Here is a 70303-nt window from a genome sequence, read left to right as displayed (position 1 = left end):
TCAGTTGCTGAAGATGTCTTGCGCAAAGTCTTTGGACCATCTTGGTAAACCACCTTGGATGCCCCCTTCAAGTTATTTACAGAGTTGCGCTGAACAGTTTTCAATCTGTAGGCAATGTAACCCTGGCCACTGCGTGGATCATAGTAATGTTCCTGTAAAACAAATGTTAAGCATCAATAAGTCAATCAGTATCAGGCAGTATAGCATGCACAGAACTTATATAAACAATATATTCTCCAAAATTCTATGCATGACCCACTTTACACAATGGACTACCCAAACTATAAAATATTTATACTTAATGATACTTACAGCTACCGATAATTACAGATAATTTGATTGACTCATGCATTTGATATGTGCTGAAATAAAGGGTACAGTTTCAATGTACTGTATACTTACATAACCAGTCGGTGAGCACTTATCCTTCAAATTGGGGAACAAGGTTATGATCCCAAGAGCGTAGCTTAAACGGATACTGACTGGTGGAATCCTCCTAGAACACAACATTTTTTTTTTTTTTTTACACATTACATGTAAAATGTAACTGTGGTCAAATACCAATGCAATATATAAACTAAAGATTTTTTTTTTTGGTCACTTACCCATACTTCTCTACCATATCAGCCACAAGGATGTTTACCAGCTTCTTTCGTGTCTTGTCAGACAGGCTACTTGTTTGTTCATACTCCTTCAATATATCAGAGCCTCCTGGTTTTGAGTGTAGCGCTGCATGAACTAGCTGTATAAATATAAAAACAAAAACAAAGTATGAACGCAAATAAACCGGTCTTTGATATACTAATGTTGATAAGATTATTGATAAGGTATTGAAACTTATATCATTGATGGACAAAACATAAGAGGGAAAATAACTGACATCTTTTGACGCATTGCAGTCAGAAGGTTCTTCTAAGAATCGCTTTTTGGATGCCTTTGAAGATTGTGGAATCACTGTGGACTCCGAACTTTCTGATTCTATTGATGAAAACGATGACCCAGGGCATGAGGGCTCAGAGAGATCGATCTCAGCTTGTGGAACATTATCTTAGAATCACATACAGGACACAAGACAATATGAACACCAGACAGATGCGGCTCATCATGTATTGTGAAAAAATATGTTTGGGAATACAAACTAGATGATTCATTTATGAACATGGCAGCAGGTCATGAGTTTCTTACCCGATTTATTGTTATCACCATCCAAAATTTTGAAGGACACCTTAGATGTTCTCACAAGCTCATCAAAAATATCAGCATCAACATCAACTCCTGCAGAGTCTTTAAGAACCACATTGGCTCCATGCGGCAAGTTGAACTTTGCTGAAGCTTAGAAGTTGAAACAAATACAACTCAATTTTATGTTTTAACATACTGAAATAATAACATTTCAAATCACTTGGCATTATTTTCAAATGCAAGTAATACATCTAAAAAAAATCTCTCTCTTTCTCTCTCTCTCTCTCTCTCTCTCTAATATATATATATATATATAATTCAATAAAATAAGTATTCAGATAGTATATAAAGTCACATGTATTGAAAGATTTTTTAACATTGTAATCAGAATATTATTTGGGATTAAACACATTTATAATACACATTGGGCCTCATTTACAAAATGAACGTACCACAGAAAATAGGTCATATGGTCGTTTCAGTGCAAAACTTTTAATTTATTTATGTATGTGAGCTGTGGCTACTATCAAATCTCACGTCTGATCTCAGCTCATATACACAAGTGTTCGAGTTGCTTGAACTTGGGCACAGCACAGTAAATATGGTGGAGAATTGTAGAATGATAGCATTTTGTTCCCTTTTATTTTCCAAACTGCTAGGGGTGGGATCGATACAGCATAGTATTGCAATATTTTCTGCGACAGTACCGCATCGATGCACGGATGAAAGGTATCGAGATTTAATTATATTTGGTAGAATAAAAATTAAAATCGCAAAGCCGAAAATAGGCTACATAATAATATTATATACGTGCATGCCCCGCCTGCCAGGGTTCAGCGGGCATGTGTCACTCTCCTCGTCACTGCGCGGTTTATGCTGTGCTCAGTATTCCACTCTATTTATGTGCTTGTGTACTGCTCATGCTCACCAGGAAATCAAATTCTGCCCAAACAACGCTGACAGGATATTTGTATGCATTATACTTGCTCTTGTTTGCAGTAGCACTACTGTGATATAGCATGGTGTACAGCTGTACTGGGCAACGCTGATAAAATGATACCTTCAGTGACACTCTGCTCATATGCTCTGAAAATAATAGCTTTGTAGGACTATAAATTATTTGAAAAATTAGTTCAATAAATAACTTGTATCTGATTATGTTACATAGAAGTGAATATTTAATTTTATATTTAAAAGTTTTGATATTTAATATTAAGGTAACACTTTTCAATAAGGTTCCATTAGTTCATGTAAGTTAATGTATTAACATAAACAAACAATGAAGAATACATTACAGTATTCTTAATGTTAATAAATGAAGAAAAGAAAACAGTTGTAGAATACATTTGTTCGTTGTTAATTCATGTTAATTTAGAGTGCATTACCCTTAACAAGCACAACTCTTGATTTTAATAATGCTTTAGTAAATTTCAAATGAACATGAACTAAGATTAATAAATGCTTTAGAACTTTTGTTCAAACTCAGGGACGAGGTTTCTAAACTGGGGTGTTTTATGAGCGTTATATTCAAGTGATGATTACTTCGTGCTGCCACATTTATGGACTTTAGATCTTTGGTAAATACTTTGAGATTGGCTGCATACAAAGGTTTCGTGAATTACACGTGAACTCTGTCGTAAGCTGATTTGATCACAGGGATATGCGTTCATTTCTACATTAAATTGATAAATGAGGTCCATTATCTAATGCAAAAAACAACAACAAAATATATATTTATTAAGACTAATACTTATGAATAACACTGTCATAATTAGCTTAAAATTATTCGAAATGTGAAAAACGTACCTTTAATGAATCCACAGAAGTCAAAACAGTCATTTTTCTCTGGTATTCGGATCCATTTCGGGTTCCCTTTACACTCGACTTGGACCAGCATTTCTTCAGAACGACACTCTCACTATTAAGATAAGCTAGCACATTTATTATGTCTTTTAACCACTCATCTAGATAACGCCAATATGAAAACCTAACACACACACTTAACGTTACACACAAACACAGTTACATCTAACTTGTAAAATAAAGTTTTAAAACCAACTATGCAAGTTTCGCTTATAAATTATTAAATTGAGTGACGTTTTGGTGATATTGCACATGTTTAACTTACGTCCACACAAAAGCAAATCCTGCAGCACCCATCGAAAGCTTCGTTAATCTAACGTTTTAATTATAAAGCGTGTGTGTTATACGTTCTTCCACAGACACTATTAAATAAAACAGCAGCTTACATGGTCAAATAAACACCTTAAACATTTTTCGGCGAGGTTTTGAGACAGGAACTCTCCTACCTGACACATCCTGAAGCTGGTCAAGCTTCATCTTTATAACAAGTGTGACATGGCGCGCGCCCGCCCGCCAATTTAGAGTGCGTCGCGGCTTTATCCGCCTATTAGGCCTCAAATCTTTCAATAGCTTTTAGCACCTGTAAATTCTTCCCCTGTCCTTGATATTTTATCTTTTTGTATAACTCTGCGTTTTTACAGTTACAAACATTAAATTTGTTCTTCTCATGATCAACTGTGTGGTTTTAATCTGTAAAAGGCGTAATGTAGAGAAGGGAAGCCTAGATGTCGTGACGACAATTTAGAAATTTGTTTAATAAATTTACGATTTATTAATACGTATATTCGTTTTAGGTTAATCAAGGACAGATAACTTAGTCCACTATTTTAAATCGCGTCCATGATCTGAATTACTAAGGTATCAAATTAGTACAACGTGGCCCCGATTTCTCTCAACGAGTAAACGATTTGATCAAAGTTGTCCATGACATCTAACCTTACCCATGTGCATGGCCCCGTGAATATAAAAAAATATTTAGCTATTTACTAATAAATGTATTTATTAATTTAGCTATATCGTGTGAGAATCTGATCTACCTGCCTTTCCTTCGCCTTCGGCTTCAACTGAAAGAAAATGGCGGAAACAGACTGGTGGCCTAGCCTTAAGTGGAGGCGTGGCCTGTTACTAGACTTTGGGTGAAATTTGAAAATACACTTAAATTTCACACTGACACTGTCTTACAAATAACAACAGCAGTGTTATTTTATCACTATGTAGTGTTAAAACAATGTCAACACTGTTAATTTTACACCGTCCCTGAAAATTTTACACCAGAGATTTTGCTGTGTAGCTTTATCATTTTTTTCTGTTAGTATTTTTAACATGTCACAGACACTTATCCTTTCTAATTTAATTCAATTCTTATTTAAAATAATCTTGTAGCAAAGGAAAACTGTTCAGCTTCTGGAAAATTCTCGTCTGTTTTCATCTGGACCTATTTTAGGAAATGCTGCAGCATCAATAGCACCCACCTTATTCCGGCCCTGAGTGTGGGTGCGTTAAAATAAAATGCACTGCAGATGGAGTATGTGTGAATCAGGAAGGCAAACACTTCACAGTGTGGATGTGTTTGTGTGTGACCTATATAATCCATTTGATAGGTTACAGCTGTGTTTGTAATCGGTGAAATTGATTATGGGAGATGTAGTCCAGGGTGAAATGTGCAGTGGAACATTCATTTTGGTGCTGGCAACTTCTGCTGGTGAGGAGGAAGAGTAAAGACGGGCGTACACAGTGCAATTTTTGCTGTCGTACGAGTTTGCATGCAATTTTTTTTCAATCGTGTGGAAATCATGTATGCCCGTATGGGCGCGGCTCGTATCATGTGTGAGGAATTACGAGCCGAACAGAGTGCCACAAGCACTTCCCGACCTCCCGATCATTTTTAAACATGTCTAAAATCCTCTGGCATGAAACAAGGGACACCAATAAATGTATTTCTATTTTATAGAAAAAAATGTATACTATGCCAATGAGACTGTATTTAGAACAACATGTAAATGTGATTTTTAATATAATTTTGCCTAAATTTGGCAAACTAAGAGTTCTCCTGAAAAAGAAAAATCACAGTAAGGGACAGGCCAAAAACCTTACCCTTATCAGCATCAATTATATTTAAATTATTAAAATAATATTTACATTGTAAATGTAATACTGATGACAGAATACATATTATATATAGAAATAAATATGTTTTTAAATCACACATTTATATGTTTTATTAGTTTTATGTTTAATTATTTATTAGGGAAGTAAAAGGCACCAATTTCATGGTATGACCCTTACATGTAAATCACTTTGAATTACAATTATTATTATTATTATTATTATTATTATTATTATTATTATTATTATATAAATTAACTTGCCTGGACTTGCCTTGTCTTGTGTAGCTCCTCCCACATGAGTTTGGTCACTAATAGATGATGTTGGGGGTGCAGGGGAAGTCAGGGGTTTGTTTCTTTGAGCTCTGCTGTAAATACAAAAACAAACAAACAAACTAACTAACAAGAAAGGTGATTACAACAAAACAAAAAACAAAAAATACACAATGTGAACATGTTTCAAGCTTTTCATGTTGTTGCAAATTGTGTTTCACCATACTTAGGTTAGGTTTAACTTACAAAAACTGCTTAACTTTCTCCTTCACCCATGGTTGTCTTGGGTCACTGCAGAAATCTCCCCGCTCTGTCTCAAAGCTGTCAAAGAGAATGAAAACATTGAAAACACAGAAATATAACATCAGATGCTGTTGATTTCTAATCATGACATGTTTTCTTGAGAAATTAACTGATACTTACATGACGGCCTTCACACATGGAAGACTTTCACGTTGCAGCCTGAAATTGAGGATGGGATCGGTCAGCTTGGCTCTGGAGACGTCAGTACAGCATGATGTATCCGGTTTTTGATCTTCAGCTACAGTAAGACAAAAGAACTGGGTAAACCTCAATATTCTGCATTGTTCCATCAGATAGAATAATGAATGAACAGTTAAAGCTCTTCACCTGTTGTAGTCCAGATCACAGATGCAATGACCACCGCAACAGCCAAACTCCTCATGAGGGTCCTGCGTGTCTCCATTGTCAGAGTCGATCTTCAGTGCTCACTTCTGGAGTCAGAGAGAATATATTCAAGACTCTTACTAGCTCGCTTTTAATAGTCATTAAAGCAGAACTTAAAGTGCATGTGCTGCATCCTGTCCATTGCCTGTAGACCTCATGTGACAGAAGTTAAATTCATGATCACAGCAGTATTATATCCTGAAGATTTAGGGCTCTTCCTAAGGTTTCTCATTATCAGGAGCACATGAAGAGACAGTGACACTGACTATGGCATTGAAATATTGCGCGCTGCATGTTTAGTTACTTACAGTTGGCTTGTGCACCAGTGAAACATCCCATGAGGGCGATCAGAACAGCAATGGTGATTAATCTAAAATAAAGTCCAGAAACTAATAACCCCACCCCCAAAAAATAATGCAAACCAGACAAAAATACATGAAATGAGTTTAGGGGTTAAATGAGTTTAAATGAAAACTTAAGTTGAGTTTGAGATTCTGATTTTTTCCTGAAAAAACCTTTCAAACTCTTCTTATTTTCAAATGTAGCATTATGTATTGTGCTTTATATCATTCTTTTATCATCATAATTGACAAATTATGATAGTAAAATGAAATTTTAATCTGTTTTGAAATAAATTAGCCAACTGCTTTGTCTGTTTAAGTTTAGTTAAAGTCCAGGATATTACAGTAAAATATATACTCCAAGAAAAAAAATAATGTTCTGTTAATTTGAATGTTTATGGACATTTTCTTTAACCTTAGCACAACACACTGTAATGCATAATTCAAAATGTGGGGAAAACAGCTGTGAAGAATCAATACAGAATATTTCCTCATATTACACTGTACATTGAACCTTATTTCATAATGTACACATAATAAACATTTGAAAAATAATAATTAATAAATGAGCACATAATTAAAGAAGGACAGTTTTAATATCACCTTCATATACTGTGATGGAAATTATAATAAAAAAGGTAATTCATTGAATAAATATCAACCCCTGGGACATAAAAGTGCATGGAGTTGAAGGAACATTTAACAATTGTGTTTTTAATATCTAATGTGGTTTATGATTTTTTTTTTTTTTGTATTGACATGAATAGAAAAAAATATATAATAATTCCAAAAGCACTCATGTTTATATTGTATCAACATACTCATTCTACAGTACGTAAAATTTGTTTATGGAGGAATTGTACAAAATCAACAGCACAAACAGTGCATAGCCAGCAACCAGCCACAAAGAAAATAATAAAAATGCTAAAGCGAAAAGATGTCTTCATGTTTAAGGAAGGACCTCTTGAACACATTTGAAAACATCAACCACAAGTAAAACCAGTAGATGCTGATCAGAGTTTATTTGTAGTTTCAGATTACAGTTGTTCATCTGCATCATCAAATAAAGAAAATAATAATACAAAATCCAGGTTTGTTCTCATACAAGTCAGTCTCAAATTAATGAACTTGAAAATACATTGAGTGAAATATATTTAAATGTGAAACATAAAATATAAAATTTAAAACACAATCGTTACAAAAATATTTTACTGTAATTCACTTTCTGAAAAGATTAAGACCTGTCATTCTCAAATTGTCCTACATTTATTTGTCAACATTTTAAATACTCAATTTAAATGTGCACAATTAACAAAAAAGTTTCAAAATGCTACAGATAAATCTCTTAAAACCTTTATAGCTTGTTTTAAAAGGCCTAACTAATTTACATTATTTGGTTCTTTTTGGACATTTGTGGCAAGCTGTCACTTGTGTAGCTCCTCCCACATGAGTTTGGTCACTAATAGGTGATGTTGGGGGTGGTGCGGGAGTCAGACGTTTGTTTCTTTGAGCTCTGCTGTGAAAAAAGTGTGAATACAAGAATACTTTATTAAATGCATCACAATACACTTCAAAAGCCTTTTATGTCGTTAATAATTCTGTTATGTTTCACCATACTTGTTAAGTTTAACTTAGAAAAACTGCTTAACTTTCTCCAGCACCCATCATTGTCTAGGAGGATCACAGCAGAAATAGTATGCATGTATTAAATTAAATATAAAAAGAAAATTTGTATAAACCTATATTAATTACAACAAAGGGCATTAAAAATACAGTTTTTTTTAAATAATAAAAAAATACCAAAACTTGCAGCTGTCTTGCTGCACAGTAACACACTCAAGAACTATCATCATCAGAGCTAATTTCCAGCAGAGCTGCATGATGTTGGTTCAAAATAAAATATTAGTGAATACATCTCTGATAATCCCGGGTTGCTATGGTCATGCTGGTTTGTTCACGCATTAAACTCGTGGCCATGAGAAAAACATGTCGTTCCCTCAACATAAGAAGTCATAAGGATGTCGTTACCTCGAAAAAATGATCTCGTGGCCACGACATAATACGACGTTCCCACAAATCAATATGATGTTCCCACAAATTAATATCTTGTGGCCACAACATATTATCAAGTTCCCGCAAGTTATTATGTCATGGCCACGACAAAATTAAGTGAACCGACCATGTCCACACCTTAAAAAACATAACCTTGTGTTTTTGTGTTTTTTTCCAGGATACTAGATTTTGAGTACTGAATGTTCCCAAACTCTCAAGCCAAATTTGGGAGTTGTGGCAATAATGTGTGCATATGGGCAGAACAGCTAGACATCTGAATAATATTCATAGAAACACATGACTTTAAGTAATCAAACGACTAATTAAAATGAAAGCATTTTAAAAGGCATTGTTTGAATTCTGTGTGGTTACTGCTGTGCAGCACTTATAGTGGAACACTAGAGATTTTAGTCTGAGTGATGGTGTCAAACAGCTGTTTCTTCCCCTTTGAGGAACAAGGTAACTGTAGTTCCCAGTTCCCTGTAGTTGTAGTGAAGGTGGCCATCTTGGTTTGTAGTCCCAATTGCTGTAGCCATATAGATGGCACATACCTTCTCTCTATGACACAGCACAAAATAAATTAGAGTGGTGAAAATGGATATTATTAATATTTTTAATGAATTTTCATATGTGAATATCTAAAGAGCCAAGGCTAGGTATTGATGTAAAATATACAAAAGAAAAAAAAAAACTATAGAGAAAATTCCTTCATATTAACACAGTATACTGGACACTATTTTTACAGACTTAACCTTTATATGACATAGAAAAAAATTAATTTGTTGAACAAAAAGTAACCTCTGGTATCGGGGGAGGCTGCATGGGGGGGGGATGTGATTGTGCTGCTTAAATATGTGTCTGTTTATTAGCTGCAGGTGTGTGTGTGATTGTGATGCAGTGACTCATGGGGAATGTAGTTCGGGTGTGGTGTAACAGAATGAAAAGTGTTACTGTCCAAGTGATTACATGGTGACATCTGGTGGTTAATGGAAATATGAGATGCCAGAGTCCTGAGTGGAGTGCCCTATATAAGAGTTCATGGACACTCCAGTTGATGATCGTAAAAAACAAAACAAAAAAAATATATATATTTATGTTTTTCTTTTTTTTTTCTTGAACATTAACATGCATAAGTGTGAATCTTTCTTCTGGTCTGACAGTACAACAGTATTGAAATACATAGCTAACACACCAAAAAGTTAAAAAAAATTGCTCAGCAAACAGAATCTCCATTATTCACACACATTCAAGAGCCTCTTAATGGAAGATCAGTTATAGGTGTACAGATGCTGCCTCAAGAGGCACAAAAACTGAAATATTCCTCTGACCTTCAGCTCAGATCAGTGGAACTAACTTTCTTTTAAAGCCACCATCTCAATGGCCTGAAGCAAAGGAAAAAGTGAGGTTAATGACCCATATGTGAGTGAAACGATCTGATATGATGGTGTTACAGTGATTGATGAAAAGCAATCTCCAAGAAGTCAACTCTTAACTCTCTGACTGGACACATCTAAAAATAGTAGCGGCATGGATTCACAAATTTAGGGAAGTTCTGAAATGGGAAGTGAAAGAAGAGAAAATGCAGAAAAAACCCAATGAACAGCTTTTGTAAGCAGGGAACGAAACCACAGAAACCTAAGAATCAACACTTGAGTTCAACACTTTGTTTTGAGGATTTCTGTACAGTGGAAAAGGCCATCATATCTTCTGTACAAAGAGAAAATTACAGCAAAGAAATATGACAAAACTTTAGCTTCAGAGTTCAGAGTGGTCAGGAGACTAAGCAAGTCAGCATTAAAAGAAGTGTTGAAATTGTAATTTTACCAAAATCATGTCATTTTTCAAAACTGATTCTCCAAAATGTACATGAAAAGATAAGGCATAGAGAAATAAATCACATGCTTATAGCTCTTTGTCGGCACTATTGGGATCCTCAAGCTAACTCCACTTCTAGGAGAGTAATCAAAGAATCAATGATGACTTTCTGTAGAACATTCTCCATTTACATAATTATGTTTGCCCAATTAAGGCCCAATTAAGGAAACAATACTGTTAAAAGGTATGGCGTAAATGTATAGGTTGGTGTTATTTTTATACTGAATTACTGTCCGAATCACTCCATCTTCTGGTGATCCAAAAGGCCTAAAGTTTTGACATTAACACTCACATCATACAGCCCAAAGTCTAGTCATCTGGTCTGTTTAAGAGAGAAGACTTGTCTTGTCTATTTAATACTTAATATAATAATATAATAAACCATGACAAAACTTTAGCATCATAGTTCTAATACTTGTAGTTGATGAATCAGCACCTAGAAATTCTTGGCCCATGGAACACATAACAGAAACGCTGGCTGATTATAAAGGATTTGTTCACCTGTCCCTGAATCCACGGTTTAACATGAAACACTGACATACCACATTTGTTTCATTGTAATTCAGTTTCTGAATATATTAAGAATTGCCCATATTTCACAATATCTAATATTTTAAATATTTAAATGAAATATGCATACTTATGAAAATTTCTCTAACTTAAAAAAAGTTTTAATATACTTAACTTATATGCAGTCTCATTGTAAGTTTATTTTTGGATGTTCATGTTATCTGAGCTGTGGCATGCTGAATTATTTTAATTCCTTTTTTATGTAAATCATTTTGAATTATTATTATTATTATTAATATTATTATTACAAAAATGAACTTGACTGGTTTTGTCTTGCCTTGGTAGATGATGTTGATGGTGGTGTGGAAGTTAGAGTTCACACAGCATTGCATTTCAACCATCATTTTCAAAATATTACTTCTATTGTATCAGGAAATGTAGGTTAAAGAGTATTTCAGGAGAGAACGTAAATGTTTAAAACTCAAATTTTGCTGTTCATTTATAAAGACAGCTCCTATTTTAAATCTGCTTCCCCGTTTTCAGAGATGTGAGCTCCAGGTGATCACAGGGCGCTCAGAGCTCATGTATCCCACTGAGAGCGCCTCACCTCGACTAGTTTCCGACATTCGCTGATGGTTCTGATGTCTCTGTAGTGGTTAAACTTAAGATATAATTTGTTTGGGGTAAATCTAACAGGTAATCTTTGGTCTCATGAATCTATTTGTTATGTTTTGTAACTTTTCGTTTTCGTTTTCATGCAGTACAGATTGGGAGTGAATGACCTCATTAGTTATAGTAGGTTTAAATGGTATGTGCTAAATTGTCAAATGAAGCAAAATACAGTAGGAAGAAAGAGACATCCTACTGTTACTTCACCTACTGTGAGAGGTTTGTTAGGGAGGCATCGTTTGGAGCAATATTCTCATACAGTGACAGGATCCCCAGATGAAGTGTATATTTACCTATGATATCAGCTAAAATAACCTGTAGGGCAGTTTAACACTTGGCACGTGCAACATCTTGTGTCTCTGCAGGTAAATACATTTTCTGAACACAAAGAGTTTTAAAACACTATATTATGGTGCTGCAGGCTAGGCTACCTTTTAAAGGTTATTTTGAGAAACTGTGCCATTTTAGTAAGTTTGTTTTTAGAGATATTTGTTTTTGAATGTCTTGATTTTGGGGTTGTGTTAGTTTGTTCATGTTTATTTTCTGCTTAAAGTGTTGCTATTTATGAACCCTCTAACGTATCAATTGTTTAGCTACTAGCCAAATAAACAAGGGATGACACTTTATTTGGCTGATAAATTGAATTACCTGCTTTTTGTACATTATCTGTTTTCCACTAGATGACACCCATTACTGTAAAACATATAAGCAAAGTAATATTTGGCCCAAAATGTATTATTTCCATTCATTAAAATATGGATAAAACATTTTAGGTCTCAAAAAGCACCATTATAGAATCCAACAGAAACAATAGATTTAGAATGATGTGCAAATAATGACAGTTTCCCTTTTAGTGCAAACTATTTCTTTAATAGTTTATTTTAAATATGATTAAATACAGTCCAAACTGTTACAGAGAAAAGGTTGGATGTTTATGTCAAAGCAGTTTGAAATTTTATTTTAAAGTAGATCAAATAAAGTAATTAAGTGAAACATATTTTAAAATTCACATAAGCTAATGGTAAATAAGCAAATGTAATATATATTCTTCTTTTTATAGATACTGTAGATGTATTGATAAATGGGTAGACCTGCAGCATCTTCATGGCCTCCATTGACTCAGTCCACTATCTTCTTCAGACCTGGGGAAAAGATGATCATGTTATGAGTTTTCTTTTTAACAGTACATAAGCATCTTATTAAGATGTCATATTAATATTAGGGGGTTGTACCATTCAGACGGTTTTTAATCCAGGGTGCTTTTGGATCTGAACATAACTTTTCCTTCTCTGTGTAGAATCTGCAGGAGATAAATAAACATGAAGTGAAATGAACACAATATCATATATATTAACTTCTGTGAAACAACACTGTGTAGAGAGAGCTTACATTACAGCATCCACACATGGACTCAGAGCATTCTGATGATTGTATCCCATCAGTTTAATTGAAGCAGGGATTCTTGCTTTTGACACTTCCTTACAGCAGCTCACTCCAACACGAGTGGGACGATGATCTGAAAGAGAGACAGAGATGAATCTCCGCCATACTCATACTGTGTTTAGAAATTGTGAGAAAACTAGATGGTTGTGATCTTGATAAGGGCTATAAATAAATAAATAAAATAAAATAAAAAATACAAGAATTCCAGTTAAATGCAATATATATGCATTATTTAAATTAAATATATATAGTTAGTTCAAAATTCTAAACTTTTTCTTTTGTCTCACACAGAAGAAATAAAGTCATACAATTAAGGAAGAACATGAGGATGAGTAAATGATGACAGAATTGGCTTATTTGGGTAGATTATGCTTTTCAACAATAGGCTACTGGATTATAAAAGTATGCATTAATAAAATGATTTATTAAAGCTGCGGTAAGTAACTTTTGACGCTCTAGCGGTTAATAAACAGAACTGCTTGCATCTTGCGGAAGAACATCGTAGCCGGAACTACTTCTCTCTGTTTATGTCTATGAAGAATCACAAAGGTACTGGGTTACTCCACCGCGGTACCCCTGAAGCAATCTAAAATAGTCCGAATATAAACACTTATTATAGGTGCACCCTAGTGATTCAGGACAAGCTAAAAACACGGTTTGGAAAATGGATTCATGGTGTACTCGCTTATTATATACATTTTTCTACATTTTGAACACAAACAAAGTTACGGACCACAGCTCTGATTGGTTGATTTCTTACCGGGAGCGGTCTGTAACTGCAAATGGCAATTTGACCACTGGGAGGAGCCAGAGGAGCTTGATTTTTTTCACAGATTATCTGTCTCATATTCTACTTTCAGGAGATAATGACAGGTTTAACAAATATGTAAAAATATATTTATACAAAAGTTACCTACTGCAGCTTTAATAGAAAATTGCTATTCATCTATAATAATTACAACAAAAGGCAATTGTAAAATTGAAATTCAGCAATAAAAAAAATACCAAAACTAACAGTTGTGTAGCTGTCCTTTAACACACACAAGAACCAGCATCATCAGAGCTAATTTCCAGAGATGCATGATGTTGGTGTAAAATATTCAGATAACCACAAGAGTAAGATGTCTGGAGACAAGACCCAGATCTTTAATATGCTGTTTTTCAAGACAGGATATTCACTTCCTTTATATCTCAAACCATCAAATTCAGTCAAAAAAAAGTTAAATTCAGGATCACAGCAGTATGAGATCATGAAGATTTAGGGCTCTTCCTAAGGTTTCTCATTGTCAGCAGCACATGAATAGACTTTATAGACTTTTTTTTATTTTTATTTTTTTAAAATAAATTTGCAATTAATTGTAACTAAGAATCCTTTTTCTTGCAGGCTTACCATTTATATGCTTTTGTGTAGTTTATTCAATAGAGATCATGTTGCTACTTCTCGAGTTTAAATCAACACTTTACTTTCTTTTTGCAGCAGCCAATCACAGCCACAGACATGAAGACTGCATGTCTTCCGCAAGAACATAATCTGTAACTACTTGCAATACAAAAACGACATCTATTGGTTAATCCAGGATACTACATTTTGAGTACTAAATGTTCCCAACACTCTAGCCAAATTCGGTTAGTGTGTGCGGCAATAATCCGTGCATATGGACAGAACAGCTAGACAAAATAATAATCATTGAAACACATGACTTGAGGTAATAAAAAAACAAACAAATGTAAATGAAAGCAGATTCTGTTCCCCTCGGAATGTCTGTTTCCCTTTAGGCAAATATACTACTATTCTTGCGTAGTTGCCGACTTAACATCAACATTCGTACGATCAGAACGAGCGTGTGCAAGAAGCACGACTGGATGTACGGCAAGTCAAATGGTTCAAAATACCGTCCTAAATCCTAAACTTGAAAATAGTTTTAATACGAGAGGTTTTACAATTAGATTTTTTTTTTTAAATCAGATTTATTACCGATCTATGTGGGATGCTTGAGACTTTAGCTATTCTGTTTTATACTGTCGTATAGCCTACTTATTCACTTATGCTCACTTATTTTTTACTTTTTTATTATATGCCTTGCTGTTGTTGTATTTATGTATCCACTGAAAGCTTAAAAAAAACTCTTCGTTTGTGGTACTGTATGTGCAAAACATAGGCTACATTAGAATAAGTATACAATGAACCATAAATGTTGTGTATAAATCAGAACCCTATACACACATAAACATGTTAATTCATAGGGATTTCCCCTTTATTCAATTAACTATAAGCCTGGTTAACAGACTCTGTGCCTTGGTTAGAAAGAATGATCTTTGGTGCCCCAAACCTGTGAAATAAATTAATGCAGTACAAAACTGCTTCATATTTAGTTAGAATAGCATAGGCTATTTTGTGTAATGGTCAACAGATGTATTCATTTACATTGTTGGTCCTGGTAACTTTCCCCACTAAATTCATCCTAGCTGTTAACATAATCAGTTTATGTCTTACAGGCACAGCAGTGTTGAAAAGGAAAATATTTAGTAGTCTTTTTAACCATTTATCAATGTCCACCGCCCATTCCAGGCCAGTAGAATGTAGCTGAAATGGAAACTTGCTTTTTTCTAATAAAAAAAAAAAAAAAATGCGCTGTCCTCTTTTTCTCCAGCAACCACTTTTCTTCTTAACTTACATTGTTTTTGAGGGGATGTGATAAAGTTAGCCATCTATTGAAATAGCTTTATAATTAAAATCTAAACAAATAACCTGCAATGAGGTTCTAAAGGCCCAATTGAAGGAATACACCCATTTAAACTGAAATTAGAAAACTGGTCATTGTCAATATCCTAGTTGCTTTAAGTCAGTTAAGTATACTGTCTTGACAAGCACTGACTTTTTGTTATTATCAAGTCTTGGATCACTACACCTCATTTTCTATGAGAAAACATGTCAGTGTAGAAAAGTTATCATTTAAAGTACTTTGCTTACCATCAACTTGGAAATTGGAGGAATATCTGCAAATGAAATATTTCTGCTCTTTTTTTTTTAAAGACAAATGGATAAACACCTTGAGTTTTGTCATTTAGAATTTCCTCATATAGGTTTGACATATATGAGGAACTATATTCCATTGTATCAGATTAATCAAATAGAATATTAGTTCAAATGTATTGTTGCTCTATATGGAAACAGTAATATAATACCCTGAGTTTGGGCGTCAGCATGGACAGATTACACTAATTTGCAATGGGAAAATTAAACTGCTAAAACTTAGACATAATCCAGAAACAAAGGAACAATTGCAAGATGAATAAAAAAAATAATGGAACATAAACTGGAGTGTGAGAATCATTTTACTATGCAGCAGTGTAAGATTTGTCCCTTTTAGCTTTCCTTACATCCAGTTGTGTTTCGTGTATTTGCATGCGGCAGTGTTGCCAAATCCGGAATTTAGGCTACTTTGGGGAAATTAACTATTTGATTGGGTTTATTACACAGACCTGGAAACCCGAGGGGAAACAGGAATTCCAGAGGGGAACAGAATCGACAGGGGAGGTCTTTTAAGATTTGTACAGTAGCAGCCTTAACCACCATCCTTTTGAACCATTGCAAATGATCATCAAAGCATTCACATCTATCACCCACAGTATAGTCAGTTTACCCATCAACTAATTTATGATAAACTAATTGTATATGCAAAAATTTATATTTTGAAGTTGAAATGTTCAATCTCTTATGTGTAACTACATAGTAGAAGTAGAAACTGTCTGTTTCTTCAACTACTCTACAGGACTTTTTTTCTGAAAAACATTTCAATCACATTATGTATTGTTTGTTATATCATTCTGTGGAAGTGTGGCATTGTGAGAGGTAGGGTACCACCAAAGTGCGGGTTTCTTCACAAATCATGTTTAGGCATGAGGTCAAGCTACAGGTAATTTTTTTTTCAATCAACTCCAAAAGCCAAAAGTTAGAAAACAGAGGAAAAACTTATCCAGCATCTCTTCACACACACCAGCAAAAGAAAATCAAAGTTCCTTTGTTCCCAGCTCATCATTAGTTTTTTTTCACTTCACTGTACAGCTATTTCTCCCCCGCTGAGGATCATGGTAACTGCAGTTCGACACCAGGTGGCCATCTTGGTTTGTAGTCCCCATAGATTCTAGATGGCACATACCTTCCCTTTATGAAACAAATTTTCATGATGCCGCAGAAGAAATTAAGGTGGTGAAAATTTAATAAATTGGAATAAAATAATACTATTAATGTTTTTTTAATGATTTTCATATTTTAATATTTAAATGTCCCGTTTTACGCGCTTTTTTAAAGCTTTAATTGTGTTTACATTGTGCAATATAACATGTGTTCATGTTTTGCGTGTAAAAAAAACAGTATTTTTCACACAATTCACCTATCTGTATACCGCTGTTTTCACTGTCATAAAAACAGGCTGATGTCTTCCTTGTTCTATGAAGTCCCTCCTTCAGAAATACGTAACGAGTTCTGATTGGGCCAGCGGTTCCTGTGTTGTGATTTGACAGCAGCTTACAGCACGCTGCCCTCCTGCAAACGCGATTGGACTAGTTTTGGAGTAGTTTAGAGAAGCAAGTGGGCAGGATCGTGTGCTGGAGATGTATTTATAGTCACAGGAGCGTTTTTACTGAAGAGATGCGCATGAAAATCGCATTCGTTTTTTTGCACAGCCCTAACATCTAGTTAACACAGCTAAACAGTGTTGCCCTTTGTGTAATAAGTTACAGAAACTGTTAAACGCACCAACTTAAATAATAAAATACACTTACCGGTTGTGGTCCATAAACAACACCTTCTCCAGACAAAGAGGGAACTGCTTTCTTTCAAGAATAATCTTTGTGCGAATCCGGCATTAAACTGATTGAGAAAGTTGTCCTCAGCAAGCTGTCCTCAGCAAAATTTGCTGCACATAGTTTTATATGTGGATTATAATTTTCCAGAACCGACTTAAACATAGATTGTAACCATTAATCTCTAAGTACAGCGACAGACACAAACACAGCTCTTCCTTCTTCTCCGTTGGAGCACAACAAGGCCACGCCCCCCTTTTGGTGAATTAATCTGGGCGGAGGTTAGTCAAAAAACTGTTTTAGTGACGTCATTACTGCAGGAACTAGAGGGATATAGTCCAAACGTGTCGTTTTTTGTAGGCGAATTCTGTTAAATCAAATATCTCGCTTGGCATTGAACTTTGAGCTTTAGAATTTTACAGATATTATTTATACTATAACAACAACATTACACACTAACTAAAGTTTAAAACATGGAATCACGAAGAAGGGGACCTTTAAAGAGTTCTACAGTAAAATATACACGGTAAGAGAAAACAAATCTATATAGAAAATGTTATGTCCCCAGGTACATAAAAATGCAAGTTCAAGGAATGTCCAAGTCCAACTATTATGTCTTTTAATATGAAGTGGCTTGATGCTATTTTGGTATTAGCATGAATTAAGTTGATAAGTCAAACATACATGAATAATTGGAAAAAAGACACAAGATAAAATACTTTCTCATTGTTAGCACTCATAATGTACCAATTTATTCATGCTCTGTAACATTTGATTATATATTATGAAATATACATAATCAGTAGTACAATGTACAATGCATAGCATAGCAAAAATAGCGTGAAGAAAATAATAAAGATGGTAAATAAAAAAATATGTCTTAAAGTCTGAAGTAGGACCCCTTGCACAAATTCAGAAACATGAACTTTTGTTGTTCCAGATGCAGCTATTCATTGGCTTCATCAAATGAAAAAAATTGCAGCTGTTCTCACACAAATCAGTCTAAAATTCCCTTAAATGACACCATGAAGTCCATTACTAGTACGTTGTGAGAAAAATATTTCAGTGTAAAATATAATATATACTAATATTTTATTTAAGCCACTTCTGTAACAGTCTCACTATAATTCAGTTTCTGAAAAAATAAAAAACTTTCACTCTCAAATTGGACAACATGTATTTGACAACATTAATAATATTTAATATATTCAATTGAAATATGTTTAAATTACAAATGTTCTTAATATAACAGAAAATTTGAATTTGTATCATATTTAAAATTTGTAAAATAACTTTGGAACTTGTAACTTCTTCAATGTGATGTGTTCTCATTACTTTGGTGTGGAAGTCACGGTTTTGTTTTTTGATCTCTCCTGTAAAAAAATATAATGTGTGAATACAAGAATACCACACTGAATGCATAACAATACATTTCATAAGCCATTTATTTTGTTACTAATTATTTCATGTTTCACCATACTTGTTAGGTTTAACTTACAAAAACTGCTTAACTTTCTCCTGCACCCATTTTTGTTTAGGATCACTGCAGGAATCGCCCCGCTCCGTCTTAAAGCTGTCAAAGAGAATGAAAACATTGAAAACACAGACATATAACATCAGATGCTGTTGATCTCTAATCATGACATGTTTTCTTTAGAAATGAACTGATACTTACATGACGGCCCTCACACATGGAAGACTTTTACGTTGAAGTGTGATATTGAGGATGGGATCGGTCACCTTGGCTGTGGAGACTTGAGTGCAGCATGATTCCTTCACTTTAATTTCTTGAGCTACAGTAAGACAAAAGAACTGGGTAAACCTCAATATTCTGCATTGTTCCATCAGACAGAATAATGAATGAACAGTTAAAGCTCTTCACCTGTTGTAGTCCAGATCACATATGCAATGACCACCGCAACAGCCAAACTCCTCATGAGGGTCCTGCGTGTCTCCATTGTCAGAGTCGATCTTCAGTGCTCACTTCTGGAGTCAGAGAGAATATATTCAAGTCTCTTACTAGCTCGCTTTAAATAGTCAATAAAGCAGAACTTAAACTGCATGAGCTGCGTCATGTCTGTTGCAGCCACATTTATTTTGGTAGATGATTTAATAATTTTTCTGGTTTATTACTAAATCAGCCTTTCGGTGTAATTTAGATTGGGAATGAGCTCATTTGTAATAGTAGGTGAAAATGTCAAGTGCTAAATTAATATTTGTAAATGTAGATGGGGGAATCTTGCATGATATTTAATTTATAACCTTGCTGTCAGTGATTTAATTTATGTAAATTTAGTGTATGCTGAAAAGGCATTTTATTTGTAATCTGCCGGTAGGACAATACAGCATATCAACAGAGAATTATTATTATTTTTCTTCAAATATGTCTTGTATGGCCGGTCAGTTGAAAAAACAAACAAACAAAAAAAATTAGGAAGGAAGAGCCGATTGAGGTTTGTTGGGGAGTTTTGCTAGCTGGTGCGATGACATGTAGGTCAAGTTTTTCCATTTCGTAGATAATCATACTGTCAGATTCTTCTGAAATGCTAGACACTATTTCAGTTTTCATCACGACGACATCCTTTTCTGACAGACTGGAACACAGTCATTGTAACACATCCACGACTTCAAGGCTGATTTTAAAAAGTCTGTGTATAAAGTAAAGGAATATATTCAAATATGGGCAACAGTTTACAATAAGGTATCATTTGTCAAAGGTACACTTCCAGAATGTGTTTTGTTCTACCCTGATTCACTACGGTAAGTGTTTATATTATAAACATATTATAAATAGAGAAAAGTTGGTCTGGCACCCAGGGTAGTGATAAGAGAGCACCCTAACTTTCAGGGTAGTGATAAGAGACATCAGACACATCTGCATGCAGTTTTGAATGATTATTGGGAATATAAAAAGAATGGAGGAAATAATTTTGGATGGAAATATGAACAGTGGGTCAAGGATTATTGTCTGGAGAATGAAGTAATCTGTCCTTACATGCCATTAAATGGTATGTCCGCAGGAAATGTCCTGAACCTATTGTTGAAATGATTCAGGATTAATTTTTGGAGGCCCAGGAAAAAGCTGAAGAAAGATATAGTAATAGTTATGAAATTTGTATTCTTTTATACAGATGTATCTGAAGATCAAGTAGGCATAGGAGTGTAAAGTACACGATTTAAGACAAAATAAGTTTAAGATTAAGTGACAAATTGTCTGTATACTCAACAGAATTAACTGCTTTAATAGTAGGACATTAATGGAATGCACAAATTAAGCCAGGATTGTATTGGATTGTAGTTAGCTCAGATTCCTCATTAGCTCTCAAAGTATAATGTCCACAAAAACGGATAAAGAAAACCTGCTAGTAGAAATTATATTTTGTACTACAGATTGAAAGCAGAGGGCATAATATTATACTTTTGTAGGGTACTGGAACATATCGGGGTAAAAGGGAATAAAACAGCTGATAAGTTTACAAAAGAAGCAAAACTTGAAGAATAGACCAGTGAGTTATCGTGAATCTTTTGGGAAGTCTAGTAGTGATTTTTATGAGCAATATGATTTTTTTCAGTTATGAGAAAGAACCACATTCATCCACACAGTCATGCAGAGCCGAAACACTAAAACAATGTTCTTCTGCAACATGCATGCAGTTTTGTTTCTTAACCAGAGGGCAAAAAGTTACGTGATGTGCACCTTTAGCGTACGTTAATCATGTCTCTTACGTTTCTTTTCAGGAACCCTGCCTTCTGATCAATGACAGAAATGAATCTTCCCATTATGAGGTAATATTTGACTCCTTAAACAGATTTTCAGGGGGTAATTTGAACCTTTTTTATTTTTAAATTTAAAAAAATCTGTTAAATTAGAATAATAGGACAATCAGGAAGAATAAATTGCCAATCAGATGAAATCAGTATTAATGAAAATCAAATCATTAAACTACAAAATTAAAGGCCCCTGTTCAAATGGCTGATTCATTCAGGAATGAAGCAAGTGACTGTCTTAAAGGAATAGTTCACTGTTAAATTATTCCCTGTCAGACCATTCAAGATATGTTTTTTTTTTTTTTTAGTAGAACAGTAAATTGTTTTCGCTGAAATCATATTCCTTAGAGATTCATAAAATGGAAGTTGGTAGCTGGCCATTTTTGAGAATAATAAAAAGCATATCAAAGAAAACTAAATTAATACCCATGGCTCTGGACGATATATGGAAGTCCTATGAAGCGAAATGATTGGTTTGTGTTAGAAATTGAACAGTATTTACACCTTTATTGCCTGTAATCTATAGCCATTGACCATGGTTTCTTCTTAAATCTAACTGTACTCTACTGAAGAAAAAACCTACATCTTGGATGACCTGAGAGTGAGTAAGTTTAATAACACATTTTTAGTCATTGAATCATTGACCCACTTGATTTATTTTGAAATGCAGATTCATTCATCAATATAAACAACTTTACTGTCTGTTTACTTGGAGGCTTAAAGCAACTTTGTTTGAACTATGTTTGTTGACGAAATAGAGAATCAGACGTGTTTAGTGTTCCTAAAAAGCACGTATCATATTTTTGTCCCATCTATTGCTCTGGTCATCATTATGTTCATCACTGCAATTTTGACACTGATCCCATATTTATATGTGGATGCCACTTCTGAAACTTTGCAGCATGTAAGTCACCACTAGTTCTCAAATTTTGAATAGCGCCAACACTGGGTGTGCGCAAATATTTTTTCACAGTTGTGTGCAGGAATTTGCAAATGCAGGGTCATTCAGGGAATCCACTAAGTAACATATTCTCAACACAACTAAAACTCCCTTAAAAAAAATAACATACAGCGCACAAAATTACGTTATTTTATTTATTTAGCATTTTTTAAGCTCATTTTGAGAAACTGTGTCATGTTAGTAAGTCTTTTAGAAATACTTTTAGTTGTTTTTAAACAACTTGTTTGGGGTTGTTCATGTTTATTTTTGTTTATGATTTCCATAAAATGTATCATTTGTTTAGTGATTCGTGGCACTTTATTTTGACTGACAAAGCATTATGACCTACTCTGTGCATTAGGTGCTGTTCTCCACTAGATGGAGAATATGCCATTACTGTAACACAAGATAGTTGTATGAACTATTTCTTTAATGATTCATCTTAAATATGATTAAATACAGTCCGAAAGTCTGGATGTTTGTGTCAAAAGAAGCACAATTTTAATGGTTATTTTCCAAATATTGCATTTTAATTTTAAAGCAGATTAAACAAAGCCATTAAACATCTGTTAACATTCACATAAGATAAAGATAAAGAGGATCTAATAGTATTTTTTTTTTTTTTTGCTTAAGTAAACATACAGAATATATATTCTCTTTTTAATAGATAGATTGATTACATATAAAGATAGATTTGCAGCATCATCTAGTCCTCCATTTTCTCAGTCAACTATCCTCTTCAGACCTGGAGGAAAGATTATCATGTTTTTTTTAAACAGCACATAAGCATCATATTAACATGTCATATAATTATTAGGGTTGTACCATTCAGACGGTTTTTAATCCAGGGTGCTTTTGGATCTGAACATAACTTTTCCTTCTCTGTGTAGAATCTGCAGGAGATAAATAAACATGAAGTGAAATGAACACAATATCATATACATATTAACTTCTGTGAAATAGAGAGAGCTTACATTACAGCATCCACACATGGACTCAGAGCATTCTGATGCTTGTATCCCATCAGTTTAATTGAAGCAGGGATTCTTCCTCTTGACACTTCCTTAAAGCAGCTCACGCCATCACGAGTGGGACGACAATCTGAAAGAGAGATTGAGATTGAAATATCCATTGAATTTATATTATGTGTATACTCTTTATGAGTTTATATATTTTCGTCCACACAAAATTGAAATTCTGTCATCATTTACTCAACCTCATTTCTTTCCAAACCTGTATGCATTTATTTATTATATAAGACATTGAACAATTTTGGAAGCTAAGCAGTTTTGGTTCCCCTTGACTTCATATTTTTGGTCCATACAGTGGAAGTTAATGGGAACCAAAACTGTTACCAAAATTCTTTAAAATATCTTATTTTGTCTTCCACAGAAGAAATGAAGTCATTCAGGTTATTGGGAATGACATGAGTCAATTGCAAATTGCAATTTGCACTGTTGGTTTGGCCTTCAAACATCAATACTAGTCTGAAAACATGTTGGTGTGAATTAAATTAATCCAAAATGCTAAATCTGAGTATAAATGTAAAAAAAAAAAAAATGTCATACAAATACAAATTCAGTATTAAAAAAATCCCAAAACTTACAGTTGTGTTGCTGTGCAGTAACACACACAAGAACCAGCATTATCAAATGCAAAGCATACCACATACATTAAATTAGTTCAGGGGTTAAATGGGTTTAGCTGAAAACGTAACGAGTTGAAGTGTTGAGTTTCTGTTTTGGTTCTTTGGATTGAAAAAAATATATTTTTTATTTTTCTGAAAAACATTTCTCATTATGTATTATGTTTAATGTCATTCTTTTACCATCATGTTTCTCAAATGTAATTTTTGTAATTATTTTCAGTTTTGAAATAAATTGGCCAACTGCTCTGTCTTTTTAAGTTTAGTTACAATCCAGAATATTACAGTAATATATATATACTCTAAGAACAAAAAATTATGTTCTTGTAATTTGAATTTTAATGGACATTTTCTTTAACCCTAAAACACAACACACTATAATGTGTAATTAAAAATGTGTGGGAAAAAAATCAACATGGAATATTTCCTCATTTTAACTTTATTTCATTTAATGTACACATAATAGACATTTGCAAAATGCTAATTAATAAATGAGCACATAATTAAACATTTACGGACAGTTTTAATATTACATTCATACACTGTAAGGGAAATAATAAAAAAAGTTAATTTGTTGAATAAAAATCAACCCCTGGGACATAAAAGTGCTTGCAGCTGAAGGAACATTTAACTATTGTGTTTTTAATATGTAATGTGGTTTATGATGTTTTTTTTTTTTTTTTGGTATTGACATTAATTAAATGAATCCAAAAGTACACAAGTATATATTGTACCAAGTTACTCATTCTACAGTATGTAATATCAATAGCGAAATAAGAAAAAAATTGTGCACTGCCAGTATCAAGTCACAAAGAAAAGTAAAGAAATGCTAAAGAGAAAAGATGTCTTGATGTTTAAGGAAGGGCCTCTTGAACACATTTGGAAACGTCAACCACAAGTAAAACCAGTAGATGCTGATCAGAGTTTATTTGTAATTTCAGATTACAGTAATTCATTTGCATCATCATCATCAAAAAAAAAAAAAACACATTTTTTTTTAATAATTCTTTGTTCTCATATAAATCAGTCTAAAATTCACTCAGACTTGCGTCAGCCTTTTTGACACAAGTTAATGACACAAGTCCATTGCTTGTATGTTGAGTGAAATATATTTCAATGTGAAACATAAAATATAATATTTAAACCACAATTGTTACAAAAAAGTTTCACTGTAATTCAGTTTCTGAATAGATTAAGAGCCGTCACTGTCAAATTGTCATAAATACTCAATTTAAATGTGCATAATTGACAAAAAAAGTTCCAAAATACTACAGCAAAATCTCTTCAACTTTATTGCTTGTTGTAAGGTCTAAATACTTTACTACATTATTATTTTAAATCTAAGACATTGGTGACTGATGAGCTGTCAATTTCTTGTGTAGCTCCTCCCACATGAGTTTGGTCACTAATAGATGATGTTGGGGCTGCTGTGGAAGTCAGGGGTTTGTTTGTTTGAGGTCTGCTGTAAAAAAACAAAACAAACAAACAAACAATAGATTACTATCATGATTGCATCACAATATATGTCATAAGTCTTTTATTTTGTTACTAATTCTGTTATGTTTCACTATAATTGTTAGGTTTAACTTACAAAAACTGCTTAACTTTCTCCTTCACCCATTCTTGTTTAGGATCACTGCAGAAATATCCCCGCTCCGTCTCAAAGCTGTCAAAGAGAATGAAAACATTGAAAACACAGAAATGTAACTGTAACAGATCCTGTTGATTTCTTATCATGACATGTTTTCTTTAGAAATGAACTGATACTTACATGACGGCCTTCACACATGGAAGACTTCTACGTTGCAGCCTGATATTGAGGATGGGATCGGTCAGCTTGGCTGTGGAGACTTTAGTGCAGCATGATTCTTTCACTTTTTGTTCTTCAGCTACAGTAAGGCAAAAGAACTGGGTAAACCTCAATATTCTGCATTGTTCCATCAGACAGAATAATTTATGAACAGTTAAAGCTCTTCACCTGTTGTAGTCCAGATCACAGATGCAATGACCAGCGCAACAGCCAAACTCCTCATGAGGGTCCTGCGTGTCTCCATTGTCAGAGTCGATCTTCAGTGCTCACTTCTGGAGTCAGAGAGAATATATTCAAGACTCTTACTAGCTCCTCTTAAATACTCAATAAAGCGGAACTGCAGGGGTTGCATCCTGTCCATTGCGGCCACATTTATTTTTGTAGATGATTTCATCACTGTTCTTTGCATCACGGTATCTGGATTTCCATGTAGTTTATTTTGGGATTGGACTCATTTGTCATAGTAGGTGTAAATGTCATGCTCAATCAAAATATGTAAATATAGATGAGTGAATCTCTGTTTGAAAAATGCGTATATGATATTTAATTTCAAACCTTGCTGTCATTTAATTGATTTGAATTCAGTGAATGCTGAAACAAGAACTTTATTTCAAATAAGCCAGTTGAACAAATGAGCTTACCAATAGTTTTTTTCTTCTTTTTCTAATTCAGTAATTTAAATATGTTTTATCTTGTAAAGTTGACATGTTTTCAAATGAAGCAAATTAGGAAGGAAGAGCTGACATGCCACAGTTACTTCACCAAAGAGGTTTGTTGGGGAGTTTTGTTAGCTGGTGGAAAGGCATGGGTCAAGTTTTTCCATTTCACAATATTGTCACACTGAGCTGCTCCATACTGTCAGATTCTTCTGAAATTCAAGACACTGTTTCAGTTTATCATGAAGGCATCCTTTACTGACAGATTGGAACACATTCATGACCGGAGGTCTATTATATTCAAATTAAATTATATTAAAATGATCACATGAATGGGATATAGGCAGAAAACCCCCCCCTAAAAATAGAAAATGGTATTTACCCAAAAATCCATTTTTAAAAAGTCCCAGCATTCCTCAAAATACATATTTTTATTTTTAATTCCACAGATTAGCAAACCAGGGGGACTACAAACATGAAATTGTCCAGCCATGTTTCTTCTTGTTTCACAGGAGTATAAATATGAGGTAATACAAAAACCATATTCCCTTAATCATCCATCACAATGAGTAAAACCAGAGAATATAGTTTAAGGGTAAAATAGTACCCTGTGCAGTTGTATACTGAATCTTTAATGTTGCACGTATTTTTTCTGCCGGAGGTCCTGGACATCTTCAGGTACCCAGTAACATGGATTCTGTCAACTGCCGACAGATAAAACAACAACAACAACAACATCAAAAAACACACTAAATCTGTGCAAAGAGTAAACTCTGCAAGAGTCTGAATATATGGAAACAAATCTAAAAGGTCAGTACTCAAGTTTATAATGTACCAACTTACTCATTCTACACATTTTTTTTAGGGGTGACCCCAAATAGTCGACGAATTGATGTTTTGATTCGAGGAGCCTGATTCGACTACCAATCTCACAGTCGAATATTCAATGGGTGTTATTGATTATGCCATTTTGACTATATGGGGGAGCTCAAATGTCTGATTTCACAGAGAACTACCGGTTTTATCCCAATAAGTTAATATGCAGCCTATTATGATAAAGCTGTAAGAATCTGAAAAGGAAGATTCTTCAAATTAATATTTAAAGTGAATTAATAAATCCAACCACTATAGATTTGTGTTTCACTTTCTGTGACTGACAGAGGAGCATCTTGGCGACAAACTGACACAGGCAGAGACTGGATCTTTTCGAACAGATAGGGTACAAGTGATTTCAAAACATTTCAGCTCGTGTATATATATAGTGGATATATTATTTTTCATATACAAGTTTTGAGTTTTGAGTCATTGTAGTGCAACGGTGATATCTCTTCAGCGCACAGCGTGAGCAGGTCAAACTACAATGGAGAATATTCATAACTATGACTGGGACTGTTATATACATACTATTATAATGAGAAGACCACTATACTAAAACGCTATGAATTTTTATAGTTTAGCTGCCGTGTTTCAGTATATTTTTTTGTGAAGAACGCATCCACAAAATGAGTTCGCATTCAGAGCCCTGCAGATATGTTCATGTGCATTCAGCCCTTTTTGGTCTTAATATTAATGTTATATTGTATAAATAACGAAGCGTATTCTACATGATATTATGAGTTGAATCCTATTGATTAAAAACTTGCTATCAAATGCTTACTCTACTGGTCATCTTCAGCACACGCAGCTCAAAACAGAAATGCAGAAAATTAACTGCTAACGTTTAGACTAACGTTATAATGAGAGCTATTGTATATTATTACACTATTGTAAAAATAATGATAAAATAAAATAGTTAATAGTTATGGTTTCGCCGATGTTAAGTGTTAGCTATCTGTTAATCAAAACATAAATTATGTTAATAAATTACGTAATTATGTTAGTCAATGTCTGACTTGACTCTTGTAAATGTATTTTGCAACCCCCCCCACCCCTTCACCACAAAATATATGATTCGGCTATCAGTCAAATATCGACAAGATTCAAAAATTCTAATTCGAGTTCTTAGTCGGGGACTCCCCTACATTTGTTTGTGGAGAAAAATTTACAAAATAGCACAAATACAAAAATTGTGCATAGCCAGCAACAAAAAATGACAATAAAAGATGAAAAAGTCTTAAAGGTATAGTTCACCCAAAAATTATTTTATTAATGACTCACCTTCATGTCGTTCCAAACCCGTGTGTGTACGGTCTACTGTCCATGTCCAGAAAGGTAAGAAAAACATCTTCAAAGTAGTCCATGTGACATCAGAGGGTCAGTTAGAATTTTTTGAAGCATCAAAAATACATTTTGGTCCAAAAATAGCAAAAACTATTCAGCATTGTCTTCTCTCATGTCTGTTGTGAGAGAGTTCAAAACAAAGCGGATTACAAAATGAATAAACCACCCCTTACAATCCTATCAAAATTTTAGTCGGATCTGGCCAATTCAATCTGATTGACGTGTTTACATGTGACTTTTTTATTCTGATTGTGCTTCTAGTCCTATTACGATTGGATTAGTAGTGTCCATGTACTGTAAATGCAGCTACTGTCAAAGGTACAAGATATTAAGGAAATATGAGATATGGATTATAAATGGAATTTGTGCCATACATGAATTTTTATTGCTAAAATAATCTAATAGCTTTGTTGTTTCACATTATGTATTAGTACAAATTGACCACATGAGGAAAAATGCTGCACAATAAAGAGTTGCAGTATGTTTATTAGGGTGAAGTTAAGATTTTCCAATGTGTCTTGGGCCAGTCCATCAAGCCTTTTAAATTAAAATTAATAGCATTTTCACATGTTTTGAAGTGTGTAATTTTGCAAACAATCTAGGAATTATGCAAATTAAGTGTGGTGTTTGGATAATTGTTATTTTTATATTTTGGAAAAAAAAAGAACCCGGTTTTCAAAATTGTGTAAACAACTAAAGAAAACTGTAAAGGCAAAGTGAACAGTTGTTCATGTTGTGAACTGTAGGACTTTTTTATTCCATAGCTGATGATAAACAGCTTATTGAAGTTTTGCAAATATAAGATGACTCCCATCTACACTGTAAAATAAGAAAAGTTGACTTAACTTAAAATTACAATTTGCTGCACAGCTTTTTTGAGTTTACTCAACTTTTAAACAAATTAGTTCACTTAACTCAATTCACTGAGTAAGGTCACATGTCTCCCAAACTTAACCCTTGTGCATCCTTGAGGACATTTTTGGCTTTTTCAGTTTTGTTTTTTTGATAACTTTTTGTGTTAATGCTAACTGCATAAAATTTGCCACAGGTGTGTATTTTTATTGGAATTTTAATATTTCACCTTCATTTCCTTTAAAAAATCTATTTTCTATTAGGTACACAAAATACTTCTTCTCAGGACCTTTTGCACAAAAATGTCCCCATTGAAACCCATTAAAACTGCAATTTTTAATCCCGTCGACATACAACTATAAAATGATGCAATCTTTGTTAACAGGCTTTCATTCTGTTGGCAAGGCTTCAAAATTTACATTTTTACTATATTTTACCAGATGGTGCCATTTTTTCAGGTTTGGCATATAAAGCACATTATCGCTTTATTGTTGTTTTCTGCTGTTTTAGGATTATGCATATTATAGAGCCAATTAGATATATTATGAAGCTATAATTGTGTGGGTCTGTTGGTATGGATGTCAGAGTGTGGTTTGTGTGTACTGAAAATTGAATGTGTGTGTGTGTGTGAACAGTTTGAATGAAAAATATATATATTGTACTGGAAATCACAAATCCCACCCCATGTAAATGAGTCATACAGAGTTACAGACCCTGTCATGTGGAAACTGAATAAGGTCAAAAAGTTACTGAGCTTTGAATATTTTTTACATTCAAACACATTTCTTATTACTTGTTTGCACTTTTTCATTTGTTATTGTTTTTGTTCAAAGAAAAAATGTGAGCTTGATTTTGATGTAGTAGTTCAGAAGCCCCTCAAAACCTTGTTTTTGTTTTCACCTTGAGAAAATGGCGATTGTTTTGTCTGGTAGATTTTAGTTGAGACGGGTGCTTTCACAGCCAAACCTATAAATATCAGTGGCTTGAGTGCCTTGTCATTTCATAGTTTGCAAGATGAAGAGACATTTCACAGCAAGGGAAGCTCTGGATCTAGTTGTGGCCACCAACAGTGAGCACCCGGGTACATGTGTAAGTGAGGATGAAGAATTGACTTCAGAGGATGAAGTCGAGTTTGCATTAGAGTCTGACTCTGATAGCTCTTGTTCCTCTGATGACAGCACTGAGAGTGAGGACACAGAAGAGACTGCAGATCTTCAGTGGAATTAAAAAAATGGGCAGATTCTCTGGTCTTCCACTCACACTGAGACGCTGCGTTACAATCCTGCCAAGGGTATGACCCTGGGCCCCACACACTATGCAACTGCCCTCATCACAACTTTGCAGTCCTGCTTCGACCTCTTCATCACCGAAGAAATCATTCAGCTTCTTCTGGAGAACACTAATTTACACGGGATGCGTTTTGTGATGGATTGGATTGATTTAGATTCCACTGACATTCAGGCATACATCGGGCTGCTGATTCTGGCCGGCATGTACAAGTCCCGATATGAATCAACAAGAAGCCTGTGGAATGTGGAAAACGGACGTTCCATTTTTCGAGCCACCATGTCCCACCATAAATTCAAGCTCCTGAGCTCCACCCTGAGGTTCGATTTCAAAGGCCAATGCAGATTTCGCCAGTACATGCTCAGCAAGCCTGCCAAGTATGGCATAAAAATTTGGGTCACCTGTGATGTCACCACATCCTATGCATGGAAGTTGCAAATTTACACGGGGAAGTCTCCTGGAAGTCCTGTGGAGGTGAACCAAGGAAAAAGGGTCATTCTGGAAATGACCGAGGAGCTCCAGGGGAACACTGTGACCTGTGACGATTTTTTCACCTCCTATGGACTGGCGGAGGAGCTTCTAAAGAGGAAGATGGCCCTAGTTGGCACAATTCGCAGGAACAAGCCAGAGCTTCCCCCAAAGCTGCTGCAAATAAAGCATGGAGCACTTCTGTCCTCCCTCTTTGCTTTTACTAAGACGCACACAGCTGTGTCTTACATACCCACGTTTTTGTCCTTTTGGACCTGAGTGGTAGTTTTTATTTTAAATCTGATACTGCATAAAATATGAAAGCATAAAAATGAATGTCGTAGTTAACCATTTACATATCCAAGGATGTAATATTTAAAGAAAAAAAAAACTGCTTAGCATTTAGTATATGGAAATGTTTTATTATTATTATATTTTTTATAAAAATCAACAGTGGCATTATGTAAAGAAACCAACGTTTAAGGTGTTAAATTTCTGAAAACTAATGAATGTTTGGTTATTATGATTAGAACTGATGCTGGAAAAAAATCTAAGTCAGTGAAAGTGGAAAAAAAATATGAATCTATAATATTTTTATGACACTTTTTTGAAAAGGACATTTTTGTCCTTTATGGGCCTGAGTGGTAGTTTTATTTTTAAGCTGACACTGCAAAAATTATATAAATGCATCCAAATTAATATTGTTGTTAATAATTAACACATCAAAGACTGTAATAGTCAAAGAAAAAAAATCTGCTTAGCATTCACTATATGGAAAATAATAATAATAATTATTATTTTTATTTAAAACAAAAGTGGCATTATGTAGAGAAACCAGCATTTAAAGGGTTAAAATTCTGAAAATTAATGAATGTTTGGTAATTATGAATAGAACTGGCGCTAGTAAAAAATCTAAGTCAGTGAAAGTGGAGACAAATATTAATCTATAATATTTTTATGACACTTTTTTGACATGGACATTTTTGTCCTTTATGGACCTGAGAGGTACTTTTATTTTTTATCTGATACTGCATAAAAAATATGAATGCATAAAAATGTATGTTGTTGTTAATCATTGACATATCCAAGGCTGTAATAATCAAAGAAAAGTAAATTGTAAATTGTAAATGTAGTAAATTGAAAATAATTTAAAAAAAATTTTTTTTCATAAAAATCAACAGTGGCATTATGTAAAGAACGTTTAAGGTGTTAAAATTCTGAAAATTAATGAATGTTTGGCTATTATGATTAGAGCTTATTCTGGTTAAAAAAATAAGCTTTTTTTTGAACACAATAACATATACATATTAACTTCTGTGAAATAACGAGAGAGCTTACATTACAGCATCCACACATGGACTCAGAGCATTCTGATGCTTGTATCCCATCAGTTTAATTGAAGCAGGTATTCTTGCTTTTGACACTTCCTTACAGCAGCTCACGCCAACACGAGTGGGACGACGATCTGAAAGAGGGATTGAAATTGAAATCTCCACTGAATTTATATTGTGTGTGTACTGTTTATGTGTGAAAATGATACATGATACATTTAATCATTTAGCAGACGATTTTATCCAAAGCGACTTAAAAATGAGAACAATAGAAGCAGTCATGTAATCAAGAGAACAACAACAGTATACAAGTGCCATGACAAGTCTCAGTTAGTCTAGTACAGAACGCATAGCCAGGTTTATTTTATTTTTACTTTTTTATAAATAAATGAAAAGACAAGAAAAGAAGGAAAAGTGCTAGTATTAGTTGGTTAAGTGCTGGCGAAAAAGATGAGTCTTTAGATGTTTCTTGAAAATGATTAAAGACTCAGCTGTACAAATTGAGATTGGGAGGTCATTCCACCAGCTGGGCACAGTCCAGGAAAAGTTCAGTGAGAGTGATTTTGAACTTTTTTGGGATGGCACCACAAGGCGTTGTTCACTTGCAGAGCACAAACTTCTGGAGGGCACATAAGATTTAACCAGAGAGTTTAAGTATGTTGGTGCCATGCCAGTGGTCGTCTTGTAGGCAAGCATCAGTACCTTGAATTTGATGCGATCAGTTACTGGTAGCCAGTGTAACCTGATGAGGAGAGGAGTAACGTGAGCTTTTTTTGGCTCATTGAAGACAACCCTCGCTGCTGTATTCTGGATCAATTGCAGAGGCTTGACAGTACATGCAGGAAGGCCCGCCAAGAGAGCATTACAATAGTCCAGTCTGGAGAGAACAAGAGCTTGGACAAGTTGTGTGGCTTGCTCTGACAGGAAGGGTCTAATCTTCCTAATGTTGTATAAGGCAAACCTGCAGGACCAGGTCGTTGTATCAATGTGGTCTGTGAAGCTTAAGTGATGATCCATCACAACTCCTAGGTTTCTGGCTGTCCTCAAAGGAATAATGGTTGACGAACCCAGCTGTAAAGAGAAGTTGTGATGAAGCAATGGGTTAGCTGGAATCACCAGGAGTTCTGTTTTCGTAAGGTTAAGCTGAAGGTGATGGTCATTCATCCAGCTAGAAATGTCACTCAGACAGGCTGAAATGCGAGCAGCTACCGTCGGGTCATCTGATTGGATGGTAGAGTTGGGTGTCATCAGCATAGCAGTCATAAGAAAAGCCATGCTTCTGAATGACAGATCCTAATGACGTCATGTAGATGGAGAAGATAACTGATCCAAGTACTGAGCCTTGAGGAACCCTAGTAGCAAGGTGTTGTGACTTAGAAACATCACCCCTCCAAGACACACTGAAGGATCTGTCAGAGAAGTAGGACTTAACCCACAGGAGTGCGGTTCCAGAGATGGCCATCTTTCTGAGGGTGGACAGAAGAATCTGGTGATTAACGGTGTCAAAAGCAGCGGAGTGGAGAATTGGTCACTGATGGTTCTTGTCTTATTTGTGAAGAAAACTGCAAAGTCATCTGCTGTAAGAGTCGATGGAGGAGGTGGTGGAGGCGGATTAAGAAGAGAAGAGAAAGTCTTGAAGAATGTCCGAGTGTCACAACAGCTGTTAATTTTGTTGTGGTAGTAGGATGTTTTAGCCGTGAAGACATTTGCAGAGAAGGAAGAGAGGAGAGACTGATACACACTGAGGTCGATAGAGTTTCTTCCATTTCCTCTTTGCAGCCCTGAGTTTAGAGCGATGTTCATGGAGAACCTTGGACAGCCATGGGGCAGTGGGGTGGTGCGTGCTGGTCTAGACAACAGTGGGCAAAAGTTGTCCAAGCAAGATTTTAAAGTGGAGCAAAGACTGTCCGAAGTGCTGTTCGTGTCCAGAGCTGAAAACAGAGAGTGCAGGAAGCGAGGATGAAACCACAGAAGATAGGCAAGATGGAGAGAGTGAGCGTAGGTTCCGTCTAAAGGTGACCTGTGTTGGAGTGTGTGTCACTTCAGGAGTAAGTGCTAGTTTAGCAGTAATGAGGAAGTGGTCTGAGGTGTGCAGTGGAGCAACTGAAGAGCAACAGCGCATGTAGATGAGGTCCAGTTGGTTGCCTGATTTGTGAGTCGCTGTAGTAGACACTCACTTGAGATCAAATGAGGTGAGCAGAATTTTGAAGTCAGCAGCCTGGGGTTTATCTAGGTGGATGTTGAAGTCACCAAGCAGTACCAGAGGAGTACCATCTTCAGGAAAAGATGATTGTGATATTGATAAGGGCTCCATCAAAGAAAACTAAACTGTGCTACAGCATGCAATATATAGCTATGGATTCACCATCATTAAAAGGATTGTCCACGAAAAAAAAAGGAAATTCTGTCATCATTTACTCACCATCATATGTATCAAAACCTGTTTGCATTTATTTATTATATAAGATATAGAAGAATTTTGGAAGCTAAGCAGTTTCGGTTCCCCTTGGCTTAATATTTTTGGTCCATACAGTGGAAGTTAATGGGAACCAAAACTGTTACCAAAATAATAATAATAATAAAAAAACTTATTTTGTCTTCACAGAAGAAATGAACTCATTCAGGTTATTGGGAATAACATGAGAAAGAGTAAATATAACCAAATTTGCATTGTAGATTAGGCCTTCAAACATACATTCTAGTCTGAAAAAAATGTTGGTGTGAATTAAATTAATCCAAAATGCAAAATCTGAGTATAAATGTATTTTTTTTTTTATATAGAAATAGAAATCCAGTATTAAATCCTACAACTTACAGTTGTGTTGCTGTGCAGTAACACACACAAGAACCAGCATCATCAGAGCTAATTTCCAGCAGAGCTGCATGATGTTGGTGTAAAATATAGTGCGCTGCATGTTTAGTTACTTACAGTTGGCTTGTGCACCAGTGAAACATCCCATGAGGGCGATCAGAACAGCAATGGTGATTAATCTAGAAGTCCAGGCCATGGCTCTTGGCATCCAGATCGAAGGTAGTTTGGTGTTGGTCAGTCGTGTGGAGTGTCATTATGTGGAGGTCTTTTAAGAGATATAGTGCAGTAGCAGTCAGATAGCATTGCATCAAGATATCATTAAAGCATTCACATCCCTCAACCACAATACAATCAGTCTTACCCATCAGCATAATTTATGAGAAACTAATCCCCTTCCCCCCAAAAAATGCAAAACAGACCAAAATACGTGAAATGAGTTTAGGCGTTAAATGAGTTTATCTGAAAACTTAAGTTGAAGTTTTGAGTTTCCGATTTGAATGTAATTGGATGTTCTTTACCTTTACATTTTTCTTTCTTTTAATCAAAAAAGCTTTTATATTTACATTTTAACTGGGTGTTTCTTCAGTGATGATCACTTTTGGTTTTCTTAAAAAACATTTCAACCACATTCTTATGTTAACATTTTGCATCATGTATTGTTTAATATCATTCTTTTACCATCAAATTTCTTAAATTAATAAATTGGAATAAATTGGCCAAAATAAAAATCAACCCCTAGTATATAAAAGTGCCTGGAGTTAAAGGGATATTCAGTTTTTGTGTTTTTAATATCTGATGTGCTTTCTGATGATTTTTGGTATTGTCATTAATTTGACATTTGGAAAAAAGAAAAATCCAAAAGGTCTGCACACAAGTTTATACCGCAGCTTACTCATTCTATAAGTACATAATATTTGTTATTGGAGGAAATGTACAAAATCAATAGCACAAATAACAAAATATAGTGCATTGCCAGCAACCACAAAGAAAATATCCTTAAGAGAAAAGGTGTCTTGATGTTTAAGGAAGGACCTCTAGAACACATTTGAAAAAATCAACCGCAATCTAAACCAGTAGATGCTGATCAGAGTTTATTTATAGTTTCAGATTACAGTTGTTAATTTGCTTCATCAAAAAAAAAAAAAAAAAGAAAAAGAAGAAAGTAAAATCCAGCTCTGTTCTCATTCAAATCAGTCTAAAATTCACTCCGACTTGCGTCAGCCTTGCGTCAGTTAATGACACAAGTCCATTACTAGTACATTGAGTGAAATATATTTCAATGTGAAAAATAAAATATAATATTTAAACCACAATTGTTACAAAACAGTTTTACTATAATCCAGTTTCTGATTAAGAACTGTCAATGTCAAAGTGTCCTACATGTATTTGACAACATATTATTTTTTTAAATTCTCAAAAAAGTTTACAGAAAAATCTCTTAAACTTTGTAGTTTTAAAAGGCCTAAGTAATTTATTATTATTAGCTTATTTTAAGTCATTTGTGACTGTTGAGCTGTCAGTTTTTCTTGTGTAGCTCCTCCCACATGAGTTTGGTCACTAATAGATGATGTTGGGGCTGCTGTGGAAGTCAGGGGTTTGTTTCTTTGAGATCTGCTGTAAAAAGCAAAACAAACAAACAAACAAACAAACAAATGGCGTGAATACAAGATTACTATAATAATTGCATCACAATATATGTCATAAGCCGTTTATGTTGTTACTTATTCTGTTATGTTTAATTATTAATTAATTAATTAATTAATTAATAATTGTTAGGTTTAACTTACAAAAACTGCTTAACTTTCTCCTTCACCCATGGTTGTCTTGGGTCACTGCAGAAATCTCCCCGCTCCGTCTCAAAGCTGTCAAAGAGAATGAAAACATTGAAAACACATAAATATAACATCAGATGCTGTTTATTTCTAATCATTACATGTTTTTTTCAGAAATGAACTGATACTTACATGACGGCCCTCACACATGGAAGACTTTTATGTTGAAATGTGATATTGAGGATGGGATCGGTCAGCTTGGCTGTGGAGACTTTAGTGCAGCATGATTTATCCAGATTTTGACCTGCAACAGTAAAACAAAAGAACTGGTTAAACCTCAATATTCTGCATTGTTTCGTCAGACAGAATAATGAATGAACAGTTAAAGCTCTTCACCTGTTGTAGTCCAGATCACATATGCAATGACCACCGCAACAGCCAAACTCCTCATGAGGGTCCTGCGTGTCTCCATTGTCACAGTCGATCTTCAGTGCTCACTTCTGGAGTCAGAGAGAATATATTCAAGACTCTTACTAGCTCCCCTTAAATACTCAATAAAGCGGAACTGCATGGGCTGCATCCTGTCCATTGCGGCCACATTTATTTTTGTAGATGATTTCATTATTGTTCTCTTGCATCACGGTATCTGGATTTCCATGTAGTTTATTTTGAGATTGGACTCATTTGTCATAGTAGGTGTAAATGTCATGCTCAATTAAAATATGTAAATATAGATGGGGGAATCTCCGTTTGAAAAATTATTACATTATATTTAATTTCAAACCTTGCTGTCAGTCATTTAAGTGATACGAATTCAGTGTATGCTGAAAAAAGAGCTTTATTTTTAACATGTCAATAGAACAAATGAGTGTACCAATATTTTTCTTCTTTCTTTTTTCTAATTCAGTAATTTAAATATATTTTATCTTGTAAAGTTGACATGTTTTCAAATGAAGCACATTAGGAAGGAAGAGCTGACATGCTACAGTTACTTCACCTAAGAGGTTTGTTGGGGAGTTTTGTTAGCTGGTGGAAAGGCATTGGTCAAGTTTTTCCTTTTCACAATATTGTCACACTCACTGCTCCATACTGTCAGATTCTTCTGAAATTCAAGACACTGTTTCAGTTTATCATGAAAGCATCCTTTACTGACAGATTGGAACACATTCATGACTGGAAGTCTATTATGTTTAAAAAATGTATATACAAAAACTAAATAATTATATCAAAATGTATAATGAACGGGATATAGACAGAACAAAAATAACCCAAAAAGAAGATTGTTATTATTTACCCCAAAAAAGTTTTTTTTTTTTGTTTTGTTTTTTTTAATAGTCTCAGGATTCTATTTTTTTTTTAATTCCTCAAAATATCTTATATCTTATGTTCCACAGATTAGCAAAACAGACTACAAACATGTAATTGTCCAGCCATGTTCCTTCTTGTATCACAGGGGTAAAAATATGAGGCAATACAAAAGCCATATTCCCTTAATCATCCATCACAATGAGTAAAACCAGAGAATAAAGTTCAGGGCCATATGTGTAAAACCGCTCCGAAAAAAAAAAAAAAAAAAAAATTACTCTTAAGTGTGTCAAAACTGTATTTATGAGGTCCTTTTACTCTTATTCCTAGACTTTACATAAGGTTAAAAAAGTACCCCATGGACACAGCTATATATGGAATCATTCAGATACTAGTAACATGGATTATGTCAAATGCCGACAGATAAAAAAATCTAAATCTGACTGACTCGACAAGAGTCTGAATATATGGAGAAAAAAAAATCCAAAAGGCCAGCACTCAAGTTTTTATTATACCTACTTTCTCATTCTACAGTACATAACATATATGGAGAAAATGTACAAAATCAAAAGCACAAATAACAAAAAATTACGCATAGCCAGCAACCAGCCACAAAATAAATAAATAGAAGAGGTTAAACGGTTAAGATAAAAGATGTCTTGATATATAAGGAAGGACCTCTTGAACACATTTGAAAACATCAACCACAAGCAAAACCAGTAGATGCTGATCAGAGTTTATTTATAGTTTCAGATTACAGTTGCATCATCAAATATCAACTTTGCTCTCATTCAAATCAGCCTTCTTGATACATGAGTTTATGACACAAGTCCATTACTACTGTAGTACATTGAGTGAAATATATTTCAATGTGATTAAAATATAATATTTAAGCCACAATTGTTAAAAAAACAGTTTCACTGTAATTCAGTTTCTGAATACATTAAGAACTGTCGCTCTCAAATGGTCCTACATGTATTTGACAACACATAATATTTTATATTTAAATGTGCGTAATTTACAAAAAAGTTCCAAAATATTACAGCAAAATCTTTTAAACTTTTAGTTTCAAAAAGGCCAACTACTTTATTATATTATTAGCTTATTTTTAGACATTTGTGACATCATGTTCCACCATACTTGTTAGGTTAAATTTACAAAACTTACATTTTTATCATATTTAAAAGTTTTAAATAATTTTGAAACGTGTAACTTCTCAGTGATGTGTTCTCATTACTTTGAGATTGTGATGATGATGATTCATAATGTGCTGTCAGCTGCTTGTGAAAGTCTTCCCACACGAGCTCAGACACTAATAGATGATGTTGGTGGCCTGCTGTTTCTGCTGTAAAAACAACAAACAAAACAAAACAAAACTGGAAGAATACAAGAATACTACACTAAAACACTAGGTGCTTTTTATGTTGCTATATTTCAACATACTAGTTAGGTTTAACTTACACAAACTGTTGAACATTCTTCTGCACCCATCGTTGTTTAGGAGTATTGTAGGAGCCATTTTGGGGATGGTAAGGTTTTTGTCCACTGGGTGGTGCTGTGGCTAGGTTTAATTAGAGCACCTGAGCAACATGTGTATTGCGTTGGTGGTTGAGAGGCAAACAGTTTTTGACCGCACGACAGAGTATGTAAGTATGTCACTATAGAACTTATGCAAGAACTTATGTATGTGTAATTAAGAACACATGTAATTGGCATGTTATGGAATTTAACTATGGCAATATATTAACATGATATACAGAGCCAGACAGTAACGGAGTACATTTACTTGAGTACAGACTTAAGTACAATTTTAAGGGATCTGTACTTTACTCAAGTATAATTTTTGGGGAGTACTCATGACTTTCCTCTAGTACATTTGAGAGGCAAATATTGTAGTCTTTACTCCGCTACATTTCTATCCATAACCGTAAGTACCCGTTACTTCTTCGGCCCCATCCACAAGGAGACGGACCCCTGATCTTTTTTCCCTCATCTCAAGAAATATCCGCGTCCACACGAAACCGATGTAGTATACATGCCAGACCAGAATGTGGCACTGTAATTCTGCCACAGAGATACACTTAAAACGGAGAAGAAGACATGGATTTGCTCATAAACCTTGCGCGTGGTACACAAACGAACATGGAAAAATACATTGTTAATGTTAGTTAATAGAAAAAATACAATTGTTCTGTGTTTTTGTTGCTGTTACGTGATGTAGTGGTGTTTGACTAGGGACGAGACGTGATCTGATGTCATATTGTCAGAAAATGTACGGATTCGCCATCCAGACGAAACGCAAAGTCGGCCTTTTCAAACATATCCACTCTGGGACCCGGTTTCAAAACATCGGTTTCACTCTTCCAAAACGCCACATCCGTGTGGACGAAAATTCCTATCCGCTAAAAATTTGTGTGCCCTCGGACACCCTATCAAACATCATTGGATAGTGCAGGAAGGAAGAGGAAGAGGAGGAGGAGGAGGAGGAGGAGGAGGAGGAGGAGGAGGAGGAGGAGGATGAGGAGGATGAGGAAGAGGCGCGTCATATATATATATTTGCTACATGGCCAAACGCAGAAGATTGGGCAGATTAGATCACATTTTCTCTATTTCTCTATTTCTTTAATGTCCTGTTGCAAATAAAGCCGTTCTCTGTCTTTGTTCCCCACATAAACCGTTCATTCTATAAAGCTACTCTGAGATGGTCATTCAAATTTTGCACTGAATTTCTGCAGCAAAATACACAAAATACATGCATTTACTAAACCCAAAAAGAAAAAGAAGCTGTAGTGTAAAACACAATCTATGATAAAGCAATATACTGTTTATTATATAAATCATGTTCCCATGGCTCTCGACCAACGCCCCACTCGTCACAGTTTGCAATGTGTGATTTTGAGCATGGAATTAACTGTTTTCTCAGCTGTGTGTTGTAGGTGTGTTGGTGCGTTAAGAGTTTAGAAAAATTATTAGAAGTATTGAAAAAATTGTCATAGCAATCATAAAAAACTGTAAAGGAATCAGTGATGCGCGGGTTGACCCAAAATGAGCGGGTGTTTGCAGGCTGGATTAATGGATATAGGCCAGGGAGGTTCCTACGTCTATGGCCCAATGACATTAAGATGAGCATTTACTAATTATAAAAATTGTGGGTCAGGAAGCGGGTCGGGTACAATATTTTCTTTTTCTTTTTTCACGGTCAGAGTTGTGGGCTGGTTAGTTGAAAATGCCGGTCGGGTGCAGGTTGTTTATACACTGACCCACGCATCACTGAAAAATAGTTCACTGTTAATTTACTCACCATCAGACCATCCAAGATAGGACACTTTTCTGAGTAGAACAGTAAAGATTTTTAGTTGTAATCATATTCCTTAGTGATTCAAAAAATGGAATTTGGCAGCTCGCAGTTTTTTAGAATAATAAAAAGCATATCAAGGAAAAATAGGGCAAAATCAGAAATGTTTAGTGTTCCTAAAAAGCACGTATCATATTTTTGTCCCATCCATTGCTTATGTTCATCACTTCAATTTTGAGACTGATCCCATATTTATATGTGGATGTCAAATCTGAAATTTTGCAGCATGTAAGTCACTGCTGGTTCTCTTAGCAGCATAAAATACTAAATATTTATTGAAATTTTAAATAGTGCCAACACTGTGTGTGTCGAAACATTTTTCACAGTTGCATTCAGTAATTTGCAAATTCAGGGTCATTCAGGAAACCCACTGAGTAACATATTCTCAAAGACTAACACAACAAAAACACCCTAAAAAAAAAACAATAAAAAAATAACAGACCTCGCACAAAATCTTTTTTTCTTCTTTATAAATAGCACCAGCTGATTAGCATCTCATACCACCTCTTTATTGTGGTGCTGCCAGTGTAGGCTAATGTTTTTAAGCTGATTTTAAGAAACTGTGTCATGTTAGTAAATCTTTTAGAAATACTTTTAGCTGTTTTTGAATGTCTTGTTTGGGGGCGTGCTGCTATTTTGTTCATGTTTGTTTCTGTTTATGATTTGTTTAGTTGTTGTCAACTAATCAGAGGTGACACTTTATTTGACTCTGTGCATTAGGTGCTGTTCTCCACTAGATGGAGAATATGCCATTACTCTAACACAAGATAGTTAGGCAGAGGAATATTTCACACACTACTGACTTCATACAGTTACAGGTGGATTAAATCTTTCAACCCTCAAAAAAGTTCACAAGCAACATTATATTACCATTTTACCCACGCAAGAGAAAAAGTCATACATATTGGGAAAGAAATGAGGATGAGTAAATAATGACAGAATTTCCCTTTTCTATGTGAACTATTTCTTTAATGATTCAGCTTAAATATGATTAAATACAGTCCAAAAGTCAAGATGTTTGTGCCAAAAGAAGCACAATTTGAAGGGTAAAGCAGATTAAACAAAGCCATTAAACATCTCTTAACATTCCCAAAAGATAAAGATAAAGAGGATCAAGTTATAATATATTAAGTATATATATATATATTTAAATTTATGCATTTAGCAGACACTTTTATCCAAAGCGACTTACGGTGTATTCAGGGGCCCGTTCTCCGTACGTCGCTTCCGAGATCAAATGACACATCCAAGATGATATCATCGTGCTACTCATGATCCGGCTAATTGGGTTCTTCGAACACACCTGGGGCCCGTTCTTCCCCTTATGAAAATTAACCATGGTTTTACTACAAATAAAACCAAAAAACCATAGTTCCTATAGTTAAACCATGGTAACCACAAATTTACCATGGTTTTGCTATATTAACCATAGTTTAACCATGGTATTTGTAGTAAATCTGTGGTTATACAAATGGTAGTAAATACTCCAAAAAACCATAGGTTACTACAGTTTTACTATATAATAAAACCATGGTTATTTTTTGTAAGGGTCGTACATCGCTAACTCAGTTAGCTGGATTTGATTGTTGACGTATTGGCGAGATCTTGGATCGTTTGGTTCTTCGAAGCTCATCCGGGAGCTGCGGTCATAGTAACAGGTCCGTAAGCTTAAACCTGCTCTGGAGCAGGCTTATTTCATGTAAACAGGATTAGATCGCTTCTTTTCAACCAGAACTGATACTCAAAATATGTCTGCTACCACCGCTACTTTATTACAAGAGTATCGTACTGATCCAGGGACAATAATTTAAAATAATAATCATTAAAAAAAATATTTAAAAATAATATAAAAATGCTGTGTAGTACATAACAGCCTACTGACACAGCGAGTTTTACTCACTGAAATATTTATTTGTCATAAAATTATTACTTCATAATTGTATTAGAGTCTTACACACAACGCGCAATTATCTCAGATAACTCAATCCAGCGATACTAATCATACACAACAGGTGTGTTCGAAGAACCCAATTAGCCGGATCATGATTAGCACGATGATCTCATCTTGGATGTGTCATTTGATCTTGGATGTAATAAACGACGTACGAAGAACGGGCCCCTGTTGTGTATGATTGGTATCGCTGGATTGAGTTTTCTGAGATAATTGCGCGTTCATGTGTTGGCTTAAAAGGGGATATGTATCGATACTCGAAACCATGATCAGCAGTGCAGCGATTGACTGGTGGCAAGACGGCAATGTAATGACGTCATATAATTTAAAACGACACCTGACCAAAAACTTGACAAATTTCTGGACTTTTATAAGGAAACAGCCAAGCAAACAAAACTACATAAATGTTATAATAAATACATTAAACATATAATAGATACATGTTTTTATTTTATTAGAATTTTTTTCATAATTCCCAATTATTTAGATTCGCAATTTAAAATAGTTGTGCAGTCATTACATTTTATTTCAATGTAGAAATTATATATTCATTTCATTTTATATTTGGACAGATTTGTTACGTGACAGCATTAATGAAAGTTTCTTAAGGGTCAATATCATGTTATCTGCATCTCCTGCGCTCCATCAAGCCTCTCTTATAATAGCAGTCATCACTCAAAATAATGCACGACTCTATTATCTGTATAGCATGTGTGTACGACTCCAATACAATTATGAAGTAATAATTTTATGACAAATAAATATTTCAGTGAGTAAAACTGGCTGTCTATAGTAAGCTGTTATGGACTACACAGCATTTTTATATTATTTTTAAATATTTTTTTAATGATTATTATTTTAAATTATTGTCCCTGGATCAGTACGATACTCTTGTAATAAAGTAGCGGTGGTAGCAGACATATTTTGAGTATCAGTTCTGGTTGAAAAGAAGCGATCTAATCCTGTTTACATGAAATAAGCCTGCTCCAGAGCAGGTTTAAGCTTAAGGACCTGTTGCTATGACAGCAGCTCCGGGATGAGCTTCGAAGAACCAAACGATCCAAGATCTCGCCAAATCGTCAACAATCAAATCCAGCTAACTGAGTTAGCGACGTACGAAGAACAGGCCCCATGTCTTTCCAAACCTGTATGCATTTATTTCTATATAAGATATTGAACAATTTTGGAAGCTAAGCAGTTTCGGTTCCCCTTGACTTAATATTTTTGTCCATACAATGGAAGTTAATGGGAACCAAAACTCTTACCAAAATTCTTTAAAATATCTTCTTTTGTCTTCCAGAGAAGAAATTAAGTCATTCAGGTTATTGGGAATAACATAAGAAAGAGTAAATATAAACCAAATTTGCATTTTTGGGTAGATTAGGCCAAAATCTGACTATAAATGTAAAAAAAATTATAGAAATACAAATCCAGTATTAAATCCTAAAACTTACAGTTGTGTTGCTGTGCAGTAACACACACAAGAACCAGCATCATCAGAGCTAATTTCCAGCAGAGCTGCATGATGTTGGTGTAAAATATTCAGATAACCACAAGAAGAATATGTTTGAAAGCTAGCTTCTGTTTTGAAGATGCTGTATCTAGATTCAGTCTTTTTATATGGTATTTTTCAAGACAGGATATTCACTTCCTTTACATCTCTAACCTGTAAGAGGTTTCCTGCTGACCTCATGTGACAAAAGTCAAATTCATGATCACAGCAGTATTATATCCTGAAGATTTAGGGCTCTTCCTAAGGTTTCTCATTATCATGAGCACATGAAGAGACAGTGACACTGACTATGGCATTGAAATATTGTGCGCTGCATGTTTAGTTACTTACAGTTGTCTTGTGCACCAGTGAAACATCCCATGAGGGCGATCAGAACAGCAATGGTGATTAATCTAGAAGTCCAGGCCATGGCTCTTGGCATCCAGATCGAAGGTAATTTGGTGTTGGTCAGTCAGTTGTGTTGATTATGTGTGTGAGTTATTATGTGGAGGTCTTTTAAGAGATACAGTGCAGTAACAGTCAGATTTAAGTAATGTGTCACAAACTTACCACCACTCTTTTGAAAGCATTGCATCAAGATATCATTAAAGCATTCACATCCCTCAACCACAATACATTCAATTTTACCCATCAGCATAATTTATGAGAAACGAATCCCCCTCCCCCTAAAAATGCAAAACAGACCAAAATACGTGAAATGAGTTTAGGCGTTAAATGAGTTTATCTGAAAACTTAAGTTGAAGTGTTGAGTTTCGGATTTGGATGTAATTGGATGTTCTTTACCTTAATAAAATGTTTTTCTTTTCATCAAAAAAGCTTTTATATTTACATTTTAACTGGGTGTTTCTTCAGCGATGATCACTTTTGGTTTTCTTAAAAAACATTTCAACCACATTCTTATGTTAATATTTCGCATCATGTATTGTTTAATATCATTCTTTTATCATCAAATTTCTTAAATAAATAAATTGGAATAAATTGGCCAAAATAAAACCCCTGGTATATAAAAGTGCCTGGAGTTGAAGGGATATTCAATTATTGTGGTTTTTGATGATTTTTGGTATTGTCATTAATTAAACGAACATTTGGAAAAAAAGAAAAATCCAAAAGGTCTGCACACAAGTTTATACTGCAGCTTACTCATTCTATAAGTACGTAATATTTGTTATTGGAGGAAATGTACTAAATCAATAGCACAAATAACAGAATATAGTTCATAGCCAGCAACCAATCACAAAGAAAATATTAAAAATCCTTAAGAGAAAAGATGTCTTGATGTTTAAGGAAGGACCTCTTGAACACATTTGGAAAAATCAACCGCAATCAAAACCAGTAGATACTGATCAGAATTTATTTATAGTTTCAGATTACAGTTGTTAATTTACTTCATCAAAAAAGAAAAAGAAAAAGAAGAAAGTAAAATCCAGCTCTGTCTCATTCAAATCAGTCTAAAATTCACTCAGACTTGCGTCAGCCTTCTCGACACATGAGTTAATGACACAAGTCCGTTACTAGTACATTGAGTGAAATATATTTCAATGTGAAAAATAAAATATAATATTTAAACCACAATTGTTACAAAACAATTTTACTGTAATTCAGTTTCTGATTAAGAACTATCAATGTCAAAGTGTCTTAATTGTATTTGACAACATATCATTTTTTAAATACTCAAAAAAGTTCAAAAATATGACAGAAAAATCTCTTAAACTTTGTAGTTTTAAAAGGCATTAGTAATTTATTACATTATTAGCTTATTTTAAGACATTTGTGACTGATGAGCTGTCAGTTTCTTGTGTAGCTCCTCCCACTTGAGTTTGGTCACTAATAGATGATGTTGGGGCTGCTGTGGAAGTCAGGGTTTGTTTCTTTGAGATCTGCTGTAAAAAAACAAAACAAACAAACAAACAAACAAACAAAAAATGGCGTGAATACAATATTACTATACTGATTGCATCACAATATATGTCATAAGCCTTTTATGTTGTTACTAATTCTGTTATGTTTAATTAATAATTAATTAATTAATTAATAATTGTTAGGTTTAACTTACAAAAACTGCTTAACTTTCTCCTTCACCCATGGTTGTCTTGGGTCAATGCAGAATTCTCCCCGCTCCGTCTCAAAACTGTCAAAGAGAATGAAAAACATTGAAAACACATAAATATAACATCAGATGCTGTTTATTTCTAATCATTACATGTTTTTTTCAGAAATGAACTGATACTTACATGACGGCCCTCACACATGGAAGACTTTCAGGTTGCAGCCTGATATTGAGGATGGGATCGGTCAGCTTGGATCTGGAGACTTGAGTGCAGCATGGTGTATCCAGTTTTTGTTTTTCAGCTACAGTAAAACAAAAGAACTGGGTAAACCTCAATATTCTGCATTGTTCTGTCAGACAGAATAATGAATGAACAGTTAAAGCTCTTCACCTGTTGTAGTCCAGATCACAGATGCAATGACCACCGCAACAGCCAAACTCCTCATGAGGGTCCTGCGTGTCTCCATTGTCAGAGTCGATCTTCAGTGCTCACTTCTGGAGTCAGAGAGAATATATTCAAGACTCTTACTAGCTCGCCTTAAATACTCAATAAAGCAGAACTTAAAGTGCATGAGCTGCATCCTGTCCATTGTGGCCACATTTATTTTTGTGGATGATTTCATTATTGTTCTCTTGCATCACGGTATCTGGATTTCCATGTAGTTTATTTTGGGAGTGAACTCATTTGTCATAGTAGGTGTAAATGTCTTGCTCAATTAAAATATGTAAATATAGATGGGGGAATCTCTGTTTGGAAAATTATTACATTATATTTAATTTCAAACCTTGCTGTCAGTCATTTAATTGATACGAATTCATTGTATGTTGAAAAAAGTGCTTTATTTTTAACGTCAATAGAACAAATGAGTGTACCAAAAAAAAAAAAAAATCTTTCTTTTTTCTAATTCAGTAATTTAAATTTTATCTTGTAAAGTTGACATGTTTTCAAATGAAGCACATTAGGAAGGAAGAGCTGACATGCCACAGTTACTTCACCTAAGAGGTTTGTTGGGGAGTTTTGTTAACTGGTGGAAAGGCATGGGTCAAGTTTTTCCATTTCACAATATTGTCACACTCACAGCTCCATACTGTCAGATTCTTCTGAAATTCAAGACACTGTTTCAGTTTATCATGAAGGCATCCTTTACTGACAGATTGGAACACATTCATGACCGGAAGTCTATTATGTTTGAAAAATGTATACAGTATATAAAAACTAGATAATTATATACAAATTTATAATGAATGGGATATAGACAGAACAAAAATAACCCAAAAAGAAGATTGTTATTATTTACCCCCCCACCCCCCCCCAAATTTTTTTATTTTTATTTTAAAGTCTCGGTATTCTATTTTTTTTTTAATTCCTCAAAATATCTTATATCTTATGTTCCACAGATTAGCAAAACAGACTACAAACATGTAATTGTCCAGCCATGTTCCTTCTTGTTTCACAGGAGTAAAAATATGAGGCAATACAAAAGCCATATTCCCTTAATCATCCATCACAATGAGTAAAACCAGAGATTAAAGTTCAGGACCATATGTATAAAACCGCTCCGAATAATAAAAATAAAATTACTCTTAAGTGTGTCAAAACTGTATTAATGATGGAATTTTACTCTTATTCCTAGACTTTACATAAGGGTAAAAAAAGTACCCCATGGACACAGTTATATATTGAATCATTAGTTCCTGGAGTTCCTGGACATCTTCAGAGACATAGTAACATGGATTATCTCAAAGACAGATAAAAAATCTAAATCTGACTGACTCGGCAAGAGTCTAAATATATGGAAAAAAATCCAAAAGGCCAGCACTCAAGTTTTTATTATACCTACTTTCTCATTCTACAGTACATAACATATTATGGAGAAAATGTACAAAATCAAAAGCACAAATAACAAAAAATTACACATAGCCAGCAACCAGCCACAAAATAAATAAATAAATAAAAGAGGTTAAACGGTTAAGATAAAAGATGTCTTGATGTTTAAGGAAGGACCTCTTGAACACATTTGAAAACATCAGCGACAAGCAAAACCAGTAGATGCTGATCAGAGTTTATTTATAGTTTCAGATTACAGTTGTATTGTCAAATATTAACTTCATGCTCTCATTCAAATCAGTCTAAAATTCACTCAGACTTGCATCAGGCTTCTTGATACATGAGTTAATGACACAAGTCCATTACTACTGTAGTACATTGAGTGAAATATATTTCAATGTGATTAAAATATAATATTTAAACCACAATTGTTAAAAAAACAGTTTGAAGTGAAGAGAAATGAAATTGAAGTGTAGTTTCACTGTAATTCGGTTTCTGAATAGATTAAGAACTGTCACTCTCAAATGGTCCTACACAGAGATGTATAGTAACGAAGTAGAACTACTTCGCTACTGTACTTAAGTACTAAAAGGCGGTATCTGTACTTTTCTAGAGTATTATTTTTTTCTCCTACTTCCACTTTTACTTCGGTACATATTTTCGCTGAGTTTAATACTTTTACTCCGATATTTTTTTTATGTGCGGCATCGTTACTCGTTACAATTATAATAATGTTAAGAATAATTCCATTACAAACCACTGCCAGAACTGTAGATGGGAGGTTTGATGAAGCTGGCACTGAGCGAATCAAGCGACACTGCGCGTGCTGAATGAACTGCTGTGAAGAGAGAGATGAACACCGAGCCGAGCCAGATAATGACTCGTTCACGAGTCAAGAACCGGTTGCATCGGTTTTCGGATGACCAGTAACGTTAGTTCTTTCTGACAGTTCGATTCAATAAACCAGTTGAAGAAAACAGTTCACCGATTCTTTTGCGCTCGATGCAATGGCGTCATTGGCGTTGACTGCACATGGCCTCATAACATTAGAATCAGTTCAGAATCAATCACCAAAATAAAACAGTTCGGTTCCAGACGCTCTGTGTGTCGGTTTGCTTCACGCTAAATCACACATGCGCAGTATCATCAGCTCCTCGGTTCACGAATCGGACGCGTCTGACACAAACGGTTCTTGACTCGTGAACGAGTCATTATCTGACTCGGCTCGGTGTTCATCTTCAGTTCTCTCTTCACATCAGTTCAGTCAGTGACAGTGTACTGTTTGAGTCAATGAATTACTCCGGGATATTGGTTTGTTTTAACTCCGAGGGAGTGTCAGACACATTAAACAAGTTAACGTCTTAATTCATCTGTGGATTAATGCGTATTGGAGACGCAAACTGTTTAAAACGATTCAGTTCGATTTGGTGGACTGTTTCAAAAAGATCCGGTTACATCGAATGATTCGTTCGCGAACCAGATATCACAAACTGCTTTGTTTTTAACTGTCTTAAAACAGACACGGAAGAGAAGACAATGCTGAATAAAGTCATAGTTTTTGCTATTTTTGGACCAAAATGTATTTTCGATGCTTCAAAAAATTCTAAATGACCCTCTGATGTCTTACGGGTTTGAAACAACATGAGGGTAAGTTATTAATGACATCATTTTGCAAATTGGGCTAACTAACCCTAGTAACCGTTTTTTGTTTACAAGAAGTTACAGTCAAAGGAATTGTGATTGTCCTTTAGGTTAATCATTTGAAATAGTAAAAACAATATGTTCAAACTTTTGACTACTTTCTTTAATAGCTACATAACACAATACTTCTACTTTTACTTTCAGTACTTGAGTAGTAAATTTTAAAATAGACTACTTGCAATACTTAAGTACAAAAAATGTTGAATACTTTAGTACTTCTACTTAAGTGTGGTGCTTAAAGAGCACTTCTACTTCTACTCAAGTCACTTTTTTGATAGAGCACTTGTACTTTTACTCAAGTATGGTTCTCTAGTACTTTATACATCTCTGGTCCTACATGTATTTGACAACACATAATATTTTATATACTAAATTTAAATGTGCATAATTTACAAAAAAGTTCCAAAATACTACAGCAAAATCTCTTCAACTTTTAGTTTTAAAAGGCCCAACTACTTTATTATATTATTAGCTTATTTTTAGACATTTGTGACATCATGTTCCACCATACTTGTTAGGTTAAATTTACAAAACTTACATTTTTATCATATTTAAAAGTTTTAAATAATTTTGAAACGTGTAACTTATCAGTGATGTGTTCTCATTACTTTGAGATTGTGATGATGATGATGATTCATAATGTGCTGTCAGTTGCTTGTGAAAGTCTTCCCACACGAGCTCAGACACTAATAGATGATGTTGGTGGCCTGCTGTTTCTGCTGTAAAAACAACAAACAAAACAAAACAAAACTGGAAGAATACAAGAATACTACACTAAAACACTAGGTGCTTTTTATGTTGCTATATTTCAACATACTAGTTGGGTTTAACTTACACAAACTGTTGAACTTTCTTCTGCACCCATCGTTGTTTAGGAGTATCTTTGCAGTACCTTTGTCCTTTAGTCTCAAAGTTGTCAAAGAGAATGAAAACACTGTACACAGAAATATAATATCAGATGCTGTTGAACTAGTGACGTTTTCTTTAGAATGAACTATGATTCTTACATGACGGCCTTCAGACATGTAAGAATTTTGAAAAGAGGGTCACACTAGAGCTGTAATTGGGCCTTAAAAATTAGGCCCGACACAACCCGAGCCTGACAAGCACATTTTGATTGACTTTTTAAAAGCCCAAACTCGATTACAGCCCGACATTATTCAAATGAACATGCACACAGCTCTTTTGCCTTTTGTCAAGAATTTGTCATTTATACATGTTTTAACAATTTATTAATGACTTAAGTAGACTATAAGTCCTCTGTAACATCGTAACATCTTAGCACTCTAAACAGGCCTAGGCTCATTTAGCCTATAAATACACCAATGCACCAATAAAAACAAGTCTTTCTTAACAAATTAAATTAAGATAAATTCTAAATTAAGATGGGTATTTGGCAATAACAAAATTATTCTATTTCGCCACTAGCAGCTGAAATTTAATAAAATAATAATGCCAACATTACTCTATACACTTTCTACGTTATGCATTTAAGATTCAATTAATATTTAGTTATCATTAGAAAAACCTTTACTCACAGAGATTATAGGCCCACATATGTTTGTGGAGGAAAATTATTGAATCCACTGTAGATGGCTTCAGCACATTCCTGCGCTCACTGATCCAGCAATATAACCCACTGGCTCATTATTCTCATTATTCTCATGGTCAAAACTTTTCCACACCTCAAACTTTTTTTAGTTGCTGGTGCAACCAAAACGTAATCGCCAGAGGCAAGCCTCCATTTCACCTATCTGTACGAAAGACTGGTGCCAGAGAAAGGGGACAGGTGGAAGAACACTTGCCAATATATGTGATAAAAATGGAACAATTGCATTTTAACATTACCAGAGCAGTCAGTCAATGATATTTGTTTTCATTGCCCTTACTCATCTTTCTTTAACCTCACTGAGGAGATTGAAGGTTTTTGAACATCGTCCACAGGACCAAATGTCCCTTCAGGATACAATGGATGCTGCATGGCAAGACATCTGACATACAGAACAATACCAGAAGTGGGTACGGCACACCAAAAGATACTTCCCAAGATGCCTTGCCAGAGAAGATATCAGGTGTGATGTGGATGAGAATATGTGGTCAAACGCAAAAGATTGGGCAGATTAGATTACATCTTCTCAATTTTTCTAAAGTCCTGTTGCAAATAAAGCCTTTACTGCAGCAATTCTGTCTTTGTTCCCCACATAGACCGTTCATTCTATAAAGCTACTCTGAGATGGTCATTCAAATGTTGCACTGAATTTCTGTAGCAAAATACACAAAATACATGCATTTACTAAACCCAAAAAGAAAAAGAAACTGTAGTGTAAAACACAATCTATGATAAAGCTATATACTGTTTATTATATAAATCACGTTCCCATGGCTCTCGACCAACGCCCCACTCTTCACAGTTTGCAATGTGTGATTTTGAGCATGGAATTAACTGTTTTCTCAGCTGTGTGTTGTAGGTGTGTTGGTGCGTTAAGAGTTTAGAAAAATTATTAGAAGTATTGAAAAAAATGTCATAGCAATCATAAAAAACTGTAAAGGAATCAGTGATGTGCGGGTTGACCCAAAATCAGCGGGTGCCTGCGGTCACCAGCAGTTACCCACGGTTACAAGTCATCCAAAAATATTTTTTATGATATTCAGGTCACGGTCGGTCGGGTCTTTTGAAATAATGATGCCAATTAAACCTTTTTAATTTATATAGTACTAGACTCAATTTTGAAATACATAGGCCTACACTTTATTGGCTGAATAACTGGCACGAGCTCTGTCTGCAGGTAGAGATGGAGGCGGCAAGAGAAAAGGTGAAGACTGGGGAGCAACGGCACAGTTTTTGGTAAAACATGACTTTGACAACTTCAATAAGTTTTGATTTATAGAAAACTCATTTTAAAACATTTTCATTTTATATCAATTGTATCTTAAATATGATCAATATTTTATCAATCAATTGCCTGTATTAAATAAATAAGAAGCAAATATATAGCTATAGCAGACAATGTAATAAGGCTCCGGCACAATCACTTGCATTGCATGTCTACCGGAGGGCGCCGAAATTCCACTTGTACCTCACAGATTTGAGAAATATAGGCTATATATTACAGAAAGCTTGAAATGTCTCCTTTTAAACGAAAATATTCAAACCAAAATAAATAGGCTACTCTCTGATTATGTAATACATATGAAATGTGCATTTCTCTCTGGCATTCATGGTGAGTCCACATTGTCAACTTCATCTTTGCAGCGACACAGAAAACTCCAGTTTATTACTAAACAATTAAATGTCTCCTTGGAGTCCTTGCTAATTTAGAAACATTCATAATCATTAGGCCTACTTTAACCGGTTCTTTGTGGCAAGCTTTATGCATGCAATCATAATGCTTATTATCCTGTAGGCTATAGCATATTTAAGTAATTTCATTAATATAAAGGGGCGTTTTGTCTACTAATCGACCGACTAGAAAAAAAAAGTAGTCGGATGCAGCCCTTATTCCACATATTTTCGAACCAGCAGGCCATTCTGGGTTGAGCAAGCATCCCCACGGAATGAGTGAGTGGAGCGGAATATTCAGAAATGCGCTCTCCGCTCACGAGCTCTGATCAGAACAAACCCGAACCTCACTGTCTGCTGAACTTGCAGAGAACAACAAAACAACGGGTCGGGTACAATATTTTTTTTTGCGGCCCGAGTTGTTGGCTGGTTAGTTGAAAATGCCGGTCGGGTGCGGGTTGTTTATACACTGACCCACGCATCACTGAAAAATAGTTCACTGTTAATTTACTCACCATCAGACCATCCAAGATAGGAGACTTTTCTGAGTAGAACAGTAAAGATTTTTAGTTGTAATCATATTCCTTAGTGATTCAAAAAATGGAAGTTGGCAGCTCTGCATTTTTGAGAATAATAAAAAAGCATATCAAGGAAAAATAGGGCAAAATCAGAAGTGTTTAATGTTCCTAAAAAGCATGTATCATATTTTTGTCCCATCCATTGCTCTGGTCATCATTATGTTCATCACTTCAATTTTGACACTGATCCCGTTTTTGTATATGGATGCCATTTCTGAAACAGCATGTAAGTCAAGGCTGGTTCTCTTAGCAGCATAAAAAACTAAATATTTATTTAAATTTTAAATAGTGCCAACACTGGGTGTGTCGAAACATTTTTTCACAGTTGCATTTAGTATATTGGAAATTCATGGTCATTCAGGGAACCCACTGAGTAACATATTCTCAAAGACAAAAAAAAAAAAAAAAAAAAAAAAAGACCTCACACAAAATCGATTTTTCTTCTTCTTTATAAATAGCACCAGGTGATTAGCTTTGATTAGCCTTTGCTTTATTACGGTGTTGCCAGTGTAGGCTAATGTCTTTAAGCGAATTTTGAGAAACTGTGTCATGTTAGTAAATCTTTTAGGAATACTTTTAGTTGTTTTTGAATGTCTTGTTTGGGGGCGTGCTGTTATTTTGTTCATGTTTGTTTCTGTTTAATATTTCCATAAGATGTATAATTTGTTTAGTTGTAGTCAACTAACCAGGGGTGACACTTTATTTGACTGATAATGCATTATGACCTACTCTGTGCTTTAGGTGCTGTTCTCCACTAGATGGAGAACATACCATTACTGTAACACAAGATAGTTAGGCAGAGGAATATTTCATCCACTATTAATGACTTCATTCAGTTACAGGTGGATTAAATCTTTCAAGCCTCAAAAGGGCTCACAAGCAACATTAAATTACCATTATAATATCCCACGCAAGAGAAAAAGTCATACATATTGGGAATGACATGAGGAAGAGTAAATAATGACAGAATTTCCCTTTTTTGTGTGAACTATTTCTTTAATGATTCATCTTAAATATCATTTAAATGAAAGTCTGGATGTTTGTGTCAAAAGAAGCACAATTTTAATGGTTATTTTTCAAAATATGCTTTTTAATTTTATAGCAGATTAAACAAAGTCTTTAAACATCTCTTAACATTCACATAAGATAAAGATAAAGAAGATCAAATAATATTTTTTTTTCTTAAATAAACATACAGAATATATATTCTCTTTTTAATAGATAGATTGATTACATATACTGTATAGATAGATTTTCAGCATCATCTAGTCCTCCATTTTCTTAGTCCACTATCTTCTTCAGACCTGGAGGAAAGATTATCATATTTTTAAATAGTACATAACATAAGCATCATATTAAAATGTCATATAATTATTAGGTTTGTACCATTCAGACGGTTTTTAATCCAGGGTGCTTTTGGATCTGAACATAACTTTTCCTTCTCTGTGTAGAATCTGCAGGAGATAAATAAACATGAAGTGAAATGAACACAATATCATATACATATTAACTTCTGTGAAATAACGAGAGAGCTTACATTATAGCATCCACACATGGACTCAGAGCATTCTGATGCTTGTATCCCATCAGTTTAATTGAAGCAGGGATTCTTCCTCCTGACACTTCCTTACAGCAGCTCACGCCAACACGAGTGGGACGACGATCTGAAAGAGAGATTGAGATTGAAATCTCCACTGAATTTATATTGTGTGCGTACTGTTTATGTGTGAAAATGAGAAGATCATGATATTGATAAGGGCTCCATCAAAGAAAACTAAACTGTGCTACAGCTAAATGCAATAAATAGCAATGGATTCACCATCATTAAAAGGATTTTCCACACAAAATTGAAATTCTGTCATCATTTACTCAACCCCATGTCTTTCCAAACCTGTATGCATTTATTTTATATACAAGATATTGAACAATTTTGGAAGCTAAGCAGTTTCGGTTCCCCTTGACTTAATATTTTTGTCCATACAATGGAAGTTAATGGGAACCAAAACTCTTACCAAAATTCTTTAAAATATCTTCTTTTGTCTTCCACAGAAAAAAATAAGTCATTCAGGTTATTGGGAATAACATAAGAAAGAGTAAATATAAACTAAATTTGCATTTTGGGTAGATTAGGCCAAAATCTGAGTATAAATGTAAAAAAGATGATAGAAATACAAATCCAGTATTAAATCCTACAACTTACAGTTGTGTTGCTGTGCAGTAACACACACAAGAACCAGCATCATCAGAGCTAATTTCCAGCAGAGCTGCATGATGTTGGTGTAAAATATTCAGATAACCACAAGAAGAATATGTTTGCAGGCTAGCTTCTGTTTTGAAGATGCTGTATCTAGACTCAGTCTTTTTATATGGTATTTTTCAAGACAGGATATTCACTTCCTTTACATCTCTAACCTGTAAGAGGTTTCCTGCTGACCTCATGTGACAAAAGTCAAATTCATGATCACAGCAGTATTATATCCTGAAGATTTAGGGCTCTTTCTAAGGTTTCTCATTATCAGGAGCACATGAAGAGACAGTGACACTGACTATGGCATTGAAATATTGTGCGCTGCATGTTTAGTTACTTACAGTTGGCTTGTGCACCAGTGAAACATCCCATGAGGGCGATCAGAACAGCAATGGTGATTAATCTAGAAGTCCAGGCCATGGCTCTTGGCATCCAGATCGAAGGTAGTTTGGTGTTGGTCAGTTAGTTGTGTTGATTATGTGCGTGAGTTATTATGTGGAGGTCTTTTAAGAGATACAGTGCAGTAGATGTCAGAAAGAAGTAATGCGTCACAAACTTACCACCACTCTTTTGAAAGCATAGCATCAAGTTATCATAGAAGCATTCACACCTCTCAACCACAATACATTCAATTTTACCCATCAGCATAATTTATGAGAAACGTATCCCCCTCCCCCCAAAAATGCAAAACAGACCACAATACACGAAATGAGTTTAGGGGTTAAATGAGTTTAACTGAAAACGTAACTTAAGCTGAAGTGTTGAGTTTCTGATTTGGATTTAATTGGATGTTCTTTACCTTAATGTTATTTTTACAATTTTATTTTTAATATAATAATCCATTATATTTATATTTTAACTAGGTGTTTCTTTAGTGATGAGCACTTTTGGTTCGGTTAATTTATTTATTTATTTATTTTTTTGAAAAACATTTCAGCCACATTCTTATGTTAACATTTCTCATTATGTATTGTGTTTAATATTGTTCTTGACTTTTACCATCATATTCTCCAATTCATTTTTTATCAGTTTTGGAATAAATTGGCCAAATTGCTTTGTCTATTTAAGTTTAGTTACAGTTCAGAATATTACTCTAAAATACATACTCTAAGAAAAAAAATAATAATAACATACTAGTAATATGAACGTTTATGTACATTTTCTTTAACCCTTAAACACAACACACTGCCATGCTTAATTCAAAATGTGGGGAAAACAACTGTGAAAAATCAATACAGAATATTCCCTCATATAAACACTGTACATTAAATTTCATTTAATCTACACATAATAGACATTTGAAAAAGCATAACTAATAAATAAGCACATAATTAAAGATTTACAGAGAGTTTTAATATCACCTTCATACACTGTAAGAAAAAAAGCAAAAAAGATCATTTGTAGAATAAAACTCAACGCCTGGGACATAAAAGTGCCTGGAGTTGAAGGAACATTTAACTATTGTGTTTTTAATATCTGATTGGGTTTTTGATGATTTTTTGGTATAAAGGAAAAATCCAAAAGGTCAGCACTTGTGTATACTGTACCAACTTACTCATTCTATAGTACCTAATATTGTTTATGGAGGAAATGTACAAAATCAATAGAACAAATAACAAAAAAATAGTGCATAGTCAGCAACCAGCCATAAAGAAAAGAAAAAATGCTTAAGAGAAAAGATGTCTTCAGGTTTAAGGAAGGACCTCTTGCACACATTTGGAAAAATCAACAACAAGCAAAACCATGTAGATGTTGATCAGAGTTTATTTGAAGTTTCAAAATGCAGTTGTTCATTTGCTTCATCAAATAAAGAAAAAAAATGAATGTTCTCATTCAAGTAAAATTCACTCAGACTTGTGTCAGCCTTCTCGACACAAGTTAACGCAACAAGTCCATTACTAGTACATTGTGTGAAATTTGTGTGAAATAAATTTCAATGTGAAACATAAAATAGAATATTTAAACCACAATTGTTACAAAAAAGTTTCACTGTAATTCAGTTTCTGAATAGATTAATAACAGTCACTGTCAAATTGTCCTACATGTATTTGACAACACATAATATTTTAAATAATCAATTTAAATGTGCATAATTTACAAAATGTTTCAAATGCTACAGCAAAATCAGCTAGTTTTAAAAGGCCTAACTACTCATTATTATGTTCTCATTATTAGCTAATTTTAAGACATTTGTGACTGATGAGCTGTCAGTTTCTTGTAGCTCCTCCCACATGAGTTTGGTCACTAATAGATGATGTTGGGGCTGCTGTGGAAGTCAGGGGTTTGTTTCTTTGAGCTCTTCTGTAAAAAAAAAAAAAAGTGTGAATACAAGAATACTTTATTAAATGCATCACAATACACTTTAAAAAGTATTTTATGCTGTTACTAATTCTGTTATGTTTCACCATACTTGTTAGGTTTAACTTACAAATTCTTAACTTTCTCCTTCACCCATGGTTGTCTTGGATCCCTGCAGAATTCTCCCCGCTCTGTTTCAAAGCTGTCAAAGAGAATCAAAACATTGAAAACACATAAATATAACATCAGATGCTGTTTATTTCTAATCATGACATGTTTTCTTTAGAAATGAACTGTGATACTTACATGACGGCCCTCACACATGGAAGACTTTCAGGTTGCAGCCTGAAATTGAGGATGGGATCGGTCAGCTTGGCTCTGGAGACTTGAGTGCAGCATGGTGTATCCAGTTTTTGTTCTTCAGCTACAGTAAAACAAAAGAACTGGGTAAACCTCAATATTCTGCATTGTTCCATCAGACAGAATAATGAATGAACAGTTAAAGCTCTTCACCTGTTGTAGTCCAGATCACATATGCAATGACCACCGCAACAGCCAAACTCCTCATGAGGGTCCTGCGTGTCTCCATTGTCAGAGTCGATCTTCAGTGCTCACTTCTGGAGTCAGAGAGAATATATTCAAAACTCTTACTAGCTCGACCTTAAATAGTCAATAAAGCGGAACTGCAGGGGCTGCATCCTGTCCATTGCGGCCACATTTATTTTTGTGGATGATTTCATCATTGTTCTTTTGCATCACCGTATCTGGATTTCCATGTAGTTTGTTTTGGAAGTGAATTCATTTGTCACAGCAGGTGTAAATGCCATTTGCTCAATTAATATATTTAAATGTAGATGAGGCCATTTATTTTTGAAAAATTCAGTGTATACTAAAAAAAGAGTTTTATTTGTAACACATCAGTGTATCAGTGGTTTCTTTCTTTTTTTAATTTAGTAATTTTCATATATTTTATCTTGTAAAGTTGACATGTTTTCAAATGAAGCACATTAGGAAGGAAGAGCTGACATGCTACAGTCACTTCACCTAAGAGGTTTGTTGGGGAGTTTTGTTAGCTGGTGGAAAGGCATGGGTCAAGTTCTTCCATTTCACAATATTTTCACACTGAGCTGCTCCATACTGTCAGATTCTTCTGAAATTCAGTTCAGTTTCAGTTTATCATGAAGGCATCCTCTTCTGACAGATTGGGACACATTCATGACTTTAAGTCTATTATATTAAAAAAATTGATATATAAAAATGAAACAATTATATTAAAATGTGTGATCACATGAATGGGATATAGACTGAAAAAAATAAAATAAATTAACCCCCAAAAAGTTTCAGCATTTTTTTTTTTTTTTTTTGTCCAGCCATGTTTCTTCCTATTTCACAGGTATACATATGAGGTAATACAAAAGCCATATTCCCTTAATCATCCATCAGAATAAGTAAAACCAGAGAATATAGTTCATGGACTGTATGTCTAAAGCTGCTCAGAGTAAAAAATTACTCTTAATTGTGTCAAAACTCTAAGAATTATGTAATTTTACTAGTAGTTCATAAAGTCAACCAATTGTCTCAGCTCCTAAATTATTTTTCCTATGGGGTCATATGATGCAATTTAAATTTTTCCTTTTTTCTTTGGAGTATTAGAAGCTTGTGGTGCATAACAAAGATCTGTAAAATTGCAAAGACTAAAGTCTGAATCCCAAAGAGATAAAGTTAAGACTCTGCCACATCCCCCTAAAAAGGCTTGTTAAACCTGCCCCCACATATCTACGTAACTATGTGGAAATACTTGTGCAATGCTGCCAACGCAATGTTCATGCAAAGAAAAAAGGTGTGGTTTCAGTAACCGTTGGAAGCGCTGCGTTCCATCACGTCACGTAAACATAAAACCATTTCTGTATTTGTGATCAGAGAAACAACAAACAACAAGTGCTACTCTAAACTGCTCAAAACTCATGTTTGAATTGTCAGTGGCAAATGTTTACATATGTAAACGTACTTACAGACTGTGAGTCAGAACAGCTAGCATTGTAGGCTACTCAGGAAACAGTTCTCCATAAAATGAGCACCACACATCTGAATATTTGGGTAGAGGTAGACATGTGGGGGCGTGTTTAAATGAGCCATTTTATTATTTATTTTTCTGCCGGAGGTCCTGGATATGTTCAGATAGTATCACAGATTCTGTCAAATACCAACCGATAAAAAAAAATCTAAATCTGACAGACTCTGCAAGAAATCTTAGAATAAGCATTGGTTGGATCTTCCATCAGGCAAATTAACCCAAAACAAAAATCTAAATCAATTCAAAAATGAGCCAATGAGCACGAACTGAAGATTCTGCCTTGGCCATCACAGTCCCTGACCTAAATCATGCAGAAATAAAGTGATTTGAACAGAACAAGAGAGGCACCAACATGGACCTGGAGAGATTCTGTATGGAAGAATGGTTTCCAAAATTTTTTGGGGTATGTCCAAACTAATCTGGCATTATGGAAGTAGACTCAAGAGCTGTTATCTTGGCAAATGGAGGTTGCAAATAGTATTCAGTAAAAAGGGACCAATAATCATGCCCACAATGTGTTGGAGAAAAAAAAATCATAATGAAACCCCTTCACACACACATTTGTTTTTAATGAAAGGTTAGTTTTTTGTAAATTCTTTACATGGCTGCGGTGGTGATTGCTTACAAATCAGACTCGTCTGAGATAATTTCTCACAGCATTACACTAAATATTTACATAAGCAAATTCTAAGACGTGTCTGACTGTTATTATTCTGGAGGATGATGATGCACAGTTCCCATCAGTGTTTTAGAGAAACGGAACATATGACTGATGTTGTTTCCTCAGACAGTTATTGGGTGTGAGTGAGTGAGTGAGTGTGTATGTGTGTGTGTGTGTGTGTGTGTGTGTGTGTTCATCTCATCTCTACTGTGACCTCTATGTGAAATCTGTGTGATAATACTTGTGAAATGCATTATAACCACAAAGACCCTCCTTAGATATTCTGATGGTTTCAAATAATTTAGAAAGGTGTTGCTAACCTCTCATTCCTGTAGGCCTCAGGCCTTTAATCAAAGGTTAAGACAGTCACAGGAGAAATTCAGAAATAAGCTTATATTAGTTGTATTCTATTAAATTGGTTTTTAGATAAATTTCCATTCCAGAAGACCAACATTTAGTAGTGTTTATTGCAGTTTCTCTTTGTTTAATACATACTGCATCCAATACATTTTAAACACTTTAACTGATGTCAAGTTAAATAAATTATATTCTATAAGTCATAATAGGAAAATAAATATATACTCGGATGAATTAAAAACAAATTAAATATATTAAACAATACTTAAAGCAAATGCATAATACATACAATTCTAAAAAGAAAATAAAGATTTATGAATTAAGCATTATAAATAAAACTAGAACATCAATATGTGAAAAATAAATAAAAAAGACAAAGGGATAACATAACTTAGACTGCCCAGCAGCTAAGTGTGAAAGCGAACCGCAGATTGTTTCTTCGTGCAATATGTTCAACATATTTTTCCAGCGTAGAAGAGCCATGTGTATTCAGCAGAATTGTGTAGTACAGTGTAGCTTGTCTGGCTAACAGAGATGGAAAAGAAGCCTTGCTGGTGTGGCTGGTGAAGACCGGATTCTGGGTGAAGTTCACAGATGTTTGGTCACCATGTCTGTATCTTCAGATTTAGTATAATCTTTACAAATCACACCGTTCTGTTGAATTAGAACAGAAGAAAACCAGGTCAGGAAGTAGCCCTTTATATATATACCAATTTATAATAGACTTTGTTTGTATAAACCATGCAGAGGTTGTCATATTTTATTCAGTTCATCTATCCTGCATTACTCCTTACATACTCTTTTTCATAATCTGAAGACTCTAACCTTTTCTAGACGTTTTGTCCTTTTACTGAGCCATGGAGCCTTAGGATCGATGCAGTGCAACCAGTTATTTTTATCAACGAACCTGTAAAGATGAAAGGTGAAATGCATTCAGACTACATATACTGACAAAATTTATGCAATAAAATGCTTTTTGACAAAGAAGAGATTTGGCAGGCATTTGATTATTATTGTTTTTAACTGACAGACTTACACTACAGCTGCAAGACATTTGCGTGTTGCTGGAAGGTTGTAACAGCTTGTGATTTTGATCAAAGGTTCTTTATCCGTGAGCATCTCCTCCTTGCAGCAGGTTGGCCTTTTAGGGTCATGAGAGATCACTGCAAGCAGACAGAAAGACATCCATAAATAAAAGTATTTCCCATTTTTAGGTTGATTTCGGAAGCTCTCGAAGTGTAACAATGTAAATAAAGCTAAATTTCATAAGCTAATAAGACTTTAGAGATTATGTCTTAAGCAGAGTATTCTTAATACATTGGCCAATACTTGTGTCCTTGTTTTAACTATAATCTATAAGAATTTAATTAGGTTTATGGTTGAACATATATATACATTTTTTAAATAAATGTAACAATTTTCCTTAAGTATTGAGTGCAAATGTCAATTTGTGTGCGAGTGCAGAAGTCAAAGGACACTCACCTCCTGATGTAAAAGCACACAGGAATATAACTAAAGAAAACAAACAGATCATTTGTTGAGATGCTGAGGACAGGTACATGTTTCCTGAGGGATCCTGTGTGCTATCTGATTCCACAAACTGTTTGCTGCACTTGGGCTGCTATTGCTTTTTATGTCCTCAGAAACGGGAAGTATCGTCTTTGTTAATGCTTCATAACGGAATAACTTACGCAAGATTAATCACTCTGCAGCATGACATGGACATGACATGAGTTATGGAGGTTACTTCTAAAAGATGAACATTTACAGTTATCTAGGTTGTTGCTTCACAGAGATATTAGCTACTGTAAATGATGTAATTATTGGAAATGACAAGGATAACTGGAGAGTATCGTCATTTGTAGGGTTTCTGTGAAATTTGTCATGGGACTAGTGTCAAATCTGGACACGTGAAAGCCAAAAATACAGGACCGAGTAATAATTTTGTTACGCTAGTATGATGATGATGCTCTGGCGATGTTCTTTAATTTTGCTAAAATTTGTTAATGGGAATAAAAAATTGGGAATTAAATAACTGTTACAACAGATCAGCATTGTCAACAAAGTGTATTATTGCATTATATGATTAATTAAGGAACACATTTTAATTAAATAATTCATGCAGTTAGGATATAAGTGTTAGAGTGAAAAGTGAAACCAATAATGATTCAACTGCACAGAAGCTTGTGTGAAAACAAACCACAGCATGTTGTGCAAAATGTTCAAGTGGAAAAAAATGGTGCATGCAAACATTAGGCAGGTACTTGTGTGGAAAAAAAATAATAATGTGACGGATAATATACCAAATCAATAATTTTTCCCTACCAGAATATTAATTAATATTTATTTATTTATTTATTTATTTATTTTTTTTTGCTTTTATAACTTTTTTGTTCACTCAGAACTAGAAGTCTGTGAATAAAAAGTGCTATTTCTGTGGCGAATTAGCGCTTTAAAGGAACAGTTCACCCAAAAATGAAAATTCCTCCCCCCCCCGAAAAAAAATAATTCTCAATACCAAGACCAGGTATGTGTTCACAAAACTACTACTCTGGATGTGTGTTCACAATGTGTATGTGTTCACTACTCACTGGTTTGTGTGTGAACACGGATAAGTGAAATACAGAGCATTTCCTTTCCTTCCCTTTCTGGTGAAATGTAATTATTCTGACTGTTTGAATTTTATTAAAAGTCACCACTGGTCTTCCATAGTAGCATATATTTAGATCATGATATCCACAGTTAAACCACACATACAACACCTCAATACCATGATATTCCATCAAGCTGTTCAAGCTCTCATTGTGACGGCACCCATTCACTACTGAGGATCCATTAGTGAGAATAACATTTTATTGTATGACCTTTATTAGAAAAAAAAGAAAGAAAAAAAAGTAAATCATGACATAAAATGCAATAACTGGAGAATACTGAAGGTATTGGAATAGTATACACTCATTATTAATGTTTTGAATAATTTTATTTATCTTTGTGTAATTGAAAATTAATTTCAAATTGTGTAATGGATGTGTGACTCTAAACCATACAGTTACTGAGAAAAAGTATTTGTGACAACTTTCCATGTGACAACTAGCCCCGGTCTTCAGTAGACATCACTGCCTTATTTGGTCTTGACCATAAATGCTGGTCTGTGAATGTCACTTCGCACATCCTCTTCTCTTTGAGATATATTTAACAAGGGAATATACCATATACACAATTAGCATTTAGTGCAGTACATTCCAGCCAAGAGGAGTTATTTTTATGTGTGGTGGACAGTTATAGTCCAAGTGAGTTTGAGGCTTTAGTCACAGCCAGGACAGGAAATCCCCACAGCTATGTCACAAGACAGCGACAGAGTCATGGATGGTTTTAAGAGTCTGTCTTTAGAGCTTTCCTCTGCATCACTTCTGTAACATCACTGCTTCTACCAGTTTTGAAATGTGAGAGGGAGGCTACCCCCCCCCCCCCCATTGTCTTTTCTGTGGTTTACAGATTAGCCACAGCGCCAACATGCATTTACTTTCTTGTGCTGCTTTACCAAGAGGAGATTGAGGAACTTGTGGTCAAGGGTCATGGAATTTAAAAGTTCTATCTGCTCAGTCTCAGACTCATTCTCAAACTATTTGAAAAATACAAAAAATAAACAAACAAACAAACAATTTAGATTCACATTTGTTGGTTTATAAATTTACACTTACAAAGAACTAGCTGGGTTGAGACACAGCAAACATTCTGTACTCATGATATGTCTTAATACACAATATACATTTATGATAGATAACATTAAAATATATACAACATAAATAAAGTATAAAGTATAAAAATAGCACTTTATATAAGGGAACACATATTCGCTATATAAGAATTTTCCCTCAAACTCTTTTTAATAGTAAATAGTGTAGTTGTAGTAATTGCATTTAGGTGTGGGGTAAGGTTAAGAAAATATAGAATATGCTCATGCACAATAATGCATTAATATATGCATTGTAAGTCCTAATAAACAGTCAATATGCTACTAGTAATTACCATAAATATTACCATAAATAACAATAATGTAAATTGTATGTGCAAATATAAATGTAATTTATAGCTCATTTGTATCTTTTACATTAAAATATTTGTTTAACTTAGAAAACATCTATCTATCTATCTATCTATCTATCTATCTATCTATCTATCTATCTATCTATCTATCTATCTATCTATCTATCTATGTCTGTGCTGACATTGTTACTGTAATTTACCATTGTAAGGCATGTATTCGTTTTTTTTTTCAACACAAGGATTATTTTAGGAGCTGGATGGTGCAATAAGAGGGTTATTGTAGAGGTCACTGGTTATCTTATCAACCTTCTTCCTGGATCTCACCTCATACAAGTCCTGGGGATGGGACAGTGCCTTGTGGCACTCCATATTTTACCATTAATCATGAGATGACTCCCCATTTAAATAAACAAAGTGGTAGCAATTGGAAAGGTAGGATCTAAACCATCTTAATGCCTGCCCTTGAATACCTGTATAGTTTTGTAATCAATCTATGAGTATGTGATGACCTATCCAGCAATAATCTATCTATCTATCTATGTCTGTGCTGACATTGTTACTGTAATTTACCATTGTAAGGCATGTATTCGTTTTTTTTTTTCAACACAAGGATTATTTTAGGAGCTGGATGGTGCAATAAGAGGGTTATTGTAGAGGTCACTGGTTATCTTATCAACCTGCTTCCTGGATCTCACCTCATACAAGTCCTGGGGATGGGACAGACTGTTGAAATATTCTCCACCCTTTACTCCCATGTCTAGGACTGATACTGTCACATGCATTCAAAAAAAAAAAAAAAAATGTTTTTAAATGTTCAAACTCATGAAAAATTAAACAAAGTCTCGGTGACCCTTGGGTTGATTTGCGTCGCAGTGTTTCTAAGGAAATATCAAGCGTTTGTGTAGGTGATGCATGCAAAGATACCAAAGCTAGCGAGACAAGAAACCACAGGAAGTTGCTCAAGTAGTCAAGATGAAATCATCCCACGTTGCTGACGAGTCAACGAGACAGATATTAATAACGCTCTTTGTATATGGAATGTGCACTGTCATGGTGGCCCACACAACTTTTAACCTCATGTATTTTTAATTGTACATTTTGCAAAATGGAAAAAAAAAGTCTACAGCCGTGTGTCAGTAAATGTACCAGTCAGAATTAAACTTCTGTTTAACTAAATCCAGAATTATGGAATATTATTATTGTGGCATATTATTAACTGTATAACTCTGTTCATTTGTATACTATGTCTTCTTTGATTTCATTTAGACAATGTTTGTGTTTAACTAAATATCTCTCTTGTAGCCTCAGCCTTTCTGTGCTGCCAGCTTAGCAAAATTTTAGTCTGTTAGCGGTTAGCACTTAGCCAAACCACAGATGAACACTGATAACAGGAAATAGTAAATATTCAGACGTGAACAGTTTGAACTTGCAGACTGCATCACGTACTCCTTTAAGAAACATTATAGTTCAGTTCAATTCAAGTTTATTTCTATAGCACTTTTTACGATAAAAATCGTTTGAAAGCAAATTAAGCAAATTAAGTTTCTACAATATTTAGAAGTAGTTTATCAGTGGTGACTGTAAGTTTATGTACATATGGCAGAAATGTATGAAAAAATCAATAAAAGACATAATCAAACAGATGATGAACACTATTAACAGCACTTATTATATGATGAAATCAAACTTATAGCAAAACTTGGTAGTTATGTATGTTGTTTTTGGGTTGGTGTCATTGGCATTATCTCTTCTCAGGTATTCTGTGTAGATGGATTGTAGTGTGGTAGAAGACTAGTTAAGAACACAGTAGCTAATCCATTAAGGGCCTCATAGGCAAGCAATAATAATTTGTAACTGATACAGAACTTAACAGGTAGCCAGAACAGAGACTTTAAAATTAGGGAATATGATCATATTTTCCTGACCTGGAAATGACAATAGCCGCTGCATTTTGGACAACCTGTACATGTTTACTGACTACCTGTATTTGATAATCATTCAGCGTCTGCTAAATGATTTAACGTAAATGTAAGATGCAGGACAACCACCTAGCAGTGCATTACAATAGTCCAGTCTAGAGGTCATGAATGCATAAACTAGCTTTTCTGCATCAGAAACAGGTAAAATGTTTTGTAGCTTGGCAATGTTTCTAAGATGGAAGAATGCTTTTTGGGAAATATGATTTTCTAAAGGGAAGTTGCTGTCTAATATAACACCCGGATTTTTGACTGTAGAGGAAGTAGCAGTAGATCCATCTAAAAGCAAAATAAAAGAGATTCTGTGTACTGTTTTTTTGGTCCAGTAAGTAATATCTCTGCTATTATTGGTCATCCAATCTTACATTTTTAACACACTCTGTTTGTTAAGATAATTTAAAAGTTTATCTGGTCTCGTTGAGATATCTAGTTGAGTATCATCAGCAAAACAATGGAAACTGATCCCTTATTTTTCATATTACCAAGGGGAAACATGCATATTGAAAATAGCAGAGGACCTAGGACATAGCCTTGTGGCACTCCATATTTTACCATTAATCATGAGATGACTCCCCATTTAAATAAACAAAGTGGTAGCAATTGGAAAGGTAGGATCTAAACCATCTTAATGCCTGCCCTTGAATACCTGTATAGTTTTGTAATCAATCTATGAGTATGTGATGACCTATCCAGCAATAAGATCAAGTAAAACTAGCAATAAGATCGAACCTCTGTCTGACACAAGAAGCAGGTCATTTGTCATTTTAAACAGTACAGTTTCTTTGCTGTGGTGGGGCCTGAAACCTGACTGAAATTCTCCTACAGTCTACTATAGTTTTAAGTTGAAATATGTTTTTTGGAGAGTCTTAATGCTTGTTTATACAGCTATATAGCATACTGGTTCCTGAGTTGTTATGTTAGATACATAGTTCTGCTCAACTTAACAAAGTTCCCTTTGTGGAAGATATAAAACTAGTTCTCCTAAACTTTGATATATATATAAAATAAAATAAAAAACACTGATAATGAAACACATTTGTGTAACTGGGCATTTAAGTACAAACCTTATAATGACTGACACAGTTCCCTTGTGACAACTGTGTGAGAACAAACATCAGACCAATGAGTAATCAATATACATCATCACGTGTTTTGTGAGTTTATCTGAGTCATTGATTGATTTACAAACATTTACCATGGTAACCACAGTTTCCACCAAATTACTTAAGATACTTAAGATGTTATACTTTGTCTTTTTTAGCCATTTAAAAATATATATATTTATTTAATTTAATTAATTAATTAATTTTATTATTATTATTTTGTGACACTTGGATAATACCCAGGAGTATCACACTTTGGTACCTGTGGTATGTGAATGGAAGCTTACCCTAATAAATTTGTGTAAGGGTGCTACCCAGATTAAAAGAAACAGTTATGAATATAACTGAACATATGAATATACATTTCTTTAAATATGAAACCATCTCTGTAAGTGAAGTCAGAACATTATAAAATGTTATATATATATATATATATATATATATATATATATATATATATATATATATATATATTGATGCTGTTTATGTGAACATTTATTCTCCATGTTTTTTTTTTTTTTTTTGAGACTTAATTTGTTCTCTCAAGTACATTTTAAGGCACATGAATTCTTATCATTTGTGTAATAAGATAAACATTTATAGATGTCAGTAGC

The 70303-nt window shown here is 34.4% G+C and overlaps 7 protein-coding genes and 1 long non-coding RNA gene across 12 annotated transcripts in view; all 8 read right to left on the bottom strand.

Annotated features, from left to right (window-relative positions):
* The window catches only part of LOC113042370 (uncharacterized), a 6378-nt gene extending 1251 nt beyond the window's left edge, over window positions 1-5127 (bottom strand). The window contains exons 1-7 of one of the 2 annotated variants that reach the window (XM_026201181.1): window positions 3311-5127; window positions 2989-3100; window positions 1186-1332; window positions 881-1047; window positions 606-742; window positions 403-496; window positions 1-152 (exon numbers count right to left, since the gene is read on the bottom strand). The exon at window positions 1-152 is cut by the window's left edge and continues 181 nt beyond it. In XM_026201181.1, the coding sequence (XP_026056966.1) occupies window positions 1-152; window positions 403-496; window positions 606-742; window positions 881-1047; window positions 1186-1332; window positions 2989-3079 (788 nt within the window). In that variant the 5' untranslated portion in view covers window positions 3080-3100; window positions 3311-5127. Of the gene's footprint in view, window positions 153-402; window positions 497-605; window positions 743-880; window positions 1048-1185; window positions 1333-2988 lie in introns of both variants that reach the window. The other variant, XM_026201179.1, reaches the window with a different exon arrangement.
* A 7317-nt stretch (window positions 5128-12444) lies between these two features.
* LOC113042377 (uncharacterized) lies at window positions 12445-13076 on the bottom strand. The gene is made up of 3 exons (XR_003275567.1): window positions 12947-13076; window positions 12790-12857; window positions 12445-12699 (listed from the first exon to the last, which is right to left on the bottom strand). It is a non-coding gene; the product is annotated as an uncharacterized LOC113042377 (long non-coding RNA).
* Window positions 13077-18522: 5446 nt separating this feature from the next.
* Window positions 18523-19830, bottom strand: LOC113042375 (eotaxin-like). Its single transcript, XM_026201188.1, has 4 exons — window positions 19689-19830; window positions 19482-19599; window positions 19305-19379; window positions 18523-19179 (listed from the first exon to the last, which is right to left on the bottom strand). The coding sequence occupies exons 1-4, from the start codon at window positions 19762-19764 to the stop codon at window positions 19155-19157; spliced, it is 294 nt and encodes a 97-aa protein (XP_026056973.1). The 5' UTR covers window positions 19765-19830; the 3' UTR covers window positions 18523-19154.
* A 3320-nt stretch (window positions 19831-23150) lies between these two features.
* Window positions 23151-45552, bottom strand: LOC113042376 (C-C motif chemokine 12-like). Of its 3 annotated transcripts, XM_026201189.1 has the most exons (5): window positions 45506-45552; window positions 35599-35671; window positions 32791-32917; window positions 23340-23407; window positions 23151-23259 (listed from the first exon to the last, which is right to left on the bottom strand). In XM_026201189.1, exons 2-5 carry the CDS (start codon window positions 35666-35668, stop codon window positions 23237-23239), a joined length of 288 nt encoding a protein of 95 aa, XP_026056974.1. In that variant the 5' UTR covers window positions 35669-35671; window positions 45506-45552; the 3' UTR covers window positions 23151-23236. The 3 variants fall into 3 exon arrangements, 1 of the variants encoding a protein (XP_026056974.1); XR_003275565.1 differs by lacking the exons at window positions 32791-32917; window positions 35599-35671; window positions 45506-45552 and adding an exon at window positions 23489-23587 and having other exon boundaries at window positions 23242-23259; XR_003275566.1 differs by lacking the exons at window positions 23151-23259; window positions 23340-23407; window positions 35599-35671; window positions 45506-45552 and adding an exon at window positions 35713-35828 and having other exon boundaries at window positions 32867-32917.
* On the bottom strand, window positions 25179-26291 carry LOC113042371 (eotaxin-like). Its single transcript, XM_026201182.1, has 4 exons — window positions 26138-26291; window positions 25931-26048; window positions 25751-25825; window positions 25179-25621 (listed from the first exon to the last, which is right to left on the bottom strand). Exons 1-4 carry the CDS (start codon window positions 26211-26213, stop codon window positions 25489-25491), a joined length of 402 nt encoding a protein of 133 aa, XP_026056967.1. The 5' UTR covers window positions 26214-26291; the 3' UTR covers window positions 25179-25488.
* LOC113042372 (lymphotactin-like) lies at window positions 36894-37887 on the bottom strand. Its single transcript, XM_026201183.1, has 4 exons — window positions 37764-37887; window positions 37560-37671; window positions 37383-37457; window positions 36894-37209 (listed from the first exon to the last, which is right to left on the bottom strand). The coding sequence occupies exons 1-4, from the start codon at window positions 37837-37839 to the stop codon at window positions 37086-37088; spliced, it is 387 nt and encodes a 128-aa protein (XP_026056968.1). The 5' UTR covers window positions 37840-37887; the 3' UTR covers window positions 36894-37085.
* A 10554-nt stretch (window positions 45553-56106) lies between the features above and the next one.
* Window positions 56107-57697, bottom strand: LOC113042374 (C-C motif chemokine 12-like). 2 transcript variants are annotated; one of them, XM_026201186.1, is made up of 4 exons: window positions 57515-57697; window positions 56463-56589; window positions 56312-56379; window positions 56107-56229 (listed from the first exon to the last, which is right to left on the bottom strand). In XM_026201186.1, exons 1-4 carry the CDS (start codon window positions 57603-57605, stop codon window positions 56207-56209), a joined length of 309 nt encoding a protein of 102 aa, XP_026056971.1. In that variant the 5' UTR covers window positions 57606-57697; the 3' UTR covers window positions 56107-56206. The 2 variants fall into 2 exon arrangements, with proteins under 2 accessions (XP_026056971.1, XP_026056972.1); XM_026201187.1 differs by lacking the exon at window positions 57515-57697 and adding an exon at window positions 57126-57279.
* A 1235-nt stretch (window positions 57698-58932) lies between these two features.
* Window positions 58933-60099, bottom strand: LOC113042373 (C-C motif chemokine 24-like). The gene is made up of 4 exons (XM_026201185.1): window positions 59985-60099; window positions 59778-59895; window positions 59602-59673; window positions 58933-59474 (listed from the first exon to the last, which is right to left on the bottom strand). Exons 1-4 carry the CDS (start codon window positions 60058-60060, stop codon window positions 59381-59383), a joined length of 360 nt encoding a protein of 119 aa, XP_026056970.1. The 5' UTR covers window positions 60061-60099; the 3' UTR covers window positions 58933-59380.
* Window positions 60100-70303: the final 10204 nt, after the last annotated feature.

This window comes from Carassius auratus, chromosome 24, assembly GCF_003368295.1.
Source record: "Carassius auratus strain Wakin chromosome 24, ASM336829v1, whole genome shotgun sequence".
Lineage (NCBI taxonomy): Eukaryota > Metazoa > Chordata > Actinopteri > Cypriniformes > Cyprinidae > Carassius > Carassius auratus.
Note: the sequence above shows the minus strand (reverse complement) of the source record. Positions and strands in the feature narration are given on the sequence as shown.

What these genes read in the sequence shown, in the direction of transcription:
- LOC113042375 (XM_026201188.1), bottom strand. Translation starts at nt 19,764, where the DNA reads ATGGAGACACGCAGGACCCTCATGAGGAGTTTGGCTGTTGCGGTGGTC. An exon ending in TGTGATCTGGACTACAACAG is followed by an intron (nt 19,600 to 19,688) that starts GTGAAGAGCTTT and finishes GTCTTACTGTAG; the next exon opens with CTCAAGAAATTAAAGTGAAG. An exon ending in CCATGTGTGAGGGCCGTCAT is followed by an intron (nt 19,380 to 19,481) that starts GTAAGTATCAGT and finishes TCTCTTTGACAG; the next exon opens with CTTTAAGACGGAGCGGGGCG.
- LOC113042371 (XM_026201182.1), bottom strand. Translation starts at nt 26,213, where the DNA reads ATGGAGACACGCAGGACCCTCATGAGGAGTTTGGCTGTTGCGCTGGTC. An exon ending in TGTGATCTGGACTACAACAG is followed by an intron (nt 26,049 to 26,137) that starts GTGAAGAGCTTT and finishes GCCTTACTGTAG; the next exon opens with CTGAAGAACAAAAAGTGAAA. An exon ending in CCATGTGTGAAGGCCGTCAT is followed by an intron (nt 25,826 to 25,930) that starts GTAAGTATCAGT and finishes TCTCTTTGACAG; the next exon opens with CTTTGAGACGGAGCGGGGAT.
- LOC113042376 (XM_026201189.1), bottom strand. Translation starts at nt 35,668, where the DNA reads ATGCAGCTCTGCTGGAAATTAGCTCTGATGATGCTGGTTCTTGTGTGT. An exon ending in TACTGCACAGCAACACAACT is followed by an intron (nt 32,918 to 35,598) that starts GTAAGTTGTAGG and finishes TCCCTCTTTCAG; the next exon opens with ATCGTCGTCCCACTCGTGTT. An exon ending in GATTAAAAACCGTCTGAATG is followed by an intron (nt 23,260 to 23,339) that starts GTACAACCCTAA and finishes TCTTTCCTCCAG; the next exon opens with GTCTGAAGAGGATAGTTGAC.
- LOC113042372 (XM_026201183.1), bottom strand. Translation starts at nt 37,839, where the DNA reads ATGGAGACACGCAGGACCCTCATGAGGAGTTTGGCTGTTGCGGTGGTC. An exon ending in CCATGTGTGAGGGCCGTCAT is followed by an intron (nt 37,458 to 37,559) that starts GTAAGTATCAGT and finishes TCTCTTTGACAG; the next exon opens with CTTTGAGACGGAGCGGGGAG. An exon ending in GAGAAAGTTAAGCAGTTTTT is followed by an intron (nt 37,210 to 37,382) that starts GTAAGTTAAACC and finishes TGCTTTTTACAG; the next exon opens with CAGATCTCAAAGAAACAAAC.
- LOC113042374 (XM_026201186.1), bottom strand. Translation starts at nt 57,605, where the DNA reads ATGCCAAGAGCCATGGCCTGGACTTCTAGATTAATCACCATTGCTGTT. An exon ending in CACTGGTGCACAAGCCAACT is followed by an intron (nt 56,590 to 57,514) that starts GTAAGTAACTAA and finishes TCTCTCTTTCAG; the next exon opens with ATCGTCGTCCCACTCGTGTT. An exon ending in CCATGTGTGGATGCTATAAT is followed by an intron (nt 56,380 to 56,462) that starts GTAAGCTCTCTC and finishes TATCTCCTGCAG; the next exon opens with ATTCTACACAGAGAAGGAAA.
- LOC113042373 (XM_026201185.1), bottom strand. Translation starts at nt 60,060, where the DNA reads ATGGAGACACGCAGGACCCTCATGAGGAGTTTGGCTGTTGCGGTGGTC. An exon ending in TGTGATCTGGACTACAACAG is followed by an intron (nt 59,896 to 59,984) that starts GTGAAGAGCTTT and finishes GTTTTACTGTAG; the next exon opens with CTGAAGAACAAAAACTGGAT. An exon ending in AAGGAGAAAGTTAAGAATTT is followed by an intron (nt 59,475 to 59,601) that starts GTAAGTTAAACC and finishes TTTTTTTTACAG; the next exon opens with AAGAGCTCAAAGAAACAAAC.